The sequence below is a fragment of the Cryptomeria japonica genome, chromosome 4 (assembly GCF_030272615.1).
Source record: "Cryptomeria japonica chromosome 4, Sugi_1.0, whole genome shotgun sequence".
NCBI classification, from domain to species: Eukaryota; Viridiplantae; Streptophyta; class Pinopsida; order Cupressales; family Cupressaceae; genus Cryptomeria; species Cryptomeria japonica.
Window position 1 is genome coordinate 680,885,987 of NC_081408.1, and position 72,089 is coordinate 680,958,075.

Consider the following 72,089-nt stretch of genomic DNA (forward strand, 5'->3'; position numbering starts at 1 on the left):
AAATGTCCCAAGCACCAGTCCCTACGAAAACTCCCCGTGGCAAACTTTGTATCTCTACTAAGAACCGTAAGAATGTGAGCCGCTTCAAAGGTCCGACGTCCTACACCAACAAGTAGAAGGTTTTTGGTTTCTAACACAAAATGATGTCTAGTAAGGGCATCCATTCGGGTGGCTATAATCAGCAGCGTTTTATGCTCTGTTAAATGGAAGGCCTCCCAGCCTATAGAGGCTGCGCTCTATAGGGTTTATGGTGAGTCATAACATCATTATAGTAGCATGTAACACCCATTGCTTGCAACTTTCGTCATGTAAACACTTTTATTTATAGTGGCTTGAAGAGCTTGACTTTAGCCCATTACCACTTGAGTCATTCCCTCTTAGTTGGCCTTGAAGAAGGCCCTCTAAAAGGTAAAACACAAAGAGCCTATTTCTCAAGACACAAAAGACACTTGTTAATTTTAGAGCCCAAAATGAAGTGTTTGCTAAACTAAAGAAGACAAAAGAAGCAATTTCAAAATCAAAAAAAAAATTTCAAAGGTCCTACACCAGACTTGTTAGTAGTTTTTGAAGTTCAATACCCCTCCTGCAAGCACACAAGTCAGGTAAATATTAAGATCCAAAAAACTTTGTGAAATAGGGGCCTTCGACAAGACGTTTTTCTTCTTTTTAAACAGTTGCACCAATTCGTTAGTCGAATAAAAAGAGGTTAGCCCTAAAAACCAAATCTAAAAAACCCTAAATGAAAGCGAAAAAAATGCAAAACTAAAAGCACAGACGCAAATGCGGGAACAGATCACAGATGCAGAAAGATAGGATAGAGATGCAATTCCCAGATCTGAGACCTGCAAAACAAATAGCAAAATGCAGACTCGACAGAAACCTGCACAGACGCGACATCTAGACACAGACGCAACAATACTGCTCATAAACACGATTCCAGAAACCTGCAACTACAAAACTTGAATAAAAAAATCCTGCAAAACAAAAAGCAACGCAGATGTGAAAAGAAAGCAAAAATGTGGCTAGATGCTACACAGACGCAACTTTAGGATGACATATCTGCAAAAACAATAGAAAATCAAAAACGTAAAAATAAGAATCGCAGACACGGTCAAATCCGTCGCAGACACGAAAAAACGCAAAATAGTCACAATGTCGAACTTGCAACTTTTAAAAACACAAAATTTGCAAACAAGATGTCAAAATAAAAGGGACAAAAGTCCCATCGGGCGTGCCAAAATGTATATGGTGAAAATGGATAGTGAAAACAACAACATTGAAAGACTAAGAAGGATCAACCACAAAACCCTAGTCTAATAATGAAAATGATCCACCATACACAAATGAAAATACCTAAGATCATGCAAATAAACAAAATAAACCAAATATACCATTCACATGTCTAGTAGGGTTTCAATCTCCATTTTTTCCTATCGACATTGATCTTGTTTGATATATTTTCTCTCAGATTTTATATATGCACAAGAGCTCAACAAAGAACGGAAATGTGGTTGATAACTTGATCACAAGAAGGCTTGATTGTGTGATTAGGATTGATAATGAAGGAGAGTATCCTCTTATATAGAGAACACTCTAAGAAATGGGGGGATAAGATTGAGAGGTGTAAAGATAAATGGTCGGCTAGGATTAAAGGGTAGGTAGAAGAAATAATTAAATGCTAAAGGGGGTAGGTAAGAGAAGAATTAAGAGATGAATGACATGTTTCATGGGTAGAAAAGGCTAATGAATTAATTAAATAAATAAAGATTTATTTAATTAATAGAGCAAGTGGGATCAATTAAATAAATAAAATATTTATTTAATTTAGGAAAAAGGACAATTTAAATAAATAAAACTATTTATTTAAATTAGAAAAAGGATTAGAAGAGGATAAATTAATTAATTAAATAAATAAAGATTTATTTAATTAATAGAAGACTTAGGATAAAATAATTAAATAAATAAATAAATATTTATTTAACTAGACCAGACAATTTTAGGTGTCTTCAAATAGTACTTCATAAAGGTCATAGACATGAAAAACTATTATATAATTCATATGAAAGTTTAGTAGTCTTGTAGAATTTAAAAGACAAACATGGTAATTAAAAAGGAAAAAAAATGAGTTATCATTTAGTAAATTAACCTTGTTCAATTCTATGTTGTTTTCATTGTAAAATAAATTATGGATAGATAAAGTTTAAGAATGTTTTCTTCTCTCACAAAATGGTGAATAGAACTAATGGTTTCCAATGCTTATCTCTACATAAAGAACATAAATGATCTCTATTTTAAGATCTAAATAGCTCAATTAGTATGGTTTAGATACAAATATGTGTGTTTGTGTGCAAATATTTATATAAAAACATGTGTATGAATGCCTAATAATACTTGTAGACACTTAAATTTGTTCTTTAAGTAAATAAACATTTATTATATATTTAATTGTTTTATTTTAATGTATTCTCTTAATTAAATTAATGTTTTAATTTTGTAATTAATTTATCAACCTTTTCCACTATTAATTAATTAAATATTTTTAATTAATTAATTAATTAATTTCCTAAGCCTCTTCCTTCTAATTTAAATAAATATTAATTATTCATTTAATCTCATCCCTCTTTCTCCAATTAAATAAATATTTTATTTATTTAATTTGTGTGGCCTTTCTTCTATTAATTAAATAAATTCGTTTATCTTTTTCTTCTTATCCACATGACAACATGTCTCCCTAAATTACCTATTCCTCAATCTTAGCCCTTCATTTCAATTTAACCTCTTAATCTTATTCATTCTTATCTTTTACCTTTCCACTTCTTAATCTCTTCCCTTCATCTTTACGTACCCTCCAATCCTATTAAGTCTCTTTCATCTATGTGATCCTAGCAATTCATCATATAACCTCTTCTTTTAAACCCTTGATTATCTTGGAGATTTCTATAAAAGAGGTTTTCTCCTTCAATTTTGTCATCCATAATCAAGTAATCATACTTACATTTTGTCAAAATCATTATAGCATACATCATCAGAACCACATCCATTCCTCTTTGAGCTCTTGTGCAAGTGCAACAAAAATATGAGAGCAACAACATCAAATACAAGATCTCGAAGGATAGGAGAACAATTGAGACAAGCCTATTGGACATGTGAAGGTATATTGGTTTGTTTCATTAGTATTTGGTGTTTGATACATTCTTTATTGAAGTTGTGTTGAATTAGTTTATAGACTAGGGTTTAATGGTTGGCTTTATCAGGGTTTACAAATAGGATTCAATATTCAACATAAACAATAGCTTTTTGTGAAACCAAAGTAACCTTTTATTCTCATGATAAATATGATTTAGCTAAAAATTAGTTATCTTTTAAATTGTAAACAAGGTTTTACTTGCACTATTTAATGAGTATATTGATATGATGTTACTATGAACTATTTGTGCAAGTAAAATATTATCTTATATTGACAAGACTAAGAAAAAGGTGTGTGGACAATGATATGCATATCCATACTGGAATGTGATATTGTATCATAATACTTTGGCTAAGTTAATTAAATTTATTGGTTGCATTGGCAAGCTCACAATGTCTAATAAGTTTCATGTCAGCTGGGGTTGTCATACTTAGTTAGAAGGTATATAAAGTTGTATGGCAGATGGTATGTGACAAAGTTAGTACTAGTTCTTCTATGACATTATATATGTGTAGACTTCTTTGTCTACTACCCTTGTGAAGGGTAGAGCCACTTCCAGTTTGAAGGGGTGTTAGGGACCACTAGTTTGTGGTTAGAGGGAAAACACCTTGATGTTGATTTCCCTATTGCAATTAAACAATGCTAAAGTATTGATCATACAAGGGTACATTGTATTTTTTAGGTTATTCTTAAGAAGTGTTCGGATTAAGGTTCCATCTACCTTGCAAATCCTATGAAACAGTTCCAACATCCTTGGAAAGTGTCCTAAGGCACTTAGCATGTACTGGAAAAATATTTGGTAATATTTATTTCTCGGTATTGTTTGTAATACATTCTAAAGGGATGATAGAATCCACTAATAGCACTAAAAGTGAGTTGAACACAATTATTTAATATTATTTTCCCTACTTATGAGCATCTAGAATAAGATATTTAATGACTTGAGGAAGTGGGAAAAGAGTGACCTTTGAGCTTCTCCAACTAGGAGCATGGAAGAAGCAACAGGTTCTTTTGATATCTTGTCATTTAGACAAGAACACGATTAAGAAGAAAATTCAAACATCTAAACCATATTTGTTGGAAGAATTGCGTCTACTAATACTAAAACCCTTGCAATATCTATAGACCAAATAAATCTAATCAAAGACACGAAACTAGTGCCTAAAATTGAAAACAAAATCGAGATTAAGAAACCTTTGGTGGCATGTAACATTCTTTTTTGGGCATGGTAATAACAAACCAAATATGAGTAGAGATGTGATACTAGAGTACCTACATGTATATACCACCTCAAGATTTATATTACTAGACTCTAATGGGGAAGCAGAACCTAACCTATGGTCCCATTATCTGATTATATCTTAGTATTTAAAATCTATTGTAACATAGAAAAATTTTCTTCTAAAGAGATCTTCTATTATAAATAAGGATATAAATAAAACATATTTTTTTGTATTACCTACTAAGTGGCATGCTATTTGAAAATGATTCTAAGAAAATATTTAGTAATTTTTAAAAATATCTTTCATTAGTTGATTATTGAAGCAATGTGAGAGCTAACGTAACATCGTCCTAATGTACCAAGATCAAGATGCTGAGAACTAGGATCGGTCTTGGGATAAGTGCAAATAATTCTAGAGTGATTTTAGGAGATTCTATAGCTAAGATAGACTAGCTTCTTGTAGTCTTAAGTGACACTAGAGAAAGGATTAGAACTCTTGAGTGAGAAGTATGAGAACCCCAAATGGAAGAAGCTAAAGAGGAAACAACTAACCTTAAAGACAATAAAAAAATTGAAATCTGATGCATCCTCACTTGACCAAACCATCAATGAAGATTAGGAAAGGAGAGATGGTGCTAGTCCTCATTTTGCTTTTTAATTGAAAACAGAAATTAAGAAAACTAATCAACCAAAGTTTGATGTTCAATTGTTTTAGGTAGTGGATTTGAGTCTTGGTTGAGTGAGATGGAGAAGTAATTCAAGATCCAAAAACACTTTGAGCTCACTAAAGTGATGTGGAGAGTGTATCAATTGTTAGGTGAAACTTTGACAATGGTGGATAAACAAGAAGGCTAAGATGAATTTGGATTTCATTGTTGTTAGGTGGTACCAATTTACAATTGTGTTTATGAAAGTATGGTTACCCCAACTCTACTTTGACTAAAAGTGGGTGGATTTTCAAAACCTTAGGAAATGAGACTCGTCTATAGGTAAGTATTGAAAGAAGTTTACGCGACAATTGAAATATGTTCCCTAATACCAAAAGGATGGGTGGTTTTGAATCAAAACATTCATAATGAATTTAAATCTATAAATTGATGGAGAAGTAGATGTTTATAAATGGATCTTCCATGAAGGATCAAGTGTTTGAAAAAGCTATCAAGAAAGAACGTAAATGCAAGACCATTATAGCATATAAAGACAAGTGTAAGAAGAAGGGTTGGAGCCAACAATCCAAGCAAAGGTTGGAGGGAAGAATGGAGGGCCAAGAGAGAAAATACAAAATAAAAGATGGTCACTAGGAGGATGTTTCACTTGTGGAGGTGACCACTATGATAACAGTTATCTTATGAAACCTCAAGGTAATAATTTTAGAAACCTTTCATTACTTTCTTAGCAAACATCCTTTTAGCAAAGGGTCCATATCATAATAGACAATCATCGAATTGATTTCTAGATCTCTCCTATTGAAACTTTGGGTACACTTTTTGAACATCTTATTTCCATTTTAATAAATATAGGAGCCGCTAATTTTTTTGTTCGTTATGAGAGTCCTAAATGTTATTTCTAGAAATTATAATTACAGTCAACTCTTGGTCAATTTATTATGCTAACCAAGCACAAGTCAGAGTAAAGAAATTTCAATTTAAATATTAGGTGAACTTGCCCACTTTTTGTATTAAGGTGAACTTGTATGTAGCACCTCTAGGAACCTATGGCATAATTTTTTTAAAGAATTGATTATGGAGACAAATAAAAAATAGATTTCTTTACAAAAATAATAGTGTATAGATAATTTGGTAAATTGGTTCCAAGTTCAACATGTGAAGCAAGATGTCTAGTTAATTTAGGTCATTTCCATGTAAATTAAGAAGAAAAAGAGGAGAGGTTGTCAATTGTATATTATCAAAGTAGATGAAGTGAGAAATCATGATGAAACCACCTTCTAAAAATACCCTTTTATGTGTGAATTTTAAGATTTTACTGTTAGAAGAGCTTCCAAGATTACCTCTAAAAATAGAATGTGATTACTTTATAGAAATGGTTCTAGAATCGGAACCTTATTCTAAAGATCCATATAAAATGGTCACTACAAAATTAATGGAATTGAAATCCCATGTGCAAGGCCTCTCAAAAGGGTTAATCAACTTAAGTGTATCCCCTTAGGGAACACCTATATTTGTTAAGGATGGAACATTACATCTTTGCATAAATTATAGGATTTTAAATAAAGAAACTATTAAGAATAAATATACTATACCTCACATAGATGACCTTTTTGATCAAATGCATGAACCAATAGTCATTTCCAAGATTTACCCAAGTGTGGGATATCACCAATTAAGGATAAAAGAGGAGGATATCTCAAAAATGGGTTTCGAAAATAAGTATGGCCACTTTGAGTTATAATGCTACCTTTTTCCTTAACCAATGCCTCCATCTCTTTCATGAATACTATGAAAAGTGTATTCAATGATTTACTAGATAAGTGTGTTATCATATTTTTATATGACATTAATCTATTCAAGGAATGAAGAAGACCATAGGAACCATTACAGGTTGGTATTTATTAGAACCATTACAGGTTGGTACTATAATAAATAAGAGATCATAAAATCTTTAGTAAATTATCTTGTGTTGTCTTTCAAGGGAAATACAATATTTGGGTCTTCTTATCTTGACAGAAAGAATCTTAGTTGATCTTTCTAAGATGAAAGAAAGTCTTGAATGGTAGGCATTAAAGAATATCTACAAAATACAAAAAAATATGGAATTGGCAAAATGCTTTTCAAAAATTGCCAACCCTATCGCACCACTTCCAAGGAAGGGAAATTGATTTAAATTAACTGATAAATATGAAGAAACCTTGAAAAACTTAAAAGAGAAATCGACATTTTCTCCAATTTTAAGAGTGAAACCTAGAGTATCATTTTATTATTATGATATATGCATTAAGAGAAGGACTAAGGGGAGCACTTGTATAGAAGGGTCAAATTTCGGCATATGATTTTAGAAAATTTCATTCTTGTGAGGAAAATTATGTCCCACATTATTTAGAACTGACAACAATAGTTAATGAAATTCAAGTTTGGAGGCACTAATTACTTGAAAAACTGTTCAAGTTAAGAACCGATAACCAAGGACTCGGGTATATTTTCACCCAACCCAACCTAAAACCTAAATGCACATTAGAAACATTGGTTAGAACTCCTATTTGACTATGATTTTAATATCAATTACATAAAGGGCAAGGAGAATGGATTGGTTGATTCTCTAAGTCTTCAATGACATCTTAAAACTACGGTACTAATCACTTTCCAAGAGCAAAATTTTAAATGCTTAGATGGAGGATGAGTATTACGAATAGCTAAGGGGAAGCTCTTAGAGAAAACCCTCAAGACTCCAAGTATAATGGTTTTAAATTTGAACCTAGTGATTTATTAAGGTACAAGAGTAGAATATATGTTCCCAATCTAAGATATTTGTTAACTTTTGTGTTGGGAGAATCTCATTGTGCACCATATATAGGACACCCATCAAAAATGAAACCACTGTTTTTGGAAGGGAATGAAGCAATATATAGTTAATTTTTGGCTGGATGTTTATAATTCCATAGGGCTAAGGCTAAGTATGCGCACTCTATGAGGTAGTTGTATCCCCATGATATGCCAGATTGAAAATTGCAAGTAATTACTATGAAATTTGTCCAAGGTTTACCTATGTCTAGAAGTCATCGTGATATGATTCTTGTGGTGCTTGCTAAACTCGCAAAGGATGCCCATACTAGGGAACCTAACATATGGAGCTAATGTCTTAGCCAAAAAAGTTCATGGAAGAAATATTTAGACTTCATGGAGATTCTGGGAAAATTATCTCAGACAAGGATGTGTGGATGTCTTCAAGGTTCTGACAAACATTTCCAGCACTAGGAACTTGATTAAATATAAGTTTATTCTACCATCCATTAACAAATGGTTAGACTGAAAGATCAAATCAAGTGTTAGAGGATGTATTAAGAATGCATTAATGAATCAACAATACAAGTTAGAGAAGTAACTTCTACTAGTCAAGTTTTCCTATAATAATTCCTATCACTCCACTCTAAAAGCCACTCCATTTAAAGCATTATATGTTTAGAAGTTTCAGACTCGTATCAGTTAGGATAAACTAGAGGATAAGTTTACTCTTGGGCTAGAAATGCTTATAAAAATGGAAGAGAAAAACTAATTTCGAGGAGGTTAGTTAAAGCAAATGACAAGTAGAAAAGTTAATCAAATGTGAACTGAACTCCACAGTGACGTGAATGCTTCTAGTTGCATGGTAATCAACACTTAAGTGCATGCCAAGAATGATTATACGGATACTATGTTTTCCTTAAATTCAGGGGTAAGGATGCATTTGGTATTATGTGGGAGGAGAAGAAATGAGAGGGAAAAAATAATGAAAAAGCATCACCTATTATTATTTTTAAAGTTAAAAGACCCAAAACATGTAGCTTCTCAAAGTTATATGGCATTCGTGCCCTGCCTATCGACTGAACCTAATAATAGTTTTAGTGCAAATAAATACTAATAAGATAGAACAAGCAAAGCTTCATCAAATATTTTGTACCCTGTCATGAGAATATTTTACCTGTTCGGTATATCCGATTTTAAGTTTCACGTCATGTATGTCCTGGTTTGCTTTTGAGTCAAGACGTGTACACTTGAAACTATAAAGTTGCCTAGGCTGCTTGTTTTACAGCTGTAAACTGAAATGACTGCATACTCTCATAACTTTATTAAGCTAATTTATGAATCTCAAATATCTCTTCTTTCTAATTATTACAGTAAAAACAGCCATATCACTAATCTTCAATATTTATAATTCCATGTACTCTTTAACTTGCGAAGATTCAATACCAAATTCAAAAAAAAAAATTGAAATGTACTGCTATTAAATTTACAGATTTGTGCGCGTTACTATTCCTTTAGGATCAAACATGGCAAATTGATTTGGATAACGAGCCAGGTATGCTTTCAATGTATTCTCTGTCAAATACGGAAATCACAACACTCCCAATTTTAATTAATAGTTCTCTATTGCACATGCATTCCCTTTGCACAAACATTGAATTATGGAACCATATATAGGGTTAAAAAGAGGTAAATTTAAAAACCAGAAATTTTATTTGCCTAATAAGTCGGATGATATGGGTGCATTTTTGTTCTGCTTTTTGTTTTTGGTTAAGGATGAAGATGACAATCTTTGAAAATTAAACATGGAAATATGCAACTAGCCATTCGCGTTGACTTCAATTCTTCCCACCTAAATAGATGACATTGCAGATTAGCAAAATTTGGAGAAATTACAGTGACCTAACCCAAATTCAGAAGAAATTACAATGACCAGAAAATTCATTGTAGTGAAGCAAAAATTAAATGGTACATTTAAAAGTGGCCACTCTTAGCCAGTATTCCTAAATTGACAATTAAAATTTTGCTTAACCACCTAGGAAATTGCCAGGAGAAATGTACTAGTCATTGGAATCCCAGCACAGCCTTCTCGCCTGATCCTTTTTCATTTATGATATAAGAAAACCAGACCAAAAATAAAGAAACCTGTCATCTGTGAAAAGGATGAGAGTAGATAACATTTTGATTAGCAATGCTTGAATTACCCGTAATGTAAATATACTCATAACCAATATAAAATGTAAGGTGGAGGAGAGCATGCGACAAATACACTTTACCCAAATAAAAAGAGGAAGCAAACTAAATCTTATTTCACGAAGAGATGATGAAAATGCAAGATCTTTTACCATGGAAAATGCTCCCCCATAGTATGGGTATGCAGATATGATAAACCTTTCGTATTCATTGTGTCTGAAAGGCCTTACAGGAATCTGCAAATTTAGTAGAAAATCGAACAGGTTAATGCAAGCCATGTTGGTTTCCTAAATGAAAGCACGGAAAGGCACATAGCTCTTGACATTGTCAAGGCATCTCAGTTAAGCAAACGATATTTCAGACGGATATAATCAGTGTTTTCCTGATTTTAGGTACATGGAAACAGGGTTTAAGGGAAGACAGCAAAAAAAATCTGGATTTTAGGGATAGCAGGAAGATGACTGTTAAATTAATATTAAATATTTTGAAATACAAATAAATAAACAACCTTAAAATATCTTAAAATAAATTGAATGAAGCTAAATTTTAATCATCCTTGAAACTTCTTTTCCTAATCGTTCAAACAGTAGTGTACTATAATATTCTATAAAGAAAGTAGTTACAAAAGGCTAGAAGTTGCCAGGTGCTGCTATTTCTCATTGATACTACAGTTATATTCAACATGGAGGGAACTTATCTTTCAATATTATCTATACCACTTACTAAGAAAGACAAGCATGTCCAAGGGGTTGAACTTCCTTGAACTTAATTGGTTAAAGCATTGAGTTTCCACTATGGAAACCCAAGTTCAAATCCCATGGGACATCTCATATGGAATTCTAAGTTTTAAGTCTTGGCCTTCCATAGTTGGCTTCTAATGTGGAGGTGGTTTTTAAAATAAGTGAATTTATAAGTTCTCTGTCTTCCATAAGTGGTTTCTAGTGTGGTTGCTCAGAAGGAGCTAATATTAGTCTCGTGGTTGTGTTCGCAAGAGCTTGCATTGGTCTTATGTCAATGCTCGTATGAGCAGAACATTTGTAAACCATGTTCCACAGCAACATGTCCCCTGTGCTGGTACCCCCATTCCCCTGTGCAGAGTTTCAGAAACATTTCACCTTTGGGAGTGATCAGGGACGTAGAGTACGGCCAGAAGTACCCTAGCCGTCCCCTACATCCCAGGCCACTTTTGGACAGCCAGACCAAAGAAAACATATTTTTTAATTTGAAAAAGAGCTGATTGGGCTGAAAAGAACCCCCAAACCACATTAAACAATACCAAAACCTAATCTAAGCATAAAATAACCAGAAAGAAGAAAAAGACATCCATTTTCAAATTTGCAAAGAAGGAGAAGAGCAGCAAGTTCGTTCTGTTATTGATTTAGACTCTTAAACCTACCATGTGCTGATTATGGACAGCCATATATTTTGTTAGTTGTATCATTTCATTATTATGAGTAGCTGATTATAGACTTCTATGTTTATTGTTTACAGTTTATGTCAATTCATAGTTGATACTTGGAGCCTTATGGCATTTTTGTTGTAATTCTAGTATAATATGTATGCACATTGACAATGAAAGCATTTGAATTTTGTTAATTTGTTTGTCGATTCTCATGTGAAATCTCAATTCAAGTCTAATGCTATGTATTAATCTGCTACAATGTCTATGATGAATGCTTTATCAATGTTATGATATGCATATTTGAAACTTCTCTATATTAAATCCCCAATATTTTTAACAGCCGTCCCCTAAAAAATGGCCCAAAAGTACCCCGGTACAGGAAACATGTCCCTGCTGTCCCCTGCCGTCCCCATCCCTGAAACTCAGTGGAACATAGTTTGTAAACAATTAACAGTATAAAAAATAAAGACAAGCTTCAATGTACACTGAGGTTTCATTATCAGACAACTCATCTGTAACAATTGCCATTATCAATACAAAATCTACATGCCACTTTGGCATGAACAAAGGATTGATTTCGCATAGTTTGCATGATTACTTCCTAAGAGAAAATTTTGACAAAAGATTGTTTCTTTGCTATTTGCTTGCCATCACAGAGCTCCTGCAAATAGCTCCATAAGATTTTGAGTGCAGAGTCCCACCAAATCTTAAGTTCTTTCAGTGTTTCTCTGAGATTCAAGGATAGGATTTCTGTTATTCAATTTTGAATTTTAGTTGACTTTATTTGGGCCTTTTCTTTCACTTCAAAAAACAAATGCAGACATGGGGGCGCCACCTAAAATCCCTGGAACAGTTAAGGGATGCCAGGAGAGACAACCCATTCTCAAAATGGTGTTAAAAAGGGGGAATTAGGAGATGTCTCCAAGAACGTTCCCCAAACTTTCTAATATTTTGGGGGACGGGAGGGAGACATTTCATCCCCATCCCCAAGTCCTCCAAACATCCCCCTAAACGGGGGACGTGTCAATACCTCTAGGGGCAAATCCATGAAAAACACTGGATATGATATTATAAAACACAGCAAGCAACAACAAACATGTGTTTCAAGTTTCTTGTGTGCAACAATCAGACTAGCATATTAAAATATTGCTCTCAAATTAAGAGTTGAAATTTTCATTAAGTATGTTTATAGGTAATGGTAATTATGATCATGTTGATTTATAGTTATCAACTAGATACAATTTGCAAGAGACAATGCGAGACTAGACTAAGCAATCTGATATTATCTTTTTTGAATGTGATAGAGGGCAGGAATGCAAGAGGGGGCCAAGAGTGGGAGAAAGAGAAGAGAAAAGAGTATTCCTACAATTTACACAACACAAATTAATTTGATAATACCATACCTGCTTGCTAAGTGATAGACTTGTATAACCAAGCCTTTGGTACTCAATTTTAAATTGGAAAACACCATACACATCAGGAACTTGGAATGAAGTATAATATAAACCCTGCAACAATAAAAATCACACCAGATCAAAACGTTTCTCGAAAAAAATTTGTAAGAACTAGACTTAAAGTTGAGAATTTTCCTAGAGTGAAACAATATCTTTACTGGAAATTTCTGGCTATAGCAATAATTTTTCATCTACAATAATGTTACATGTTACCTATTTATTCCATACCTTCTTGTTGTGCGACAGAGTCTTCAGAACATAGGGACTCATCATGTAAAATTGAACTTGAACATCATCAGCAACATAAGGCCTCCAATCCTTCCCAGTCCACTCGTAGATTTCCACAGAATATTCCTGCCAACAAAAGTAGCAATAGACATTCCATATTTTTTAACTATACCAATAGTGGTGATAGATCAAGCATCAGTCTATAATAAAGAAATCCTTCAAATGATTTGCAATTTGGCCAGATAAACAAACGTATCTCCAAAGAAAATATTTTACAAACCATGTGATCAGTGATTCGATACATGGCAGGTTCAACATTCTCCCCAATTTTATGATGCTTGACATTCACAGCCTGCAGTTCAAATACCAATTTTAATTTTCATCAGAAGTAACAGTTTACATTTAAACGCAACAAAAAGGAATCTATTAATATATCACATTGCAACAAAAAGTGATCATTAATATATTGGTGTTCATCTTCTCAGATAGCATTACATCATTTCAAATGTGTCACTCTATAAGCCCACCTTAAGATGCCCCCTTTCATGGAAGACCCACTTGCACAATTCAGATACAAACTGCTCATTACCACTTTTGGCATACCTGCAAACATAAAATTTCAATGAACGACTTTTAATTAAATGGCTAAAGAGCAATTTTCCAGCTATTTGTTAAAAACATAAAACATAAAAAGGACCATGCCCCTCTTCATAAAAGATGGTGCTTAGGCGACTGTGAAATATGCAGACAGATATGGAACTAGTAGAATACCCTATTCAAATTAATCAGACAACATCATATTACATTTCACTTATGTGAAAACTTAAGTAACATTGGCATTAATTATATTAAAATTTAGTAAATCTTGTCACAATGAGATGTGTATTGCTTGAAGGTAAAAGAATGAAAGCACACATTCAAATAATGAACAGGCATGCTTCCATTTCTGGAATGCAGAAGCAGGGTACCAAGGTGCTTAAAAAACAGTCATACCCACATCCATGCTTGTCAGACTGGGCATCCTCAACTAGAGTTTCACGAACAATAGTCAACAGACTACCTAGTATGACTTTCAATACCCACAAACAGAAATGTAATGTCAATGAGATGGGACACAAGGATTGCAATGTTTGGCTAAGTAAATGTGTGTACCCACATGTATATAAAATATACATTTTTTAGACCGATCAATCACACACATTGCTAATGGTCAAAAATCATAAAACGTCAGACATGGCTATCATCATTCACCAAAATATGTCCAAGCATGAGACATGTTTACTGCATGCTGATAGCCAACACTCAAATCATAAAACAAAATCACTCATAATTTCAGCCATCTGAGGTAAATAAGAGACATTTTTATTGCATATTAAGCAGGTCAATGTACAGTCACTGCATGCTTCACATGTCTACTGATGGAACGTTTACAAGAGCATCTCTCAAAAATGACAAAAGATTATCTTACATGAAGACTTTCACAAAGAAATATAAAATACACATTCAACTTCTGGGTATACTAGGACTTGTCCACCAGCACTACGTTGTTATACTTCATAGTGTGTTAAAAGTCAAGAGTTCATTAAAAACCAATGAGTAGTTAATGGAACTAGAGGGAGATAAAAATGTTAATAAGATTGTGCTCAGTGCAACTCCAATATAAAATAAATTTAAGTATAAAAGATGCAAATCAAATCAGATTTGCTTGATTTCAACATTTTTGGCACAAGCCTTGACTTTTCTAGAATTGAATGTTTCCCAACTGACGCTATAGAAAATTTATACATCTTCTTTTCTTGACCTCTAAAAGAATAGTTGTACACTTACGAATATTATTTGCCTAAAAATTTAACTCCCGATAGGGAACAATAGTTGAGTGACTTTGAACAGTTGTCAGTGTATTGGGACATTAAAAGACCATTTCTTTTTTCACTATAACACTATTTGGTGTGACTTCAGAGCTATTAGTGTTGACTCTTGCTCCTAATAATTAAACAAAACTGACGTCTTTAGATCAAGTCAAATCACAAAAGCAACAAATCATGTGATGTCACATATGTACAACAAAAAGCCATGACTTAATGCATAGCTATTGGACCAACCTTTTTTCTTTGTATTTTAAGATATATCAACATAAACATACTGATTTGGCACTGTATTTGATGATGTAGACCTCAAACCTTAGGTCTAAGAAGTGAACTATCTTTAGAAAAAGTTGGAAAGAACCACGGCCAGGATACCAAGCCAAAGAAACACTTCAAGTGATCAAGTCATCCTCGGAGCAAATTCAATAATATTGTGAAACTAAATTAATCCTGGTTACCGGGTTCAGCCTCGTAGACCCCTGGTACTGGTCCGGGGTTCCCAGGTCGAACCCAGGGGTCTGACAGCCCAAAAATGGTTTGTTTTTTTTTGCAGAATTTATTTTCTTTTGAATTCCACCACATAAAAAATTAAAATATAACCCTAAAAGTGAGTTTTAAAACATTAACTTGGCTCATTTCACACAAGCAACATGACTACAATCAAGGGGAAACGAAGATGTGGGATATAGAGCCAGAGCATACTGATTTGGATGCTTTCACTTCTCAGCTTGTTGCATTTGATGACTCAGATAGCGAGCAAACTTAAAGTGCAAGTGCAAGTGCAAGTGTAAGTGGCATTGGCATTGGCATTGATTCATCTAATGTCAATGTCAATGATGAGGAGGAGGAGAATGAGGATGATGAATTAGAAAATCCATTTGATGATCAAACTTTAAATTGTTGAAAGTTGAAACAATGATACTTAAATATTTTATCATTTTGATATTAAACTTGATGTATATGATGTCGTTATGGTATGATCATGATGCTATGATTACAAGTTTATGTTGGTTTTGTTGTTTATATGATGCTATGTGACATGCTAATCTTAATTCATGCTTATAGGCTGCATATATATATATATATATATATATATATATGTTTTTGTACTAACGAACCCAAATCCCTTTTCAAAATTTTGCCGCACCGGCATACCGGTTCTTCAAACCCAAACCGGCGCCCGAACCCGAACCAGCAACCTAGAAATTAATCAATCAATGATTTTACAATATTAGTGCTACTATCTGTTACCAAGGGCAAGAAGTAAAAGTAATTGCATATAATACAACAGTTGCTCCTGCAAAGGAGACAAACCAAATGGCACAGTACAGAGTCATGGGACTATCTAGACACCAAATATATAAACCAAACACTTAATTAATATGGACATATAAACGTGTCCAACTGAGGTGACTTAAGATCAAATGGCTGAAGCAACTGGACACAGACACCAGATGGCAAGGTAGGCTAAATTTGATACCATGTGTCATTTCATAATAGGTTGACGCAAAATATATTGCATCAAATCTTTATGAACTGATACAATGTTACAATCAATGCCGTACAAAAATTGTCAAAACAGATTAACATATAATATGATGAAAACAAAGAACTGAAAACTCTAGGAATGAAATACATTTAATTAGCATGAGTCCTCACTGAAGACTCAATAAATAAAACACCATCAAAATCAAACTCTAAAAATCAGTAGACTAAATACTTACTCGGTTGAACTGCCAAATCTTTTAACTTTGGATTTCATGTACCTGCATGACGATTAACTATTAGTGTGTCATTCACCTAATTCCAAACCAGATATAGCAAAAATAAAATAAAAGGCATATTAGCTATAGGTCAAAAACCATGACACATACTTATTGCTAAACAAATCTAAGGAACCAGAAATGAGGATCCGAGCATTGTTTCTTGCCTGCAGGAAACAGTGAATATAAATTCTGCTATCAGAAAATAAAATAAAACAAGGACAAATGAAATAGTATTTACTTATAATTAGAACATCAAACAACTAATATATGCAAAACACTAAAGTGTTCTTGCCTCAGAGTGAATAAATCTTTTCAAACCTGCACAACTGAGACCAAAGAAATAGAAGATCCTATCAAGACTGGAGGACTAGACAATTCAGCTTTAGGATTTGCAGAATATGCAGAAGGTGAAGCAGATAAAATTTTCAGCACCTGACAAAAAGAAGCACAGATGACTCTGATGATGCCTCTGAATAGAAAAGATGTGCCCAAACATTGCAAATATACTCAAGTCTTTTTGTCTTTTACTAAAATGACATTGGACGGCTACTTAATAATTGGTGCTATTTGGCACATTAATTGAAAAAGCTTACCAAACTGTTCGAAGGATTCAATGAATGAGCAATGCCTCGAAAAAGAACAGGAGCCTGAAAGGAAAAAACAAATAGATTAACCATTTAATATTAAAATAAACCCTCATATAAACTTATTAATTGCAGACAGAATAAAACTTATTAAAGAGATTGGACAGCAGCACCTTAAATATTAATACCAAGATTACGTGATGGAAAGGGTTAAAACCTAGTAACTGTTCATGCTGGCAACAGGCTGCCATTAACCTATCAGTGACCTCTCAAAAGCAGCCAAATATTGTAGAACATTTGATTATGTTTATAGCATGCACACTAGTACAGTAGGCAGAAAATCTACTTACATGTATATCTCACTCTTTCTAATTTTCCCAAATGAAAGTTTGCAAACAAGTTCTGGTTTTCTATGTAATATGAATATGATTTCTTAAATCATTTTAATATATAATCAATAATAATAAGAGAACAACTTAATGTTGTTTTTTGCCATACATAATCGTGAATTGGTGCTTTAAATTTATTGTATCACAACCATACACCAGCATATGAACATGTATGTTTTGGATGAGCATGAAGGCAATTTGGGAAGAAGCTCAGAATTGAAAGGAGAAATTGCCCTTGCATTGAACAATTTTCCATGGTTCAATGCATTTCAGCCTCCACATGCAGCAGAAGTGCAGATTTGTGATCATTGTTGAAACCATGGAAGAAAAAAACATCAAAAAAACAAGAACAAACACTGATAAGCAGTTAGGGTGTGCTAGGTCAAACCAGCATGCCGTTTTTTATGTTTGACTGAATTTTTTGGTCAAAAACCCATGAGTTTTGAAAAAAACAACTGCTATTTCCCTGTAAGTATCGAACTCCCATGAGTTTTGAAAAACAGCTCTGCCATTTCCTTATTTTCACTTTTTGCATTATTTTTCAGTTTGTCTTGTTTTTCCCTTTTTAAAGCGGTGTAAATTCCATTTGCACTTTCAGTTTGCCATGTCAGTGCCATGTAAATGGAATGCTACTATGGTTGTAACTGAAAGAAGTCACTTTGGTGAAGCTCCAGCCATCACTAAGCAAAGACTTCAGTTTATGCATATCTTGGTTCCTCAAACAAGGAAAATAAGTGAACAGTTTGAAACATGTGAATCATCTTGTTAATAGATAGATCACTGCAAATGAGACCAACCAAATACCAGTTTATTTCATAAACTTCAAGAGAAACTTTGCATGGAAAATTGAGCAAAAATATATTATATTTTCAAACCATGGTAAACAAATTCTGCACTCAGAAAATTAAACATAAACACTAAAAAGTTAAACTTGATAATTCATATCAGAACTGATGATTCTGAATACAAGAATCTACAAGCACATGAAATTGAAAAGCCAACAGCAAAGACATGGTATTGAACTCTTAAACCTGCAAATATTTTCTTATTAGTGTAGATTTTTTATTTTCCTTTCTTCAATATTATGTATTTTCCTACACATTCAGTTTAATTTGCTTAATTGTAAAGAGATTTGCTTAATTGTAATGAGTGGGTCATAATATGGCCAGATATATTCTTTCATGATTATAACTCCTACCTACTTTTGGGTAGTTTGATTTACTTTTCTCATTGGTTGGGTTTGCCTCCCCTCCTTCCTATATAACTCTTGCCTATTTTTGGGTAGTTAGTGAAAAATAAATTGAACGAATGATTCAATAATAGGATCTGAAAAGTGTTAATGACCAAGAATACCAAAAGCCATCCAAGCTAATGTAACCTTCACACGCTAATTAGAGATCTGGCACACACGAATTACTGAAGCTTGAAACAATGATTTTGAGGAAACCCAGATAACTAAAATCTTACGCGAATATCGCAGATTATAGATGAGATAATTTTAAAGGGAAAATTATAAACCCTACGAACAATTTTTGAAGAAAAAATCGTGAAAACCCTCCCATGATTTTTTGTGGAAAAAATCAAAAAACTGACAACCAATTTTTCAGGAAAAAATCGTGAAAACTATGGGGACCTGTAAGATGAGGTCTAGCCTAAATCAATCTGATAAAGGTAATGATATTCAAATATCGTGAACATACACTGTTTCCAGGTGTTGTGGCAATTGTTGAACTTTTGTCTGTGTTCCAACATGATGTTGGTCAAAGATGTCATCACGAAAATGGAAGTTGAATGAGGTCAACCTAGTGAAAGAATGAGACAAAAGAATCTGATTCAAAAATCAGAACAGAAGCAGCTGCACAAAAAATTTGAAACCCTAGAGGAGAATTCTGGCACGAATTCTCTGATATTGACAATTTTTTTTCAAAAAAAAATAAGGCAGAAACCCTAGGTCAGATGTACAGCATAAACAACGCCCACAGAATTAGCAGAAATCGCTAACTGTTTTTAAATTCCACGACAAATTTGCTGGCACAAAAAACAAGGCACGAAAAACGAGGCACACAAAAAAGATCTCGGAAAACCCACCAAGAATTTGAAAACAGAATGCAAATCCGACGGCTCAAAAATTGAGGCACGAAAAACGATGCACCCAGAAAAATCTGATGACGACCCAGTTGAGCTCTTGAAAAACCCACCAAGAATCTGCAACCTAAATAAAATTTCGACTTGAACAGAAGGGTCAAAACCCTAGTCGAAAATTGCAGAAACCCAAGGAAAATTTTCAACCTGCAAAAAAAAAACTGCCCAGGAAGAGAAAAAATCTGTTTTTTTTTAATCTCTTCAATAAAAACTTCGAAAAATTTTAATAACAAAAATTTTCAAAATTTTTAATTTCCATGCTCTGATACCATGAAAAATAAATTGAATGAATGATTCAATAATCGGATGATTACATTGAACGATATACACACGTATATATAGAGGTTACAAGACGATGTTCTATAATTAGAACATAACGTTAAAGTAAAAGATTAAAGAGCTAAAAGCTAAATTAAGCTTAAAAGCTAATTAATTAAAAAGAAAAAGCTAAATGCTAAATAAAGCTTAAAAGCTAATTAACTAAAAAGCTAAATAACCATTAAACAAGGAACTAAATATAGGTGACTAAAATATAATTAAATATTCTAATAGTTAGATTTACTTTTCTCTTTTTTGGTTTTCTCTCTCTCTTTCCTATCTGTATCTATTATAATTAAGATAATGTTATAATGTTTCTATAAAGTCATCTTAGTCGTTTAGTTTGTATTTAGAAACTTCTATTTGTCATTCATGTTTCTATTATTGATCAATTCCCTTATGGAAAGATCGTCTTGTAGACTCCTTATAAGAAGCCTTTCGTCTCCTTTTATTATAATGAGTTTAATCAATAATATTTACATGGTATCAGAGCAGGTCTGGGTTTAACCCCCTCACAAGAGGCCCAGGGTTGTGAGGGTATTTTTTTAATCTGACTTTTAATCAGAAATTCGAAGGCGTTCTTTTTTGAAATTGAGGGTTTTGCTTGCGATAATCATTGCCTTATCTGTTCATCGCACTGAAGAGGAAGTTCGCAAGTTCGTGTATAATCGCGCTAGGGCTTCCATCTTGTTTTTTAACATTTTTTTAGACCACAATCATGAGTTTCTTTTGAAAAATGTGAAGTCCTGTTAAGAATCGCATGACACAATTTTTCCTGGTCACCGCGTTTCTGAAAATCACATTTTTGTGGGTTTTTTTAGTCTTTTTACTCGATTGCACGACTGATGTTCTGGTTCGAAGTTTGTGGATATTTTGTGCCTGTTGTCCACAAAGATTCGAAGGTTTTTAGTGAGAAAGATCGCGCATTTTCTCTGCAAATTCGGAGCGCCGTCCACACCTCTACTTTGTTATTCATTCATGCTTCCTGAGCTCTCGTAGTGCCATTTTGCTTCTTGAGTCTCATGTGGGAACTAACTCTTTTGCTATTTTGAATGTGCACGAGTAGTTTTATTTGATTAATTTCTCACACTAAATTTTGGGTAGCTTCAGTTTATTTCTGAATCTAACATGGTATTTGAGCTTGTTGTGCTAGGATTGATCTTTCAATTATCAGTTTATAAGATTCAAGGAGGCACATTACTTGTATACAGATTTCCTTAAAACCCAATATGCTCTTCTCTTGGACCTTCAAATGCCATGGACAATCAGTAAAGTTGGACAAGAATTTTTTCAGTAATCTGGGCAGCCAGGTGATAGGAAATATTAACGTCTCTAGAATTTTATTCTTGACTTTTTTGTACTTTGGGTGTTTGTAGCTTTTGGGTATCCAAGCAGCATTTTTAGCTGTCCCATTGTGTTCAAAAGGCTTGGGAAATTCAGTTTTGACTTCTGTTTCAGCAAATTAGATTCAGGGAGCCAATTTGCAATAAAGAGTTTGGATCTTAGGTGTACAGCTGTTTTCTAAGGCACTTTTTGGACTGAACAGGCAATGCCATTGTATCTGAATGGTGCCAAAACATTTAAATCAACTATAAAATTGCTGAAATCCAGCTTGAGTGAATCAGAAACAAAAAAATTGCCCATGTATATTGTACTGCAATAGTGCACAATGCAAAGGCCATTTTTTTGTACTTATTTGCACCCTTGAGGCCCCTGTGAAACAAGACCACGGCCCTTTGAGGATATTGCAGCTCAATACTAAATCCTCTACTATTACAAAAAGTTAATAAAACACAATAATTTAATTTTCTAATAATTAACACAATTGATTATTACTAAGAGTTTAATCTCCTTATATAAAGATTGGAGAAGAAATCACCCAAACAGATAAAAATTACATGACTCGCTAAAAAGCGAACTAAAAAAATAGAATGAAAACACTTGACTCTAAGGTAGCTTTATTACAACTATAAGCCTTATCTTTTAATTTAATATTATTCAAATTTTCTAATACCCTCCCCTATTACAGATGCAAAAGCATATGGATTTCAAAGAATCGATGTTGTTCAATTAATGAAGGAGACAAAGCTCATTTAAATAGAGTTACAAAGATGATGTTTCTAAAAGAAACAATCAGTAACTAGAGGCGAAATTAGAAACAACTTAAATGACCATTAATAACACAAAGAGAAAGATATTATTCTAATACCCTCCGTTAATGGTCATTGTTCTAACTACCAAGAGAAATAACAGAGAAGGTTGCCCCCTTCTTCTCAGAACACGCTGCAACAAAAGACAAGAGCCTGCCACTAACTCTGCCACTCGAGATGCGTCTGCCACCAACCCTCCCAGAAACTGCAAAACTTCTGGAGATACCCAAAACAACACCAACCGTCCAACCTGATGTTGGAGAACTGTTCCTCCCTGTAACTAGAGACACATCAAGAACAGTTGTCACGATTTTGAGGAAAAAATCGGCAAACCCTCCAAACTATTGCAGATGAGCAAGATGCCCGAAAATAGACTGCAAACAAGAGACTAGTGCAGATGTTTGCACAACAACTCCAGGTGTGACTAAAAATAGACTACAGCAAAGTACAATTTTTGAGGAAAAAATCATAAACCCAACCATGATTTTTTTTACAGGGACAAAAATATTTAAAAACCCAGAGACTTTTTTAAGGGAAAAAAATATTAAAACCCATCAGAATTTTTTTCAGGTAAAGAAATATTAAAAACCGAAACAAACATTGATGCCCATAAGCCATCTTCACGCTTTTCGAGGCACAAAAAATGAGGTACTGAGAAGATGCTAAGTGCACAAAACCTAAGGTACGAGGTTCAATGCATTGGGACAAGTCCAAGCACAAATTCCAAAGCAGAAAATAGAGGCAGATACAGGTACAAACTTCAAAAAAAGATGACGTATGTCTGGCACAGATTTCAAGAAAATTTTACGGCTGACCCAAAAAAATCCGAAGACAACCCAGAAATCCTTGTGAAAAACCCAGAAAGAATCTGAAATCATAATTGAAATCCACTGGCACGAAATTTGAGGCACGGAAAACAATGCACCCACAAAATTTTGAAAACAACCCAGTTGAGCTCTCGAAAAACCCACCAAGAATCTGCAATCGGAAAAAAAAAAAAATCAACTTGATCTAAAGGGTAAAAACCCTAATCGAAAATGCAGATTTTCGTCCAAAAATGGTAGAAAAAAAATTTGCAGGTGGAAAAAATCGCGTCAAGCGTAGAGGATTAATGGTGTCGCAAGACGAAGGTCTGGTTAAAAAGAAATCCGCCACAAAAAACACGAAGAACAGTAGAAAAAACGAAGAACAGTAGAAAAAACCACCTGAAAGAAAACCCTTTAGAAAAAAAAATTTGAATTTCGAATTTTGAAAAAATCATAGGACCTAGATTTGTTTTTTCAATGATGAAAAATTTCATTCGAAAATTTTTAGAAAAAAAAAAAAATTTCTTTCTGCTCTAATACCATAATACAGATGCAAAAGCATATGGATTTCAAAGAATCGACGTTGTTCAATTAATCAAGGAAACAAAGCTCCTTTAAATAGAGTTACAAAGATGATGTTTCTAAAAGAAACAATCATTAACTAGAGGCGAAATTAGAAACAACTTAAATGACCATTAATAACACAAAGAGAAAGATATTATTCTAATATCCCCCCCCCCCTCTCCAAGGCTGGCTTCACTGAAAACATAACTAAAAACACCCTAAACCATGAATATTACTTTTTCAGAAGCTTTTCTTTGAAACAAACCACACGCCAAGTGGAACTCCATCAAGTTGTCTCAAACCTTTATAAAGTTGTAGCTCCTGAGCTGAATTCTTGAGTTCTCAGATTACCACCTCCCAAAATTCTTGAATCACAGATCTCCTGAACTATGTTGAGCTACTTTACTAAGCTCCATCAAGTTGTCTCATAACCCCCATAAGGGTGTGATTCCCAAGATCACAGACTCCCAAGCTAACTAGGCAACCATCCTATCTGTGTTTTATCTATACTGGATTCGTTCTTGTCTTTGAAGTGCGGGTTTCTTAAAATACGTGTAATTCATCTTGACATAAAAAAAGATAGGAAGTGAATCAAGTTTGGGCGATGACTTGCCTTGAGGAACAATTCCATATTTTCTTTGCTGCAAGCTACCTGAGTAGAATCTGAAAGAATGAAATAAGGAGTGAAAAAGCATTATGCTACTGCTGCATGGAATTGACTAGCCTCAATGCCAAACACGGGTGTAAAGTTTCATGTGATTATTTTTGAAAAATATAATTTGATCTGCAGTTTGTTTTATTATTTTGAATCCATATTGAGAACATACATATACAAGAACTGCTATAGAACATTTGCTTGGAGTTTAGAACTATCGGAGTTTATAGGGACTTTGCAAGTGAACTAGAAATACACCCTTTGAAGAGCTTTGTCATATATTTTTGTTTTCTAAGATACCAGCAAGCTTGCACGTTATCTGGAAGAGAACTTGCTTCAGTTTTTTATGCGATGCCGTGTAAAATTGCAGCTTTCAAATAAAACTACATTTTAGTTCCTAAAGTCTTCTGCTTTTTAAAACCAATTCCATTAAGCAGTGAAATAAAGAGAAGACACCAAGAGGAAAAAGAGTCAATACGCTGAATTGCAGATTGAAAAGTCTGGGAACTGAAAGTGCACCACATTGATTTGATATCGAGCTGTCAAACCAAAAGGGTAGAGTAAGGAAACAAAATAGATCGATTGTACTGGCAGAGGCAAGAGAAACCGAAGCAGTGAAAGCAAATGGAAATCCATTAAAACACTTCATAAATTAAAAAAGAAAAGTCTTTTATCTATCGGCAAAACCATTCAGCTTCCACTATCAAAGCCTCATGCGAGTAGGTGAAATCAAAATGGCAGGGGCAGCTAAAATTGCAGTTTATTAATGCAATATAAGTTAATAAAAGGGGAGGGCATCGTTGGTGGAAGTGTGGCTCAAGAAGAAGGTGGTTCAAATATACACCCAATCAACTGCAGATTAAGCAGGAGATTTGGGAAAAACGCATCAATCAATTGGGCTGTGGTTGATGAAAACTGAGGGCAGTTTATTAAATATAAGTTAGCAAAGAGAAGGAGGCTTCAATTGGCGTTGGCCAAGAAAAGGAGAGTTGGGTATCAGATTAAGAGAAGAACAGAGTTGGAATTTGACCAGGAAACAGAGAGGATTTTGTGTGAAGACACAGCATGGGAATCATTAAGGCTTAAAGAGGAAACGGTTGCCGAGGAGAGTATGCCTTGAAAATGAACAGAGCTGAGGAGTAAAGAAAGAAATTGTGCAGCGTGAAAAGCCATTGTAAAGCCACAAATGCAAAAAAAATGTATTTGTAGATTTGAATGGAATAAAATTTTATGTCATTGTTGCAATATAAGTGTAAAATTGAACAGAGAGTCTCTGTTACTGTTTTAGGTATCTTGAATTTTGAAATCACATGCCAGAGAGAACACCTCTGCATCAATTACCTAATGCAATTCCCTGCTCTGATACCATATTGCAAAAATTAATAGAACACAACATTTTCATATTCTATTAATTAACAAGGTTAATTATTACAAAGAGTTTCATCTCCTTATATGGAGATTGGAGATGAAACCACCCAAATGGATAAACGTTAAATCACTCACTAAAAAGCGAACTAAAAAAATAGAAAGAAAACACTTGCCACTAAGGTGGCTTTATTAAAACTGTAAACTGTAAAGAGAAAGATAAGCTATTCTAGATGGGTACTCTCAAACCCTCTGTCACATGCCCCAGTTGCTAACCATAACACAAAAGAATAGAAAGAGTAAAGCAATAAGGACAAGAAACAAAACACATGGATAAGAATGAGAAAAAAGAGCAAAATTCCATTGCCTCCAAAGCAGCTTCAAAGAACTCGTATCTTGTAAAGGTCACAAGACTAAGAAAGAGGTCAAATGTGCCTATTGCAAAAGTCCTCGTCGTGATGAACATAAGTGTTTGAAGAAACAAGTTGATCGACACATTTTGGAAAATAGTATCAGTTTTCTAAGTCAATGAAATAATGCTTCACATGAGGGGTTTGGGCAAGTGAGATGAATTCGCTCCCAAATTAATGGTTATCAGTAAGGTGCACAATGGGCCTATAGTTGCAATGGAGATTAAAGATCATCAATCATAAAATTATCTCTTCTCTCACTTTGTTCATGATCCCCCTCTGACTATTCTACGCATTCCAATGAAATAAGTTATGGCATGAGTGGTTTTGCCATCTTAACTACCACCACTTGCAATAGCTCAGCCAGTAGGGCATGGTTATAGGGTTGCCTTTTGTTCACTTGTAATGTCCCCTACTAGGTTTAGGCTATAATTAATCTATCTCAACATACTTATGACTTAAACTAAATTAATTAGGAGACAAAACTATCTTAACATGAATCCAATCAATGATATGCCACAGTTCAATCGGTAAATTGTTCATCTGTCATATATCCATAATTCTTAATGTAAATGTCAACCTTTATTATTACTTCAGTTTTAAGGAAGAAGAGGATGTGTATGTTACCAAAGTGCTTAGAGACCAAAATACAATAGGTTCCCTCAAAGTTTACAGATTGGATCCATGCTCTCAAGATTTTCGGAACGCTGATCCCTACCCTGTCTTGGGAGTCGTCCTGTTGATTGGATTTAGTCTGCCCCTCTTTGGAAACATCTCAATTCCCATCTCCTTAAGTACTTACAGCACTAACATATTCTTCTTACTGTTTATTACCTTATGAATGCCTCCTGATTTACAGTCTAATATCGTTATTTGTCTGATTAAGATGTGTGTGTGTGTGTGTGTGCGTGTGCATGTGTGTGCGTGTGCATGTGTGTGTATTATCCTCATTCTGATCATACTATAAATCATTTATATATTTTTAATTACTAGTTATATAACTTATTATATATTACTGCAGAATATATATATATATATATATACTATCCTCATTCTGATCATACTATAAATCATTTATATATTTTTAATTACTAGTTATATAACTTATTATATATTACTGCAGAGCAGTTTACAGCAGATAGTATTATAAATATAACTATTATATTAATATCTATATTTATAACTATTATATTAATATTTCTATTTATATTATTATTAAATCCTGCATAAGATCATTATCAGCTTCATATATTATGCATACATATTGAGTACGTTCTCAACATACCACCAAGAACAACGGTATTACTGCCTGTTACCTAATACCGTTCTGATCCGATCTCCTTTGTCGTTGTATTCTCTCCTTCCATGATCCTCTGTATGCTCCTCTTTATATTATGGTTTTTGGTATTTGCCCGTCCCTGGTGAAGAGAACCGGACTTGTTGAATGGTTTGCTGAGTTGTCAGTTGACTGAAGATAATTTCCCTTTTTTTTTATTTTCTTTTTCTCTATCCCCCTCCGTGAGAAGTAATGGGTCCAAATTTAAAGGTAGACCCACAGCCTTTTGGGAGAGACGTGACTTATTGAGAGTCACGTCCTCTTCAATTACTCTTTATAATTTAATACTTAATCAATATTTACTTATTAATTGAATTCATATATACTTATTAATGGAATTCATATTTGCTTATTAATCATCATTAGGTTAAAATTCAAGTATTAGTAACATAGCAATCTTATAAAAATACTTGCTTAATTAATTTAATTAATATTATGTTGCTTAACTGATTCAATTCATATTATATTGCTGAGAGAAATAAATGGATGATTAATCGGTGATAAATAAATGTATTTTAATTATTTTTTAATTTTACTTTTCTTTTTTTTCTTTTGTATTCTAATTTTATTATTAAATTATATTCCAAAGTGGGGACATTACATCACTTTTCCAACGATGTTTGCTAGGGCCGCATGCTTGGTAAGCATCCCAAAGAGAATTTTGACAAATGCAAGGCATGAAGAGCTTCAAAGATTCTGTAGTTAATTCATGATTATCTAGCTGGTCTATTTCCACATCCTTCCTTCAACAAGGCTATATATGTTTTGTACAGAAACACAAGGCCATGGATCTATAGAGCAAGCCTTGCACATTTGTAGGTTTTGCAAATGGTGTCAGGGGTTTTTGACTACTCTACCCTACCGCACACGAGTTGTTCATTAAGAGGAGTGTTCACCTCAAGAAGGCTCTTAAAATTCCATTCTTGACAATTTTCAAGCCTCTATGTTCATATTGGATTCACTTGGGATTTATAACAATACTTATGAGGATCCAAATCTATCTAGGCAAATTATTGATGATGACTCTCTTCTACCTCCAGTTCAAATGCTAAGAGACACAATGAGAATTCATCTCTTTCTTCTCCTATTCATCATTCAGAGGTTAAGGACTGTCCTCCCAATTCCTCAACTTCAATATACTTTGGGCTCAATAGACACCATAGGTCGTAGTTGATTGCATTGGGAATCCGTCAAACACCAAGTGGACACATTCACAATTTTAGGAACGCCCACAATTTACATTGCTTCTACCTTTGATCCACAATCCTTTCAATAGGCTTCAAGCATTCTTGAGTGAGATGCATCCATCAAAGAGTATAGTTCCTTGGTTACGAACCACACTTGGGATTTTGTCCCTTCCTAAGGCAAGGAGACTTGTTTGATGTAAGTGGACCTATCACACAAAATCTAAAACAAATGGTTCAATGGGTAAGTTCAAGGCATGATTGCTAGCAGGGGGGTTTTCCCAAGTTCCTCGCATTGAATACGCTATGATATTTGCAACAATTGCAAAGATGAGCTCTATCCGACTCACACTTACTATGTTGTAGTGCACTTCAAGGAGTTTCACCGGATGGACATGAAGAAGTCATTTTTTCACAAAGACCTTGAGGAGAATATACATAGAGCAACCAAAGGATTTTTTATGGGGCTCTTCCTTTGTTTGTAGACTTAGGAACTCTAATTGTTGAGACATGGACCAGCTAGGACTCGAATCTAGGACCTTCCATACGTTGTTTGAGTGCTCTACCATTGAGCTACTGGCCACTCTTGGACCAGTCCATCGTCGGTCCGAATGTGGCTTATTTCCAACACCAACATGGTATTAGAGCCAGGTCCAGGCTAGGAGCCCCAAGCACACGAGAGGTGTGGCTTAAGGGGGGGTGTTGGTGTTGGAAATAAGCCACATCCAGACCGACGATGGACTGGTCCAAGAGGGGCCAGTAGCTCAGTGGTAGAGCACTCCAACAGCGTATGGAAGGTCCTAGGTTCGAGTCCTAGTTGGTCCATGTCTCAACATGGTATCAGAGCCAAGTCCAGGCTAGGAGCCCCAAGCACACGAGAGGTGTGGCTTAAGGGGGGGTGTTGGTGTTGGAAATAAGCCACATCCAGACTGACGATGGACTGGTCCAAGAGGGGCCAGTAGCTCAGTGGTAGAGCACTCCAGCAGCGTATGGAAGGTCCTAGGTTCGAGTCCTAGCTGGTCCATGTCTCAACATGGTATCAGATCCAGGTCCAGGCTAGGAGCCCCAAGCACACAAGAGGTGTGGCTTAAGGGGGGGTGTTGCTGTTGGAAATAAGCCACACCCGGACCAACGATGGACTGGTCCAAGAGGGGCCAGTAGCTCAGTGGTAGAGCACTCTAGTAGCGTATGGAAGGTACTAGGTTCGAGTTCTAGCTGGTCCATGTCTCAACACTAATGGCCTGAAACAAGCCCCTTAAACTCGGTATGCCAAGACAGATCTCTTCTTTCTCACAGTTGGGTTTTCTTGTTGCCATTTGGATTCAAACATATGCATTCTACAGCAAGATGAATCTCTCCTTGTACTGGTTATATATGTTGATAAGATATTGATTACAGGGAGTTCTTCATTCAATGTGTGGCAGTGAAAACTATCCTTCCTATCAGGTTATTAACGGTCATCTTTGGTTTGTTGCATAACTTTCTTGGGATTGAGATTTCTCAGTTTTCTTTTGGAATTACTATTGCACAAGCCAAGTATGCTCTTAATTTTCTCTTACAATTTCACATGACTAACTTCAATCCTACTCCAACTCTGTGTCTTTTTAGACTAAAATTTGAAGCTCAGTGCTCTTCACCTACGGTTGATGGTACCTTGTATCAAAGCTTGTTGGGAACCTCATTTATAAAACTCATACAAGACCCAATATTTCAAATGTTATGAGCGTGGTCTCTCAATTTATGCAGGAGCCTTACATTTGAAGGCAACCAAGTAGATTCTCCATTACATTCAAGGTACTCACAATACTGGAATTCACCACACAATTTTGGAATTCATCATTCAACCAGCTCAAGCAGACACCCAAGCAGCTCAACCAAACAACCAGGTAGCTCAACTAGCCAACCAAGTAGCCAAGTAGCTCAAGCAGCTCAAACGACAGCTAGCCAGCTCAACCTAACAACCAAGTAGCTCAATATTTCATTCCAATTCTCTGTTACTTTGAGTAATCCTCCAAAATTTATACAACCTTGATCATCAACCTTTGACATCAATGACAAAATATTCAACATAGTGTGGGACAATTGTATTATTTCTTGGATTTGAATTCAGTCACTTCTAGCAAACAAAAAATTCCAATTTTATTTCACAGAGTATGCACAGGAAAAATTTAGAATAACAAAGTGCAAGGCCTCATCAACCCCTGTAGAGACTGAGTTTAAGCTATCAGCCTGAGATGATTTCAACAAGTTAATACAATTTTGAACAGGAAATTTTGTCAGTGGACCAAATTGATTAGTAATTGACCGAGCTTTACTATGGGGTCATGATTGAGTCAAGTTCGAGAATGTACCAAAGTATACTTGCTGCAATACATGGAAGAAAAAAGTGTTTAAGTCAAAGGTAATGTGCATTTTGGATTTCAATAGAAGAGTACAGATGATTTCAACATGGCAGGATTCAAAGATTTGGAATAGAGTGCATCAGCAAATGACAGGATGCCTACTTATGTCTATGGCTTCAGTTAGGGTGTACGTATACGTGTGATTCATAGGATCAGCAAGATGCAGCTAACCATAACAATTTCATCCAAGGCTACCAGTTTAGGTCTGGGTTCAGGTTCTGATTTACCAATAATCTTTTCCTGGGTTCAGTAAGGCTGGGCTTATGTATACCATAATTTGCACAAAATGTACAAAACTTCAAGGTTCTTTTTTTTCGTTTTCTAGTAAGAAAAAGTGACTTTTTATTGTTTGGAGGCAGATTCTTCTTGGGAACTTCAAGGTTCTGCCCAGTCCCTTTTGTTTTGCCCCAGACACATTGATTAAGGTCTTCTTTCACTTTTTGCTCTGTTTAGTGAGAAAAAGTGATCTTTTTATGCTTGGGTGGCAGATTCTTCACGAGTTCAACCAGGCCCGTGGGCTTGCCCCAGGTATATCATTTGAACTGCTAAAGGTATGGACTGGGTTCTAAGCAAACCTGATAACACAGCTTTCTAAGGCAATTTGTATCCCATGTGTAATTTAATTTGAATAATAACAATTTTTGTAACCTTCCAGCAAGCCCAGTTGGCAATCTATTGCAACAAACAAGGTGTGGTAGAACTTCCAAAAAGTCCAGTTTACCATGTATACTGAAAGCACAAATAAATCTATCAGAATTATCAGCAAAGAGTTGAAAGTTAAAACTAAAGGAGTGGAGAGATTGAGTTAATATACTGTGTAACCCAGATGAACTAGCAACAAAGTCCATGAACCTGTGATAGAGAAGTTTGCACAGTTCTGAACAATGCTTCATGTTGAGGTTCAGTAAGAGAGACATTAAAATCAAGGATGAAAAAATCGTGAAAAAATCACCTAAATCGCAATAAATCGTGATTCAATTTCGGAGAAGATTTAATCGCTGTTTAAATCGCAGACGATTTTCTTTTAAAAATCGCGACTTTAGGGTGCAAAAAATCACAATAAAAATGCGATTTAGAACTGAAAAATCTCATTTAAAAATGCAGAAAAAAAAGTTGCAAGTTGCAACCCTAAAAGCAACTTTGGCGACGAAAATAAAACATGCGATTTCGGCGACGGCTTCCACGCGATTTCAACTTTGATTCCAATTTCAGCTTTGATTCTGATGCATTCATCATTTTTGGGTATACCGGTATAGTAAGTTAGGAGGTTTTTGGGTACCATTTAATTTAATTACATTTTTAGCCTGACCTAAATTACCATTTAATTTAATTTAACGAACATTTAATAGATTTTGCACATCCATCATTTTAATCTATTTATTATTTAAGAATCAAAATAAAAAATGATGGTGAATTTAATTATAATTTTTTAATATATTTATATTTTAAGAAAATTTATATTTTCAAATGTTCGATAATTTTGCGATTTATTGCCGATTTTCTCCCGATTTTTTGCCTATTCCCGATTTATTTAAAAATTTTCGGCCAAAAGATTTATTGCCGATTAAGATATTTACATCTTTGATTAAAATAATGTAATTTGGATGACAAAACGTAATACCTCTTCCTAATTAGTCATAAGGAGGTTGTATAATACAGAATATTTTTCTTATTAGGGAATTAACAAATTTGATCCAAAAGAAACACAAATGTATGCTTAGATGGGCATTTACATAAATCCAATTTGACACTGCTTTTACCTGACAGCGCTTGATAGTTCTTGGTTTTTTTTCAATAGTAACAATATCAGTTTTTCTTGACAACTTGAAAGGATCTACTGTGCGCTCATACATGCAACTGAGAGCTTATAGTTTATCTATATTTGATATATTATTTGAAACTGCAGGCCACTTTAGAATTTTAATTTCTAACCAGAAACAATTTGATTAGATAGAAGGAGTTCTGATACCAGGATCAAAATGAAAGATGCTAAGCTCTGTGCCTTGGTTTCCCTCTAAAATGCTCAATTTATTTTACAAGTATTGTTATTTAAGGTAGCTATCAATCAAAAACACTGATACCATTAACATGCAATCAGACTAATAAAGCTTGGTATCTGAAGGATGTTGACAGCTAAGGTTCAAGGTCTGTGAGGAAAGAAGGGTATCTGTGTTTCAGGAGAATGTGCTAGTGATGGTGCAGACAACATGACAGCTGAGGATGATGGGTCTCAACAACTTCAAAATCTTTTTAGCCCATGCCATGGTAGTGTCTATGCAGGTAAAAGAGGAAAGCGGGCAGAGGTTGATGTGAAGAAGACTGCAAGGTCAAGTCAGAGAACAGCTTCTGCATGCAATGATCCTGTCCTTTCTTCCATCATGCGGTGTGAGCCACCTCTTTTGAAAACCCTGACTGATGGAGAAGTCCTGCAGGGCAAGGGAACCCTTTTGGATAGATTGATCTACAATGGATGCAAAAACGTGCTTAAACCATATTATTGCTGCAATGCCTATTGCAAGTCGCAGCTCCCTGTGATCAAGGGTAGATTCTGAGGTCGTGGCTGCAAGGGTTAGGAATGGTTAGGACTTCTGAGGTTGTGGCTGAGAGGGTTAGGAATGGTTCTCCGAAGTTGAAGGCTCTGCTGTTAGCTTTCCATGGATAAGGGTAAGTACACTTTTGTCAATTCTTGTTCTTTGGATCCAGTGAGATCTCTCAAATCAGTGAGAGCTTGGCAATGTTGGGGTTGGTGATGCTGGTATAATAAAGGTATTTTCAGTAAAAAGTGATTCAGAACCCTTGGGTTTCTCCCCATATGAGGATATAAGGAATCCTGTTTCTTTTCCTTTAAGAGAAATACCTCTCGATCTTGCTGCTAATCCCTCTTAACTGATACTCTTCACTAAGTCTAGAAAGGAGATAGATCACTTGTTTGCAAATTTGAATACTCTTCCTCTAAAATGTCTGAGCAGAGTTCGTTCCAGTTGCAGAGTTAAATACTGAATAAGGGGTAACCTGATGAAGACCTTGTGTGGTAGACCGTAGAACCATGGATGTTTGATGGCTTTCCAAAAGACTGTTCTTGTTGGAGACCATCAGGTTCCCCCTTGGACCATGCTGAGAATATCCATTCTTCAGTGTAGGGCTTGTTGCAGAGTTCAGAAGCTTTGATGGATCAGGATCAGGTCATTGATTCCGATGGTGATGGAGATCAGCAGAGAGTGTATAGTTTGCTTCTTCAGGAACTCCATTCAGAACAGGATGTTCTGCTTGGGAGGACTTTCCTCTATGAAGGGGAATCTAGTGATGAATAAACACAAGAAACAGCAAAGTAAGAAATTGGAATTGGAGAGACTTCAGATAGAAGCTTGGGAAGCAACAGATGGGGGATCCCAATGTATCATGAAGAAGCTCCTCTCCTGCAGAGCACGAAGGCCAAGAGTTTGTATCCATGGGGTTTGGGAGTTTGATAGCTTTCAGCTTGTCTCTGGTTTGTTCTGAATGATTGGATTCATTAGGTTTTTGTTCAGATTGACTAGTAGGTTGTTTCATATTTTTGAAGTCTTTTTAGTGTGCAGGGATTTCAAGGTTTCTTCTGGAGTGTGCAGGGATTTCAAGGTTTCTTCTGGAGTGTTTTAAAACAACTCAATTTTCTTGACGATTGCTTTCTTAATTTCATGCTAAATCTAAGAATTTGAACTAACACTTAAATACCTATTACTCATAAGCTATTCTGGCCCTTTACGATGCCTTTTTTCCATGAATTAATCTTAAAAAATAATGAAAAAAATCAATGCAAACTCACCTCAAGCTTTTTGTCTCCCAATATAACGTTGGAATCAATTACATCATCACTCACAATCAACGTATGATCAGTATCAGTTTTAGAAATAGCATAGCTGGTGTGATCAACAACTAAAGCTGCTGGGTCCTGAAATTGATCAAAGCCAACACATTCTTTATCAGCTATTTTCCCCAGTTGTTGTTTTGTTAAGAAACTTCAATAAAATATTTATTCAAGAGATTTTCTAATATTTTAAAATAAAAATTAATACAAAAATAACTGTTAAAAAACTGAACAGTGACAAAGAATTTGATATTTCATGCTTTAGAAATTGGATGGCTGCGCGCATGGGGGGAGCTTGCAGGGTTCGAGCTAGGGCATCCGCGCCCTAGCTCGTGGGCGGTTTGTGCTTGCTGGTGCACAGTGGGGAGAGCGTTGTGGGTTTCATGCAGGGAGAGGCCGTTCTGTTTGTTGGGCGACTGGTGTTGATGGCGGTGTGGTGGATCGTGGGTGGAGAGTTTGTACAAGGCACGGCAGGGGTTTGGTGTTAGTGGCTGTTTCATGGGAAGCCTGTGGGGGTGGGGGGCTTTGGCCAGTTTTCCTTTGGTGGTGGTCGAGAGGGGTGGGTGTACGGTGCATGCCGGGGTGTGAGGCTTCCTCGCCCACTTTTGTTTTGGGTGTGGGTTTTGTCGTTGGGTGTCATGTCGATTGCAGGAGGAGAAGCCTCGGGGGACTCACCCGGTATGGATTTTCAAGGTGCACTGGGCGCGAAATCCCCGTCCCAAGGTATCAAGACCTTCGCTAATAATCTTTTTGTTCCAGATTTGGGGTTTGCTAGTGCAGGGTTGTCCAATGGCTCTCGGATTCCGAAGATTAATGGCTGTCTTGAGAGATGCAAAGAGAGGCCGAAATTGGTAATTCCGCCTGAGATGATTGCCGAAGATGTTGAATATTTCTCAAAGCACTCGATATACTACAAATTTTGGGGGATGAGGGTTTCTCTGCAGTTTTTGGAGAATTGGGCTCAGAGGAATTGGGCGCCAGAAGGGGAAATGGATATTATGTTGTTGGCAAACAATTACTTCATGGTTAAATTCAATTGCATGAAGGATTGCAATAGGGTCTTTGAGGGAGGCCCGTATTTTCATAACCAGGTGGGGTTGTTCATCAAACCTTGGCATGCAGGATTTAACCCTTAAGAGGAGCTTCCGAACCGTGTCTCGGTGTGGGTTCAATTACCTCGATTTCCGGTGGAATGTTGTCGGGAGGATGTATTGCGAATGCTAGCTTCGTTGCTTGGGAAGCCTGTTGGATCTTCAACGCAAACCTTGGGGAGAAAGGTAATGACTTTTGCTCGCATCTATGTTAAATTGATCTTAGTAAGCCTTTGCCATATGCTATAGATATGTGTACGGGCTCTTATTCTTGGGTCCAACAGCTTGATTACGAGACTTTACCCTTCGGGTGTCGCCTATGTCATGAGTATGGTCATTTGCAGTGTAAGTGCCCCAGGTCTAAATCGATTGAGCATCAAACTCAACAACCCTCCTGTAACCTCGATGGGGCTGATAAAGGAAAAGCCTCCATGTCTGGTGAGGTTGTGGATGCAGATGGTTTCGTCCCAGCTAAGACAAGGAACAGGAATCGGGGTCAAAAGAGGACTTTGCAGGAGAGACAGGAGGAGGATACTTTTAACAGATTTGAAGCTTTGGATAATCTTAGCCAACAAGAGGTGAATCCAGGAATGCTTCTTTTGGATCAAAGTGTGGTGGGATTGGTTCCTGATAGTGCGAACTTGGATACTACCCAGGCCCAACAGAAGGTTGGAAGTTAACAAATGGATACAGATCAGCAGCTAGCGGCTCAGGAGGGACCCATCTCTAGTAATGAAGTGAAGATGGCTGTTGGGGAAGTTTCTCATGTAGCACAAATTTTGGGCTCTGCTAAGGTTAAAAGTAATAAGATTTTTTGCATCTGGGCCTTCTTTAGAAGGACATAAAAAAAGGACCGCCAGAGTAGATATCAAAGGTTGGTAGAAAGAAGGACTTAGATAAGATCAAATTGATGGGGGAGAAATTGGTTGAGTCAGGGTTAGTAAAGACTCTAGATTCTCATTTTCCTAATCCCCTGAAATGATTCTTCTATCATGGAATGTTAGGGGCTTGAACAATGGCCCTAGACAAAAAGTTGTTCGGGAGTTGATAAGGAGTCATCCACCTGACATCATTTTCTTGCAAGAAACTAAATTATCTGTGGAGAGTATGTTTGGTCTGGTGCCAAAGCTGTGGGGGAGAGGCAAATGCCAGTGTATTGGGGCACATGGCTTCTCTGGAGGTGTGGCTTGCCTTTGGAACCCCCTGAGGATTCGGCCTATATGGTGGGTTTCTTCCAAATCATCCTTATCCGGGATTGCTTCTAGACTTGAGACAGGGGAATACATCTTGCTTACTAATATTTATGCCCCCACTGATCTTCATAGTAAGCAGGAGTTGTGGTCTCATGTTACTTTTATGCGTAGGTTATTTCCTTTCCATCTGTGGATTATAGCAGGTGATTTCAATGCTATCTTAGAGTTGTGTGAGAAGAAGGGTGGTGTTATGCGGTCGGAGCCCTCTTCCATCTTTCTTCGGAATAGTATATCAACCTTGAATCTTTTTAACATCAAGCCCAGTAATGGTTTATTCACTTGGAACAACCAGGGGATAGGGGAGGATTGGATTGCGGAGAGACGGAATTGCTTCCTGGTTTCTGGTTTTTGGGTTGGTGGGGGTGGTCCACATGCTCTAAGATCCTAGATTGGAGAAGATTGGACCACCGGCCCATTAAATTAGTGTCTTCTTCTGCTCGAGTGGCTCGTGCTCCTTCATTCAAATTTCAGCTTATGTGGTTGTGTGACTCTTCTTTGCAAGAACTTGTTGGGGAGTGGTGGAAAAAAGGCAAGCCAGCCTATGGCAATGCTATGTACACTTTTGCTAAACAGTTGCAATTTGTTAAGTTTCAACTTAAACGGTGGAATCTTCAGTGCTTTGGTAATATTTTTCATGCTAAGGCTGCTGCTCAACTAGAGTTGAATGGCATTACGAGAGAGATAAAAAAGCATAGATTGCCAGAAGCCTTGCTTAGGGAGGAAGACAAGGCAGTTAAGGATCTAGAGGAGTGGGAGCTTAGGGAGGAGATCTACTGAAAACAAAGAGCTCATATTGATTGGCTTCAAGAAGGGGATAAGAATACTACATTTTTCTTCAATTTGGTGAAAGCAAGAAGACATGGTAATGCCATCCCTATTCTTGTTAATGATAGAGGTGAGCAATGTTTATCTTTGCAGGAGATTTCTAGGGAGTCTATGAAGTACTTTCAATCCTTATTTGGTGAAGATTCTCAGGGGGACTCTGAAGAGGAAGCTCAAGTTCTTGTGTGTATTCCTTCTCTAGTTACTAGGGAGATGAATGAGCATCTTATGGGACCTATTTTGTTGGACAGACTTGAGAGGATTGTTTTCCATATGAAGAAGGGGAAAGCTTCTGGACCGGATGGGTTTCCGATTGAATTCTATCAAGAATTTTGGGATATTATCAAATTGGATTTATTGGAGGTGGTCCAAGAGTCCCAAAGGAATAAATAGATGCTTCGGGCTTTGAACACGACTTTCATTGTTCTCATCCCCAAGTGTGATGGGGCTGATCGATTAAGTCAATTCCGCCCTATATCTCTCTATAATGTGATTTACAAGATAATCTCTAAGTTGATATCGGAAAGGCTGAAGAAATGGCTTGGAGGTCTCATTTATGAGGAGCAGAGTGGTTTTGTAGGAGGTCGTCAAATCTTGGATGATGTGGTCATTGCTACTGAGACCATTCACTCTATGGCTACTTCTAAAGAAAAAACTATGTTTATCAAGCTGGACATGGCAAAGGCTTATGATAGAGTTTGATGGTCCTTCCTTCAGAAGATTCTTAGGGCCTTTAGTTTTGTTGCTGAATGGATCCAATGGGTGATGAGTTGTGTTTCGTCTACCTCAATCTCTGTGCTAATCAATGGAGATCATACTGAGTTGTTTGATGCTTCTAGGGGTCTTCGACAGGGGAACCCTCTTTCCCCGTACTTATTTATCCTTTTGGCTGGGGGTCTGGAGAGATTGATTAAGTATAATGTGGGGATGGGTATTATTCAGGGTTGGAGTTGGGGTAATGATATACCTTCTCGATCTCATTTGCAGTTTGTGGATGATATGGCCCTGATGGGATTGACTAGGATCAGAGAAGCCATAAATTTGCATAAAGTCTTGGATGTCTATCTTGTTGCTTCTGGCCAGTTGATCAATGAAGACAAATCTTCCATCTTCTTCTTCAACACACCAAGGCCTGTTCAATTGAGGATTGCTCACATCTTGAGATTCCAGGTTGGCTCTCTTCCTTTGACTTACTTGGGTATTCCTATCTCTGCTGGTAATCCTCTTAGGGAATCTTGGCAATGTATTCTAGAAAAATTTCAAAGGGAGGTTGAACATTAGATGCACAGATGGTTATCCTTCGTTGGGCGGGTTCAACTAATCAAGTCGGTGGTTCAAGCTCTCCCGATTTATAGGTGTATGCTCCATGTGGCACCAATGTGGTTTGTGAAGAAATTGGATTCCTTGGAAGGCAATTTTTATGGGCAGGCAACTTGTCCTCCTCTAAATGGTGTCTTGTCAAGTGAGACTTGGTGTGTAGCCCAAAACAGTTGGGTGGGCTTGGCTTAAGGCAATCTACATTATTTGGGGTGGCTTCGGCGGCAAAATTGTACTGGAGGTGGCGTGTGGAACAGGACCGAAGCTGGGCTAGGATTTTGTCTTACAAGTATATGCAAAGGATTCCGAAGGAAGAAATCCCAAGATATCCGCTTGTGGAAAAGGTTCCACGATTTGGAGCACACTTAAGAAAGGGGCTGCACTGATAAAGGAAGGTCTTTTTTGGATCTATAAGAGGGGAAAGAGGTGCTTTTTTGGTTGGATTCTTGGGATGGCTACCCTTCCATTATTAATCAGTTCCCTAATTTAATGAATCTCTGCCAAAGGTTCTTTGAGGCAGGGTGGTCTAGAGTGAGCAACTTTAAAACGGTTTATAGGTGTGGGCAATTGGAGATGGTGTGGTGGAAGGTGCCTGATGAATGGCCGGTTGTTGGTATGGAGGAAGACTGCGCTGAGCTTCATGGCATTTTGGCTGGTAGACACTGTAGCTCCCTCAAGGATAGGGATAGAATTGCGTGGTCCCCGAATCCTAAGGGTGTTTTTGTTGTTGCCAGTGGATACCAGGAGCTGTTGACCTATATATTGGAGGGGAGGGAAGTACACTGGTGGAAATATGTCTAGAATAAATTCTCTTGGCCGAAGTGTAATTGCTTTGCTTGGACTTTGGCTTTGAATAGATATATGACCTGGGACAACATTCGCAAGCGTGGGTTTCATGGTCCCTCCATCTGTGTTTTGTGTGGTAATGGGGAGGAGGATTCTTCACACTTGTTCTTCAGATGCCCCTTCTCGATGCAGATATGGCATTTCTGGTGGGGGGTGTGGAAACATCCCTATATTCATGCAGATTCTTTGGTGGATTTTTGGAGCAGTATGGGTAAGCCTCCTACTTTGTCCTCTTTTCTCCAGATTGTGTGGCACATAGGTCCCATTTTCATACTTTGGCAGATCTGGCTAGAGAGGAACCGGAGGATTTTTTGGGAAGTCAAGCTAATAGTTCAGCAAGTATGGTATAGAATAATAGGAATGATCCAGGAGACGATGGAAGCTAAATGTGAGGTGAATTTTCCTCTGGATAGAGGAGAGGCTGAAATTGTGAGTAGGATGGGTTTGCAGGAGTTGTCTCATGTTTCTGCTTGTGTCAGGAGAGGCAGACGTGCTATGAAGAAGGTTCAAAGGGTGGGAAGATGGTTGCCACCCCAGGATGATTTCATAAAGATCAACACAGATGGCTCCTCTTGTTGTAATCCGGGTCCTGCTGGGATTGGAGGTGTTGGTAGGGACCATTTGGGGGATGTGGTTTTCTTCTTTTCAATGTATAAAGGACAGCAGGCTAATAATTATAGGGAGGGATTAGCAATTCTCTATGCCCTGGAGTGAGCTTATGTGTTGAGGTGGCGTAAGGCTATATGCGAATTGGACTCGCAAATTATTCTAATTGAGCAAAAGGTGGTTGGGATTAATTGGCAGCTGGAAGGGATTATTCACCAGATTTTGCAGATTAGTGCCATGATGGAGAAGGTGTCTTTCATCCACATTCCTCGTGAATGGAATAGAGAGGCTGATTGATTGGCTAAGTGGGCTTTGGAACATGGTGATGATTGGAAAGTTGAGGGTTGGGGGCATCTTTCCCAGGATTACTGTTAGGATTTGCATAGGATCCTTGCTGAGGATATGGATACTAATGAAGTTGGATGATGATTTTATTTGCTTGTAGTTCTTTCCTGGATCCTGGTGACTGTGGACTTCTTATGTAATGCTTGTTTCTGATTATTAATAAAGATTTTACCCCTTTATTCAAAAAAAAATGAACAGTGAAAATTAAAATTAAAAGCAGAAAATTTTGATGTCAGAATCCAGTTTAATAGCTAAAAATATATTTTGCAGTGGAAATAAAAAATGTCCAGAGTGTGAAAATAAATTATTTTGGTAAGTCAAATAGGATAAGCTGAAATGGTACATCACTGCGACTTTTAAGCGAAGACCCTTCTACACGTTCCCAATAAACATGTTATATCCTACAATATAAAAATGATAGACTGTTTAATAGGATAAATTTTCGCATCCAATTCTGAGTGTGATAGAATGTTTAATCAGGGAAACTACAAAAGATCGAATTCTGAGTGTGCCCCATCCCTACATGAGACCAGAATCAGCTCATGACCAATCAAAAACATATATGCTTAATTTATTAAAAAAGAAAACTGTTAAAAACGGATTAGAGAAAATATAAACTGACACCACGATAAAAATTAAGTCAACAACGGAATCCAGAAAGCAGAAACAAAAAAAATCAGCTGTGGAATTTTTTAAAACGGAAATAAGAGATCGGGTTCCAAAAAAATTTCAAATTTCACTCACTTCATCAAAATCGACTCCACATTCGGCAGCAATGTCGCGAATAAGATCCGAAGCAGTTGTGTCCGCTGCGAGGATCAGATCATGACCCGAATCCACAAAATCCAAAACCGCAGGCAAATCGAGGGCACCTCCCAGCCCTAAATTCACAGATAATTTTAACCCAAAGAAATTAGAAACCCTAGAAGATATAGACCCTCGAGATACATTGACTAAGAGTACTTACTGTCAGCGGAGGGAGCGAAGAGAATTAGACCATCGTATAAATATTCTCCGTATCTCTGTAATGCGAGCTTGGGGTCGTGCGCGAGCTTGAAGTCGAGTTGATAGCCTCGATCTGTCAGAGATTTGAAGAATAAGGAATGTGAAGATTTGATCGCGAGGTCGTCCAGAAGAACGAGAAGCCGCTGATCTGTTGGAGTCTCTGGGGAAAATGCCAGAGAAATCATGGGTGAGAACAGTAAAAGTGCTGTAATCAGCAGCAAGCCAGCCATTTTTTGGTTCTGCAGCAAGGTTTTGGCAAGGGTTTGGAATTCGCGATCTTAGTTATTCTTATTACCTGTGAAATTTCGCATTTTTGACTTGCGGAAAGAGTCAATAGATTTCTATTTTTAATTTAATTTACCTTTTTTTAGATCATATATATGCAAGTTTTAAAATATTCTTAGTCCCTGCCTATATAGATGGAGGCTAATGTTTTGGGTATGCAAAATGCAATTAATCCCTCTCTCCAAAACCAGGCCAACAAGGAAATGAAAGGTTTACTCTATGATTTGCAATACTCTAATTTTTCAAATCTCATTTTCATAATTTTCAAATTTTTTTTTGGGCGGGTTGTAATTTTGGTGGAAGTTTTATTTTTCTTCTTAATTTTTTTTTTTTCTTAATAAATTATGCGAAAAAATTTTCTAATCGCAAGTAATGAATAGGAGAAAAAATTAAAATTCACAAAATTGATATTAACTTGCATTGAAACTTTTGTTACAATATACAAGCCAATGTTTTTATGTGAGCAAATTGCTAGTAATTATACTTTGTGAATCATGCAAAATAAATTAAAGACAATTCTAATGTTTCAAATATTTTTAGATTTCATGTTGTTTTATAGTACAAAAATTAACCCTAGATTTTTTTGATTTTTTCATCTTAAAAATAGGAAAAAATAATTGGATTGTAGTTACAACTATCAAAAGCATGCACTTTAATGTGGCATTTTGCAAAACATTCACATGTCATGTCTATACTTCCACACTTTGAATACATGCGTAGAGGCTACACGAGCAGAGAACACTTAAAATGGAGGGTGTTGAATCGATTCTCCACGGCCTTACACTTTCTCCAATGCCACATCATGTTGTTGGAATCTAAGAACACTGAGAGGGGGGGGTGAATCAGTGTTCTACCGGAATGTTCAATTTTAATTTTATTATAACATGCATTCACCAACCGGTAAACCGATACATATAAAATTGAAATAAGTGAAGCAATCAATAAGCCAATCACATAAATGAATACCATAACACAGAGAATTATACGTGGAAATCCTCAAAGAGGAAAAACCGCGGTGGGATTTGTGACCCACAATATTAATCCACTGGCCATATGAAGAGATATTACATAATATGGGGGCCTGCACATGCAGGAAGGCTTACAGCCTAGAGCACATTGCTCATCACAGAGGAGTCTCATTGACTACAGTTACTTTGAATAAAAAAACATAAAACTGAACTCAATTAATGCATCTGCTATGCCTGATAGAGTTCTGGTTCATGCTCTGACTGTTTCAATTTTGAAAACCCTAAACCCTTACCGGAATAACCTCTTACATAAATGTCCTCATGATCTTCACATTACATTCATTACAATCATGTCCTATCATATATTATCCATATACAGAATGATCTAATCAACTGACTTATATACCCTTACAATCCTTCATGCCTTATGTCGGCTTACATAGATAATTACAAAATGAATATACATATCGGCTCAATTACATATATACATAAATAACAAAATCAATTTATGATTGTCGAATCTCCCAATCGATGTCGACCTCCAATGCCAGTACCTAAAGAATCCTTCCTACCGGTGAAGATACCTATCGGTGTCAGTGTCGATGTTGATGAAGTGTCTGTCGGTGAACAACCAAACCAAGAAATGAAAGTTGAAACATGCTTCCATCAATGAAAAAATATGAAATCAATCAAATGAGTGTCAATTGCCAGCAATCTCCCCCTTTGACATTGATGGCAACACTCGTGTGAAAAATGATAATGGTTTCCATCTGTCGATTTCACCTTGAGACTGCTCCCCCAGAGTTGAATATCCTTATGTGATCATGATCTGTACAAAATACTCCATATCCCCTGATGTCAAGAATATATTTTTCGCCTATACCTCCCCCTTTGACATCAATGCCAAAAAAAATAACAAAAATTGGGACGAAGAATGAAATTTTGTACAAAGAATGTGTCCTAAAATACCTTACCGGAGCTGAATATACTTGAAAATTTATGGATAGGCTTTCTCCAAAAGCTCTAGATAAGTATCCCAACCAAATTTAAATGTGTCGAAAATAGATACAAGTCCATTAAGCATGTGAGCATATGACTCTTTATCCTTAAGCTTTATCGGTGTGGGCCTACCAACCAAATCAATGCATTCCTTCTTATGTACACTCAAAGAGTCCAGCCGGGGACTCACCGATCCTCTAAGCCCTTTATCTCTCCTTATGATTTTGTTGTTTTCCCTTACAAGAGCTGAAACTTGAGCTTCCAATACCAAAATCTGACCATCAATAGATGTAGTCAAAGAATTTGAACCATCAAAAGAATTGACTATACCTACAATTTTCTCTTGTAAATCCTTAATCCCTTTATCTATATTTGCATTAAGTAAACCTGTGTTGCAGCATACTTTGTAAATATTAGTACATTGACTTAAAGCATTATCAATTAACTTCAGTTTATCAGTAATCTCTTTCTTCTCTGATTCAATCATTTGATCAAAAGTAGCTCTCTTAGCTTGTGTGAATCTCTCCAATGCCTGTCGGTTAGATATCTGTTGTAAAGATTGAAAGTCCTTAGAAATGTGCTCTGTGATTATTTTGAGCTTGCCGGATGGGCTTGCTCCTTTGTCAAAATGGCAGTCTGGGACAAGTCTATGCAAAATTAGGATTGATTGATCAATAATTCCTTTGTCCACATATCCTTTCTTCATCATCTTCTGAGCAGCCATCATCATGAGCTCGGTAGAACTCATCTCAGTTAAGCTTTTATGTTCTACCTGTGAGGTGTCTATTTATGGTGAAAATGGATAAAACAATATTGAAAGGCTAAATGAATTCAACCACAAAACCCTAGCCTAACAACAACAAAGATCCACCATAACATGTGAAGATTACCTAAGACAATGCAAATCAAATGAAATCACAAAGATTATACTAGCACATGTCCAATAGGGTTTGAATATCCATTCTTCCTATCTCCATTGATCTTGCTTGATATATTTGCTCTTAGATTTTATGTGTGCACAAGAGCTCAACAAAGAACGAAAATGTGGTTGCAAGTAGGCTTGATCGCATATGAAAGTTCGAAAGCGTAGAGTAGTCGGGTAGGGTTTGATAATGAAGGAAGCATCTCCTTATATAGAAGACACCATAAGAAATGGAGGGAAAAGATTAAGAGGTGTAAAACATAAATGGTCGGCTAAGATTAGAGGGTAGGTAAAAGAAATAATAAAATAATAAGAGGGTAGGTAGTGTAGGAATTAAGAGATGAATGAATGTGTCATGGGTGGAAAAGGTTAATGAAATAATTAAATAAATAAAGATTCATTTAATTAATAGAAGAAGTGGGATCAATTAAATAAATAAAAGTATTTAATTTAATTTAGGGAAAGGGTTATTTAAATAAATAAAAATATTTATTTAAATAAGAAATAAGGCTAGAAGAGGATAAATGAATTAATTAAATAAATAAATAATTATTTAGTTAATGGAAGAATTAGGCTAAAAATATTTATTTAATTAGACAAGACAATTTTAGGTGTCTACATTTTGCCCCTCTTTGAGACAATGCAGTTTGTCGCGTTGTTTCAAAGAAGATAAGATGAACTGATACAAAGTTGTCCCAAGATGGGAATGATATGCCCCCTCGAGAGATTGGATGAAAATGTCTGAAAAAGTTCACAAACAATCTCTTGATAAGAAAGAAAGGCTAGAATGGACAGACCAGATAGGATAAAGTGACAGAGTCACGGGATAAAGAAGACTGACTCGGGAAATCAGGGCTAGGGTAGTCTATAAGATAGACTACGAGGGAAAACATCCTCATTGTCATCCACACACCTAAGAGATTAGAGTGCAAGGAGAGCAAAGAGCAGTCAACAACGATGGCATTGGTGCACAGATTCGATCACGTTCGCCGATTTCAAAGGCCAGCAGATGCAGGAGAGCCAGTGAGTACCGCAAAACCTCCTTGTACTTTGTCGCATGAAATGTTGTCATAAATGCATGCTAGGTAGTGCAATAAATGTGTATTAGGTGTGTCTTAGAAAAATGTTAAGCATGGTAAAAATGCTAAGGCATGTCTACGTCTTCAAGGTCGGATCGACTGTTTTGTGATGAACATACGTTGTCGATTGGATAAGTTGCTAAGAGGATACACTCAAACAGGTCCTCTAGGGAAGACTAGGATAGCAGATAGGGCTAGGATTGACAATTTTGTGATAGAACATACGTTGCCAATTAGGAAACTACTCAAGAGGATACACTCAAGCAGAGGCCCTAGGATAAGATAGATCGAGGCACTTTGTGATGAACAGGGAATGCCAAAACATAGTACTTTGTGATGAACAGGGAGTACTAAAAAGAGCAACAATTTGTGATGAACAGGGAGTGCAAAAAAAAAATGCAGTACTTTGTGATGAATAGGGAGTACTACTATGATAAACAGCAACACTTTGTGATGAACAAGGAGTGCCACTAGGATAAACAACAACACTTTGTGATGAACAAGGAGTGTCACTAGGATAGAGTACCATAAGCACTAGGATAAAAAGAAATAGTTTGTGATGAACAGGGAATGTCACTATGATTGACACAGTTGATTTGCTTGACTGCAAGAGGACCTACCTATGTTGGAGTCACGAGAGAGATTCTCGTCAACTCAGAGTTTGCGAGCAGAGCTGACAGTTGAGGAGAGAGCAGCGGGAGAGGGATCAAACTATTCAGCGTTATACAAAGGCTGAGATAGCACTGAGGGTAGGGAGGCAGGCAGCATAGGACACAGGGACCAGATACGCCTATGTTTTGCATGCAAGGGAGGAGATAACCTACTGGAGAGAACTGTACTATGGATCAGTGCCACTAGATCAGCGGGCTAGGAGCTTTCATAGACCATCGCGGACATCGACGACCACTGGAGGGAGGGACAAGAGACAGGCATTGAGCGATGGGGTCATGGGTCCTCCACTAGATAGGGGGGCAGGAGAGATGATCCTAGGGTGGGTCCTTCTAGGGCTCAGACTCCGTCGAGGCCAGCCGACTCGAGGGAGGGAGTTCATCATAGCCTTAGAGGGCTCCCTATGTATCAGTTTTGTACCATTTTTATATGATGATATAGACACCTTTGGGTGATTTTGTAGCCATATGTATTTTGACATCATTGCATCATGACACTTATGATTATGTGTGTGTGTGTGTGTGTGTGTGTGAAATTATTCATCCTTGTTGTAGCTATATGCATGTGTACCTATGTGATGTATGTTTCTATGTGATGCTTATGATATGGATGCAAATATGTACATGATGGAATGCAATATATTTTGTTCTTTTATATTTTATATGTTATGCAAATGCAAATGTGAATGTATGAAATACAGATGAATATGATGAGAATGTAGAATGTGCTAACATGTGTTGTGTGTAGGATATGATGCAATTGTGATATCTATATGTATGTATGGAATGCTTAATATGTGATAATGCGGGTGCAACTAAATGAAATGCAAAGATTTTTGGTCTGTCATTATACTCAGTCATGTGATAACAGGCTACACGGACTCGAGAAGGATGATGGAGGTCAATCAAGAAAGGGGGATGGAAGATAGAAGTTATGAAAGTGAAAGAGCTTCTTGTGCGTTATCATCATTGAGCTTTATTATGGCAAATAGGTTATGAAAATCCAGGCATATGTTTGACCTAGAAAGTCATTGTACCTGTTTGCATGGAGATAGGATAGTTGTAAACAAGGAATGCCCCAGTTCATACTAGACCCACAGTGTCCTCATATCCTTGGACAAGTCATAGCATTACTAAGAGACAATCCACAGATAGCAAAAGAAAAATAGGTGAGATACCCCATCCTCGCCTTTCTAGTCAAAGACATCCTGGAGATAAAATCCCTAGTCAGAGACATCCTGGAAAAGCTAAAAGACATGTCACCAAGAGATAAAATCAAAAGAAAACCAAGACTTGACACCAACATCCATTGTAGTCCTCAAGTTTAGTGTCTCTTGTCACTTGTATAAGTCTTATTTGATTGTGGCCACAATGTTTACTTTCACAAAAGGATAGGTAGCACTAAACCATAATGTTGTCTGAGTCTGTTGAAAGATTTGATTTGTTGAAGCCTGTTATTGTTGTTGTGTCTCATCTGAAACCGACTAAATCCATGAAACTGATACTTTATTGCAGAGAACACAATACTTTATTGTGGATTATGATGCAAATGTTGCTTTGTTATGGATTGTGTGCAGATAGACTGAAGAAAATTGAAAGAAATTTTACTCCTCAAAACGTGTGATGTTCTCAGTTCCACACCCATCACTAGACGTAGGATTTGCCTTAGCCATAGATAGGAGCTGATTTATTATGGATGGAAAGGGGTGAAAAGGGAGGTTATTATGAATGGCTAACCAATCTTGGGTAGACCAATAACAAGCCATGATGGAAATGGGTGAGTTTATTGTGAATGGATAGACCGTGAGTGTGTGCAAAGTGAAAGATGAAATGGAATCCTTAAGAAGGGAGGAGCAATGTCTCTACGCACGACACTGGTGACCCATTTTTCACCATGGTACTTGCCTGGGGCACCACCGAAATGGTTTTCACCATTGGACGAAATATTTTTCTTTATTTTTTAATTATTTTTGTGTCACAAAGTGCCTATTTACCAAGTTTTCACCAAGTAACGATTTTTTATGTTTATGATTTTTATTTTTATTTTTTGAATTTTTTGATTTTTTTTGTATTTTTGAATTAGGATACTCTGAAGAGCTATGTGTAAAACCTGTGAAGGTGCATGTTGTTGATAGGATCTTCCAAAGGTTCTTGAAAGGAAATACAAGAGCAAGGAAAGAAAAACAAAATCCAAGTAAGTTTATTGATGAAGTAAATGTTACCAAGAGAAATGCAAAAACCTTAGAGCAATCACCCAAATGTGAAGAAGGAGGCACAAGAACTTTTGGAAGGGGAAAAGCAAAGAAAAAACCCTTGTGATATTATGAATGAGGCAATGCCTAAAATGTGTGTGTGTGTGTGTGTGTGTGTGTGAGAGAGAGAGAGAGAGAGAGAGAGGCTCTTTACAATAATTTCATTAAGAAGAAATGAGAGAGGAGACATCTCTTAAATAGAGATAAGGAGAGGAGTTACGAAGTAACTCTCAAATCTATGAATGCCACCATTCATAAAATGTGTGTGTCATGTGTCCACATCCTCTTATGGAGGAAATCTAATATTCCTCGATAAAGGAAAATAAAAGAAATTACTTGTCCTCACACATGTACTAGAGGACAAATTACATGTAGGAATTCCAAAAGAATATCCTAAACTAAATACAAATAAACCTAAGCCAAGTAAAGATTAAATATTCTAACACCCCCCCTTAAGCTTTACTTGGGGAGTTTACATCAAACCCTTCAATGGTTTGCAATCCAAGATTTTTACAATGAAATTGGAACTTTTCTTTACAAAGTGACTTGGTCAAAATATCTGTAACTTGGTCTCCCCCCTTGCAATAGAGGAGTGAAACTTGTTTGTCTTCAATTTGTTCTCTAATAAAGTGGTGTTGGAGAGAAATGTGTTTTGTCCTTGTATGGAAAACTGGATTTTTAGCCAAGGCAATGGCACTTTGGTTGTAACGATACAATTGAGTTGGTTCATGTTGAGGTAGACCCAAATCTTCAAGTAGTCTTCTAAGCCACAAGACTTCTTTGGAAGCATCAGTGCATCCTTTATACTCAGCTTCAGTGGATCCAAGAGAGGTAGATTGTTGCTTTTTACTATTCCAAGAAATTGCTCTTGAACCAACCAAAAAATAATAACCACAAGTAGATTTCCCATGATTGGGATCTCCACCTAGATCGGAATCAGTAAAACCTTTTAAAGTAAAATCAGAATTTGCATCATTAAACAAACCTACATCAATAGTTCCTTTAATATATCTTAAAATTCTTTTAGCAACTTTAAAGTGTGTTTGTTGAGGTTTAGACATGAATCTTGAAACCAAACCAACACTATAAGCAATATCGGGCCTAGTAAGAGTTAAATAATTCAAACTTCCAACTAATTGTCTATACAAAGTAGGATCAACAAGAGGAGTTTGCATATCAAGCATTAACTTAGTGCCTAATTCAATAGGAATTGAAACATGGTGAGCATCATTCATGTTAAACTTATCTATGAGATCTTGAGCATATTTACTTTGACATAAGAAAATTCCTTTAGAGGTTTGCCAAATTTGCATTCCTAAGAAATAATGTAAAAGACCTAAATCACTCATTTGAATTTTTTTATTAAGTTGAAACTTAATATCAGAAATCAAAGTATTGGAACTTGAAGTAAGAATCAAATCATCTACATACAAGATAATAATGACAATATCATCTTCACTGTGTTTAATATACAAGTTAGGATCATTTTTACTTCTAATAAAGCCTTGAGAAAGAAAGAATGCATTAATCTTTGAATACCACTCCCTAGGAGATTGCTTTAATCCATAAATTGATTTCTTTAATTTACAAACTAAGTGTGCATTACCTCCTTTAATAAAACCAGGAGGTTGAGACATATAAATTTCCTCATGTAAATCACCATTAAGAAAAGCACTTTTAACATCCATTTGGTGAATAGGCCAATTCATTTTAGAAGCTAAAGAGAGCACAAGTTTAATTGTAGGCATTTTAGCAACAGGAGCAAAAGTCTCAATATAATCTAAGCCTTCAATTTGAGAAAAACCTCTAGCAACTAATCTAGCTTTAAATTTACTAACTTGATTATTAGCATTCAATTTAGTTTTATAAAGCCACTTGCAAGAAACAAGATTTTTACCATGAGGCAAGGGAACTAAATCCCAAGTTTGGTTAGAAATTAAAGTATCATATTCTTCCTCCATTTCTTTTTGCCAATGTGGTTGATTTTTAGCTTGATCAAATGTTTTAGGATCATTAGAATTCATAATAGTAGTCATTAAAGCATAATTACAATAATTAACTCTTCTAGCTTGAAGTCTATCCATTCTAGCTAAATATTCATCACTATCTTGAATTAAAGATTTGAACCATTTAGGTCTTCTTTTAGAAGTAATGGATTCATCACTAGAAGAAGAGTCATGAGGAGTAGAGTTATTATTATCATCATCACTATCACTAGAAGGAATAGAAAGCGATGCATTAGGAGTAGGGTTAAGAGAAGGAGGTTGGTCCTCCACAAGCACAACTTTGCTTTGAGTAAGTTCATCGTCCTCCACTTTAGAACAATCATGAATGCCTTTTTCTACAATACAAACATCTCTTGCAACTTTTACCTTGTTAGTAATAGTATTGTAAACTCTATAACCTTTAGTATTTTCATCATAACCAACAAAAATAAAAGGAGAAGATTGAGCATCTAATTTTTTTCTTTTCTCCTTAGGTTTGTGAACATAAGCTATGGAACCAAAAATTCTTAAATTCTGCAAATTGGGCTTTCTACCAGACCAAGCTTCTTCAGGAGTTTTATCCTTTAAGGCTTTGGTAGGTGTTCTATTAATTAAATAAGTTGCACAAGCCATAGCTTCAGCCCAAAACTTGTAATCCATATTTTTTGCATACAATAAAAATCTAGCCATTTCAACAATTGTCCTATGCTTCCGTTCTGCCACACCATTTTGTTGTGGTGTATAAAGAATGGTAAGCTCGTGTTTAATTCCAAAAGATTTCAAATAAGCATTAAATGCATTATTGACATATTCTCTTCCATTGTCAGTGCGAAAAATCTTAATTTTAGAACCAGATTGCCTTTCTACAAACATATGAAATTCAGTAAACACATCAAGCACTTGATCCTTACTATGAAGGAAATATATCCATGTTCTCCTTGAAAAATCATCAACAAAGGTAAGAGCATACCTTGAACCTTGGATTGAGGGATTCTCCATGGGACCCAAGATATCACTATGAACTAGATGTAATTTAGTATATGCCCTCCAAGATTGACCATGAGGAAAGGGTTCCCTATGCATCTTACCACTCATGCAACCATTGCAAACAATTTGAGAAGGAACAATACCAGGCAATCCATCAACCATGTTTTCTTTTTGCATCAATGAAATATAATCAAAATTGAGATGGCCAAGTCTTTCATTCCATATAGTAAAATCAACAATAGTAAGCAAAGAATACTTTGGAGGAGAAAATTCATAGAACTTGAATAAGTTATCACTATCCATTTTAGCAGTAGCAATAACATGATTAGTTTTTGGATCAATGATATAACATATGCCCCTATAAAAGTTAATCTTGTAATCTTGACAAAGTTTAGGAACTGAAATCAAATTTGATTTTAATCCAGGAACATAAAGAACATCATGTAATTTCCCATTAGGAACATTCACATCACCAATAGTTTCAACTTTGCAACTATGATTATTAGCTAATTGAATAGGAATACTAGAAGTATCAGGATGCAAAGATTCAAAACATTCTTTATGAGAAGTAACATGTTGAGATGCACTAGAATCAATAATCCACTCAAGTGGTTGAGAAACATTATAAGTACATGTAAATGCATGACGAGATGAATTACCATTATTATTACCTTTCTTATAATGAGGTTTATGTTGTTGATTATTTTGGTTCATGGGCTTTTTACCATTTTGCTTCTTAAAACAGTTATTAGTAATATGTCCATCTTTCCCACAATATGTGCAATGGGGTCTTGTTTGAGAATTATTCCTTTGATTATTGTACGAAATATTATGATTATTATTATGAGAATTGTTATGATAGGATTTAGAATGAGATTGATAATTAGAAGACTTGTGATTATTATTATGATTATGATTATTATTATTATTGGATCTAAAATTATTATTATTATTACTATTATGATTTTTAGACATAAAAGCATGTTCACTACTTTTAAGAGTACCAAATTGAATTAATTTAGCTTCCTCTTGACGTAATAAATTACGGAAAATATCATAAGTTAATTGAGTAGCTAAACTAGGAATAGCAAGTTGAGTGTGAATATTCGTAATAAATTGTTGAATTTGACGAGGAAGATATTTTTTAAGAATAAGATGAATTAAACGTAAATCAGCTAGAGTAACTCCTAAACCAGTTAATTGACTATTAACAGAATCAAACTTTAATAAGAATTCATCCATAGTTTTAAAATCCGTATACCTGAGATCTTCGAGTTGATTTTGAAGATGAATTTTTTGGGATTCATTTGAGCTATCATAAGTTGTTTTTAAAATTTCCCAAGCTTCATACGCTTTTGTACAATTTCCAATTAAAACATACAAATCAGGAACCATTGAAATACCAATTAAACCAAGTGCTTCCTCATTTTGAGCTTTCCATCTATCTTGGTCGGCTTGAGGAGCAGTTGTAGCGGGCTCAAAGGTTTTATTAGTTGCAACATCCAAAAGGTGTTTGAAACGAAAAATAAACAAGATATGTGTTTTCCATGAATGATAATTACTACTATTTAACTTAATTTCAGGAGTTAAAGTAGACATGATAGTAAACTAATGATTCGAAATAAAAATGTCCCTTTTATTAAAAAAATAATCACTTGAGTAAAAAATGAAAATTAACCTCCTTAATTAAAATAACCAAATTTGATTTAAAAATATTATAGATCAAAAAATATATTTTTTAAATCCTTAATAATAAATTTTAATTATTTTTAAAAATAACTTTAATTTTGATTAAACAAACTTATATTAAAAAATATATTATTAAAATTTTTAAATATTTAATAAAAACTATTTATAAAAAAATTAATTAAAAACCTTTATTAGAAACTTTTTTTTTAAAAATAAACTAAACTTTAACTTAAAAATAAAGTTTACCTTATGTGAAAGAGACTTTACTTTATGCTAAAGAAAGTAAGAAATTATACGTGAAAGATAACTTTATAAAGTTTATATGTAAAAGAAAAGTTTAAACAGAGATGCATGAGATGAAATAAGATCCAAACAAAAAAATAAGAAACCATAAAGTTAAAATGGAATTCAATGCATGCAGGGAAGAGTTAATTTACCATCATTAAAGTGACCGGTCAGCGAAAAAATTACAAGACTTTAACAAAGGAGATTGGTAGAACAAAAAAAAAAAAAGAGGCATAATTTTGATTACTATGCTGAAATATTAAAATCTATTACTGCAAATGGAATTATTAGCTCAGAAACGTAAGCAAGAATAAACCAGAAACTATTGATTGCAAAATAAAAAAAACTGTCAAATATTGAAAGCCTTTGAAAGCACTTTTATTTCTTAAACAAAGAATCATGCAACAGATAAAGATACAAAAATCGAGAATGCAGGAACACGAACAACATATAAAGAAAATAAATTTATAGGTCAAGGGAGATAGCTCTGGCGAACAACTGAAATAATATATATCTTCCTTAACAAAAAGAATAAACAACAATAGATACTAAAGAAACAATCAAAATAACACAAAATATAGCCTCTCGACTTGTTTTGAACTATTAGCAGATTTAAGAAATAAGTGAAGAAAGTATTGGTAATAAACAAATACAGAACCTGCAGAAAATGTTAGAAAAAAAAAACTAAAATATATCTCTAAATCAAACAGAAATAGTTAGAAAAGAAAAATAAACTACTAATAATCTGCAAGTGAAATAAAATGTTAGAATCTCCAAATAAATAGAGAAAGCAATTTTAATAAATCAGTTTTGGCAGCAAGCCGACCAAACAGATTAAGGAGGCTGAATTTGATGGTAAAGCTTCCAAACTATTCACAATAAAAAAATAGAAACTTTGGCGGCAAGCCTTCCAAAGCCACAACTTTAAACCATAAAGAAGAAACTTTGGCGGCAAGCCTTCCAAAGCCACAACTTTAAACCATAAAGAAGAAACTTTGGCAGCAAGCCTTCCAAAGCTTTTTTTTTAATAAAAAAATAGAATAGAAGATTAAACCTGCAGGCAAACTTGTTAACAAGTTTGAAAAAAAAATTTAAAATCTGAAATAAAAAACCTGCACAGTAGAAAATATTAGAGAAAAAACTTCTTCTCCTCTCGAGAATGTCTCCAAGAAGGTGAACTCCACAGAATGGTAACCTTCATCAATGTCAACTTAAAACAAGGATTAGAAACCTGCTCTGATACCATGAAAGGAAATACAAGAGCAAGGAAAGAAAAACAAAATTCAAGTAAGTTTATTGATGAAGTAAATGTTACCAAGAGAAATGCAAAAACCTTGGAGCAATCACCCAAATGTGAAGAAGGAGACACAAGAACTTTTGAAAGAGGAAAAGCAAAGAAAAACCCCTTGTGATATTATGAATGAGGCAATGCCTAAAATGAGTGAGAGAGAGAGAGAGAGAGAGAGTCTCTTTACAATAATTTCATTAAGAAGAAATGAGAGAGGAGACATCTCTTAGATAGAGATGAGGAGAGGAGTTACAAAGTAACTCCCAAATCTATGAATGCCACCATTCATAAAATGTGTGTGCCATGTGTCCACATCCTCTTATGGAGGAAATCTAATATTCCTTAATAAAGGAAAATAAAAGAAATCACTTGTCCTCACACATGTACTAGAGGACAAATTACATGTAGGAATTCTAAAAGAATATCCTAAACTAAATACAAATAAACCTAAGCCAAGTAAAGATTAAATATTTTAACAGTTCTCCTTCTTGTGTTGAAAGCTGATATGCACCAGATCCATAGGTTGTTGTGATGATGTAAGGACCAAGCCAATTTGGTTCGAAATTGCCCTTCTCTCTGTCTTGCTGATTTTTAGGATTTTGTCTAAGAACTAAGTCACCCACCTCAAATGTGCAAGGCTTTACCTTATGATTGTAACTGCATTGTTCCTTGATTGAATGATGTGTAGCTCAAGTGACTATATTTCTTGATAAAGGAACTGAGATAGAATTACTAGTGTGTGGACTACGTAGGCCCATATGCGTGTCAGCTGAAGAAGTTTGGGCACCTCTGATAACAAAGTCCTTCGAGGAAGCTCCATTAAAGGTCCATGATGTATCGCCAAAAGGGAAAGGATGTGTAGAACAAGTGGATGAGTGATGAAGGCTTATGATTACAAAAAGAAGTGAAATTATCATGATATGATGGAGACTTAGGATCAACAAGTATGATTTTTGGTTTGAAATTTTAGAACTTTTGCCCCTAGTTATTTTGATATTAGGGGAGATCATCTCTTGCTCTTTTTTCTTCATAGGATTTTTATCCTTGACCTTGACTTTTGCAAAGTCCAATAGCTTTTGATTTTGATTTGGACTAAAGGAATTTTCTTTATTATTGACTTTAAAATTTTTCTTTTCAAAGCTTGATTTGTGATCCCCGATTACTAAGGGCTTTTGTAATTCTTGTTGATCCAAGTCTGGAAGTGGAGTGGAAATGGAATGAGTGGGTGAAATGGTAAGGCTATAAGAGTTCTCAAGAGGGTTGGTGATATGCTAAATAGATTCTTTGTTGGAACCACTCTTAGGATTATTGATGTCAAGAGTTGCTTGCACCACTAGAGGAGATTTGCATTCAGACTTAGTAGCCACAACACTAGGTGGTTCATACCCAATTCCTTGGCATCAAATTGTTTATAGATTGTTCTTGTCGACTAAATGTGTTAGGAGAAAGTGGGAGTTGATCAACATGAAACATATACTCACCACATCCCATGTCTTTAAACTTGAACTTTTCTTTGAGCTCTGCTTGCTTTGATGTAGAAGGTTTCAAGGATTCTGGATCCACATATGTTGATGAAGGAATAGCTTCTTGATTGACTGAGATTGTTATTTCTAATTGAGGTCATAGATTGTTGCAATATATGAATGGATTTGGATCCGCTTTGACGGTCACTTCAAATCCATTGTGTGGAAACTTGATACATCGATGATATGTAGATGGGATTGCGCTCATCTCATGAATCCATGGACGTCCCAAAAGTATGTTGTATGTGAGATCTAGATCAAGGACTTGGCATACCACATCCTTCATAACTGGCCCAACTCTAAGAGGTAAGGTGACTGTACCTTTGGATGAACGCTCTTTGTCATCATATGCCTTTATGGTGATTGCATGTGTAGAATTCACAACCTTTTCAGAATATCCCAATTGCTTAAGAGTATTCAATGTACATATATTGAGACCAACTCCTCCATCTATCAGGACTCATTTTATTTGATGTTTGTATAGGAAGGATTCAATGTGTAAAGGTGTATTATGTGGTTGGCTCACGGAGGTGTCGTCAGCTTCTGTGAATGTAAGGGAGTGTGGAATGGAAAGGTACCCAACCATGGCTTGAAACTAGTCCACGTTCAGATCAGTAGGGATAGAAGTGTCTCTCAAAGTTTTGTCAAGAATGGATTTATGTGCAAGGGATATGCATAAGAGCTCGAGGATGGAGATAAGCGTGGGTGTCTTCCCTAACTGTTCTACAAGGTCATACTCAGGTTTGGTTGACGAGGAAGTGATGTTTTTAGCTGGAGCACCTTGCAAGGTGAATTTACTTCGTCGAGTTGTGACATTACATTCAAAGGTAGGTTCAGAAGAAGATCCAATGCCTTTTAGGACAATCTTAGGTCTTTGGGTACAATTCTTAGGTGTTTTGTCCTTGATGATAATGGTAGAGACATAATTATCCATTGAAATGTGATTGACAATTGAATCATAGTTATAGGATGCTCTTGTATAGTTGGTCTACTCATTTGTGGCTTTAGCTTTTCCCTTGTCATGTTTAGGGAACGGTTCCTTAAACATCTCATGTTCTTGGTTGGATGAGTGTCCTTCAATCTCAATATCACCTCTATCAATGAGATCTTGTATGATGTTCTTCAGTCGATGATAATTTCTTGTTTTATGTCCCTTGCTTTTATGAAATTCACAATATTCATCATCGCTCCACCAATTTGGTTTGACCTTTGGCTCATATGGAGGCAAATATGGAATTGTTATTATTTTGTTTGCCACTAGCTTCTTGAAAGCTGACTCGAGTGGTTCTCCCAATGGGTTGTACTTCCTTCATGATTTGGAAGTTGTTTGAGTATTCACTTGATTATTTATAGAGCTTGATCCTGAAAAAACGATTTTGGGTCATACTATATTGGCATCAACAACACCATCATTTATTGTGTTCTTGTTTTTATTCCAAAATCTTGGCTTGTCTTTTCCTTTAAAGTCCTCTTTGTTTTCTTTGAATATCTTAATTACTCCTTGTTCAATTAGGACCTTCTCTGTTGCTAAGCCTTTTTCAATGATGTCCTTGAAAGTGGACAAGCAAGCTTTTCTCAGGTCATAACCAATTTCTCTATGGACATTCTGGGTGAACATCTCTACCATTTTTTTTTGTGGAATTTCACAAGAGCATCTGCTGGTTATATTTCTCCATCTTTGTAAAAATGATGAAAAAGATTCTCCATCCTTTTGCTTGGTGTTGCACAAAGTGGTGACTGATATGTCTGTCTCTATGTTGTATGAGAAATGTTGGATAAATGCCTCTTCTAAGTCACCCCATGACTTTATTCCAGGTGGGAGTTGGGAGAACCATTCCATAGCTTGATCACCTAAGCTTTGTGGGAATAATCTCATCAAATATGTCTCTTCTGCTGCTACCTCAATGCAAGCTATGAAAAATTGTCTTATATGTGCCTTAGGATCCCCTTTTCCTTTGTACTTATCAAACTTAGGTGTCACAAAGTGTGTAGGAAATGGAGGCATTGGAATGCTTTTCTCAAATGGATAGGGACATATGTCTCTCATTGTGTAAGTTGACTTTCGTATATTTATGTCCTCCATTTTATTTTGTAAGTCCTTAACTTGTTGTTCCAAATTGTTCTTAGGTGGAGACCAACTTCTTGGACCATACCCCATGCCTGAACCACCGGGTGGAGGAGGAGCATGTTACATATATGGATGGTATTGATCATACACATGTTCATATGGAGGAGGTCTATAGTGATGCTGCATATAAGGACCACTCGGTATAGAGTCATGACGGGGAATGGAATATTTGTTTTGTCCATGTATACCATACCCTACAGGCATGTCATGAGTTTGTTCTAATGTGTTGCCCCCAAATTTGACACGTGGTTTCCTTGTGTCCAAATTTTGATCATGCCTTTGGATATCGAATTGCTTTGGTGGTTGGTCCTTAGCATTGGTATGTGATTGAGTATATTTTTCTGCATAAGACTTCCATAATGGTCTGCGAAGGTGAGTATCATATGCTTGACCATGTGTATGTGGGACCTTAGGTTTTTGAAACAAAGATGATGGTGATTCAGGCATAAGATGTGGTCCTCTATTACCTCCACTATTAGGCCTCCTTTGATCCATGTTGAGGTGAGGTTGTTGCAAAGGTCGATTTTCCATTATTCGAAACATGTCAAAATCACGGGGGATCTTGGTTCCACTTTGTGCCATCACTTGTAAGAAGTATTGTCTATCTCTCCTCGTTATTTCTTCAACCAATCAATTGAAATGAGGATCCATAATAGAGTCTTCTACTTCTACTAAATGTACTGAAATGTTGTCCATATTGTCATTATGTGTATCATTGTTGTTTGTAGTGTCCATGTTCTCAACATTTGGAATGTTTATGTAGGCATCCATGTCAGATAATGTGGTATGATCAGAATTGAAAAAGACATCATTATCATACTCATAGGAACTCATGTTTGTAGACTCTTGAGCCTCTTTAGCTTCTCTCCTAGATTTTTGGGAATGGGTTTCAACCATGAACTAGGTCTTGACCAAGATGTGAGAGACTAGATGAAAATGGAAAGTATGGAAGACCAAGAGTTGGATGGAATGTAAATGAATCTGAGGTGTACTTGCAATGTCCAAAGTGTAAGACCAAGTATGTATGTAGTAGAGTGGGTGTGACTTCCAAAAAGATGATAGTTTCTCTTGATGAGGTAAGTTGATCTTGACTCTAAGTAAGACCAAATGAGACCCAAAGGTGATAGACCTTGATGAGGAACAACTTAGCAAAATTTTGTTGTATGTAATGTGTTGACAAAGTATGATGAGGACAAGCAAGTGACCTTTTGACTCAAGTTTAGACAAATGTGAATGTAATGTAAGGTGCTAAGCAATGATGGACTTTGTGAGACCTAAAGACAGGTTGAATTCTAGATGAAAACCTGAAGAGATAGCTTAGGAAGCTCAAGAATTCTGAAACTAATTGCTCTTGTTTGTTGGACTGTAAATTTTTCCTATTTGTGAAGTTGTTTGTTGTGACCAAATCTAAATTTTTGACTATTTTTTCGTGACAAGAGGACTCAATGTTTGCAAGTGTTTAGAATTAAAATGAATCAAAGAAAAGTGTGTTGTTTGATATAAAAATGTTCTGCATACACTCGAAGACACAAAAGACAGAATGTTTTGATGTTTGATCTTGAATGTTTGAATGTTCAAAAATAGACAAGCACAATTCCTATGGTTGGCTAGGACAATAGTTGTTGATCCCACATGGGGTTTCCCCAGAGGCTACGCTATTCAGAGTGGATACTTAGATGCTTGACCCCACTAGCTCCACCCTCGGCACTCACTTCTCTGGGGAAACCAAGCATCAGTCCCCACAAAAACTCCTCGTGGCGAACTTTGTATCTCTACTAAGAACCGTGTGTGTGGGTTGTTCCAGAGGTCCGACCTCCTGACCCAACAACTAGAAGGATTTTGGCTTTCTAAAACAAAAAGGTGCTAGTAAGGGCATCCACTTGTGTGGCCATACATGTGGCACTTTCAGCTCTATAAATACAGAAGGCTCCCAGCCGGTAGGGGTTACGCCCTACAAATGATCAAATAAATTTTATCAAATGGGTTTATGGGGAGACATAGTGTCGGTATGAACTAATCAGCACACGTTACCCATGGTTTTCACCATGGATATAGTTGTTTATAGTGGTTCGGAAGAGGATAGATTTTCCTCGCTACCACTCAGGTCATTCTCTCCTCACTAGTAGTCCTAATGACCACATGAGGAGACAAGCCCTCTAAAGATGAAACAAAAAGAGCCTATTGCCCAAGACACAAAAGACACTGGTTCAATTTTAGTGCACCAATTGAAGTGTTTGATAATATATGAAAACAAGGCGCACAATGAAGATCAAAAACCCTTGCCAAAATTTTGCAATAAAGATTTGTTAGTAGTTTTGCAATAATACCCCTCCTGCAAGCACACAAGTTAGGTAAATTTTAGATCCAAAAGACTTTGTGAAATAGGGGCCTTCAACAATGCATTTTTCTTTACCAATTCAAAGATCTGATTCATCATAAAAAAAAACACCACCTGTAAAATTTCAAGAAATGTAAGAAAATCCAAAAAAATTGCTAATTTGCTCAAAAAATTAATTTTTTATGAAAAATCATAAAAAATTCATATAAAATACAAAATTGATCCAAAAAATCTGAAATTTTTACTGGACACTCATGATGGTCTTCCAAACTTGCCTAAAAACATTTCTACAAAAAATCCAAGCAGTTTGTGAGATATGAGCAAAATAATGCAAAACCCTAATTTTCAAAGATCTGATTATTTAGGAATGATTTTGCATCCAAATTAAAATCACAAAGAACAGATCCTGTGTATAATTCTGAGGGATTTCCAAAAAATGTAAGAAAATCCGAAAAATTTGATAATTTGCTCTCAAAATTTTTTTTTATGAAAATACATAAAAAATTCATAGAAACTTCAAATATCCTCCAAAAAATCTGATTTTTTTACTGAGCACTTCTGATAATGTTCTTGACTTGTAAAAAAATTGGATGCCAAAATGCAAAGTTGTTTGTGAGATCTGATCAGAATAATGAGAAACCCTAATTTTTAAAGATCCAATTTTTGAGGAAATATTTTGCATCAAAATTAAAATCACAAAGAACATAGCCTATGTATAATTCAGAGAGATTTCCCACAATATAAGAAAATTTGAAAAATTCACTAAGTTGCTCACAAAATTAATTTTTTATGAAAAATCATAAAAAATTCATAGAAAATGAAAATGTGCTCCAAAAATTCTAAATTTTGGATTGCGAGCTCTTGATACTGTCTTCAACTTGCAAACAAAATTTGTTGCAAAAATTCTTAGCCATTTGTGAGATCAGATCAAATCTCTCCAAGATCTTGATTTTGTGTCCAAAACCCTAGCTGCACAAGGTTATTCTCCAAATTGTTTTACAAAACAACAATATATGGTTAGGAAAACCTGCAAAAAAACACATATCTAACAAAAATCAATGTCCCACCGGGCATGCCAAAATATTTATGATGAAAATGGATAAAACAATATTGAAAGGCTAAATGAATTCAACCACAAAACCCTAACCTAACAACAACAATGATCCACCATAACATATGAAGATTACCTAAGACAATGCAAATCAAATGAAATCACAAAGATTATACCATCACATGTCCAATAGGGTTTTAATCTCCATTGATCTTGCTTGATATATTTGCTCTTAGATTTTATGTGTGCACAAGAGCTCAAGAAAGAACGGAAATGTGGTTGCAAGTAGGCTTGATCGCATATGAAAGTTCGAAAGCGTAGAGTAGTCGGGTAGGGTTTGATAATGAAGGAAGCATCTCCTTATATAGAAGACACCATGCGAAATGGAGTGATAAGATTAAGAGGTGTAAAAGATACATGGTTGGCTAAGATTAGAGGGTAGGTAAAATAAATAATAAAATAATAAGAGGGTAGGTAGTGCAGGAATTAAGAGATGAATGACATGTGTCATGGGTGGAAAAGGTTAATGAATTAATTAAATAAATAAAGATTCATTTAATTAATAGAAGAAGTGGGGTCAATTAAATAAATAAAAGTATTTATTTAATTTAGGAAAAGGGTAATTTAAATAAATAAAAATATTTATTTAAATAAGAAATAAGGCTAGAAGAGGATAAATGAATTAATTTAATAAATAAAGATTTATTTAATTAATGGAAGAATCGGGCTAAAATAATTAAATAAATAAAAAATATTTATTTAATTAGACAAGACAATTTTAGGTGTCTACAGTGTCAATTGACAACAATGATGTGCTCACTATCGATTCCCTATCAGATTCCTCTTTCTTCTCCTCAGATGGTAATAGCTTCCTCTTTTGCACCAATAGCTTTGCCACTTGGTGAAGTATCTGTTACTGTCGATTCCTCCTTATGAACTATGTCCTCAACATGTACATTCTGATCCGGAGGACTATTGTCCTCAACATTTGTAACCTGTACACTCTGTGAATTTGTCAGTGTCTCCATATTTGTCGGTATCACCTCTATGTCTTGTACATTAGATTCTACTGGGGGCTCTACATCCAACGCCTTATTATCTTTAAAAACTGTAGATGAGGTACCCACTATGCCTTTGCCTTTCCCTTCAACCGGGATGTTTGTAGTGTTTGTTTTAACTTTCGGTGAAGTAAAGAAACCAGGGTTTTCAACAAAGAATTGAACCCATGCCTTGTGTGTTTCAGTGATTATCTCATTAACCCTTCCTAACATGAGACTAACTATCATGTGCTTGCTGTGAAAAAAATTCTTGTCTGCAACCTCAAGTGTCATATCCAACTCATTTGGAGTAATGGATCCACAAGCAAACAATAAATCTTGAATTTTTATGTGCTTATCCTCCTCCACAGTTGATAATCTCCTAGCATCTAGATTGTCATATAGTTGTGCCAGTATTTGATTCTCAATTTCCAACAAAGCTTTCTTATATATATCCAAATATAATAAAATTGCTTCCTCAACTTCTCTCTAGTCATCATCATCTAAGTGCTCATAATAGAATTGTACATTTTTCAACATACCATCCTTAGTTATTTCATCTAGCAATTCTGTACAAGTCTTGGGTGGAATAATAGTTACATTACCAGATACAATTGTAAGGTCTGTGTCATCCATCTTCGTACTTCTTCTAGTACCAGATGGAGAAAAAGGTGTTTCCTTTGGAGCTCTTTTCTTTGTCGATACCTTGATTGTGACCTTCCTTAGCGGTCGCTTCCTTGCTTCCTCCTTAGTTTCCTCACCTTTCTTCCTCAATACCCTCTCGAATGCTAAAGGTGTGTCATCTTCAGTTCCAGAGTTTGATGGAACAGGCTCAATAAAAACTTTAGGCTCTTTCCTCTTCCTTTTTCCGGAACAACATCCATTAATGCCTTGATGTCCTAGGATACTTGTTCAACAAATTTGTTGGCCTTGCCTTGATGTTTCTCCATCTTCTTCCGGTTAAATTCAGTTTGAACCTCTTGCTTCTTTTGTTTTGCACTACCAAAGGATTTCTCAGCTTGATCAATAGGTGCATCAATTAACATCTTTGCATAAGCATCCAAAATTTCAGCATCAACCTCATATCCCATCTCTTTTATCCATATCTTCCGAGGTTTGACTGCTTCCATCAAGGTTTCATCCTTTTTAACCATAAAGCAAATCTCGATTGAGTATTTCTCAACAATGTGTTTTGAAACCCTCTCTCTAGATTTCATTGCCTTCTGGAATGTCTTGAAGTAACCCCAAACCTTATCATCTCGCTGACTACCTAGAGTAGCAATAGATTGTTTCAGTTGTCTTCCTACTGAGATATCAAATGCCCATTGTCTCTTCCCAAAACCCGAAGTTTAATTAATGAAAAATAGCATCAAACAGACAATAAGATTCTCATACCAGAATGTCCCCTTCTTCTCTCCTTTGATCTTCCCAAGGTTAATTAACAACTCATCTAACATCCATCCACAGAGATCTAACTTCTCATTTTCCCTCATGATCTTATATGCGACATATATGCAGGAACTAGAAACAGAGTTGAGATGATTGGATTGAGTTACCTTGTATCTAATGATCATGCTACCAAATATGATGTCTCTATCAATGATGGTGTTGACCCTCATCGATCGTCGGTCTGAAGTTACGCCAGTGAGTTTGTTAACCTGATCATTTGAAATCTTTTTCTCTGGATGCTAACCAATCTGCAGCAAAATGATGATGGCCCTAATGGCCTCCTTCATGATCTTATAAGGTCTGTCCAACCAAATGAATTCTCCATGCACTATACTCAATACATATTTGATGATCTCATCTTAAAATCCAGGGATATCCAAAATGCCAGTAAACCCTAGATCCTCAATGTGCTTATACTCAGGCTTGATCTTTTTGGAGTCTCCCATTAACTCGCTCATATACATGCTCTTGCTATCACTAGTACCCAGATCCTCAATGTGGTAGTGAATGTATGCTTTGATGTCTTTCACATAAACAACTCCTTTCAGAACACAAGAAAATGCACCAACCAAATCATCCAAGGTGGCAATATACGAACATTGCTTTAAAATCAGCCTAGGACGGTCCTTAACCTCGACAACAATAGGATTTGCAATAAAAGTAGGTGCATAGGATGATCTCGCTTCCATGATGAAAGATAAATAGTTGAGAAATAGTTGTCGGTGAAACTCTAAAGAACTCTTTCGATCATTGGTGGAATCGCTGAAGAAGATATCTTATCACATTGAATCGCCTTAGGCTCACTCTAAATTGCTCCTAATCGCTCTGAATGCAAGGTGATAATAAATGAAGTGGATTCAATCTTTTAACCTTCAAGAAACCCTAATCTGTCATTGATATGAATGACTTCCGGTGAAACATACCGGATAAACATTTTCAATGTCTGGAACATCTTCCAGAACCTCTTCCCAGGGCTTAAGCAATATTAACATAAATTTTGCTTACCCCTAAGGCATTTGCCTTAGTTACCGGATGAGCTTCCTGCCGATGCAGGAGCACCTAGTTTTACCTAGTTTTATTGATGCATTTTTCAAAATTTTGGAGTAAGTGATCATGTTTGGGATCAATAAATGAATAATGGATTTTTGATGGGTCCACAAGTGTTTTTTGGAGTTATTTGAGATGTGTTTTCAACAAGGTTTGTTTGTTTTCTCAGTTTTGGCCAACGTGCCCTTGTAAGCGAAAAATGGCATTATTTTGCAAAATAGTGTAAAACTCTTTGTAAGGCCTCATTAGGAATTTGGTCATGTTAGTTTGATTTTAGGGAACCATCCTAGGGGGTTTAGAGTGAGTAAAAATGCATAAGTTGCAAAAATGCAAAATGGAGCAAAAGTTGTCGATGTTGCTTGACAACTTTTTGCAACTTTTTCAACATCTTTTCAAAATTGATCAAATTGGTGGTTAGGAAACTGATGGGGGGTTGGTTACGAGAAAGGAGGCATATAAAATGATTGTAAATGGGTTGGAAGTTTCATGATCAAAATTTGAATAATATTTGAAGGCAATTTTTCAGGTTTTTGCATAAGATTTGTAAATTTGGCGGTAACAGTCTGTACCAGATGATTTGATCTTGGTATTGTCCATTCATGGTGGTTTAGTATATGTTGTTGTGTTTCTTAGGAAATGATTTTATTCTTTCTTAGTGCAGGTTTAGTGTTTGATTACAAATTGTCTTCTGCTGCACTACTCTCAGTCTGAGCAAGGGTTTAAGACCCTAAACATGGTTCCAACTTGAAATCCCATAGTGTTTGTTCTATGGCCCTTGGGATTCAAGTCATGGAGCCTATGTATAGTGTAAATATTCTTTGTAATATCCTAGGGGTTTCTTGGAAGCCTTTTGCCATCATATCCTAGGCGAGCTCTATTATAGCCCGACTAGGGATATGACTATCATTTTTGTCATTGCTTGCAAGGAAGATAAAATGTGGATGTGCCAAGTGTTTGGAATGAAATAAAGAATCCTATTGGAGTATCAGTAGAAGAAGGGAGGTGTGACAGGGTGTAGAAACCAATAAACCCTATTAGAGAAGACTATTAACTCTCAAACCTTCAAAAAGAGCCATTTTTGGGGTTTGTACCTGTACGGATGTACCAGACAACCTACCCTATTAAATATAAAAGTTTGTCCAAAAGGGTATCCAGATCACTAAAGCTTTAGGGAGCTCTTTTGGAAGTTTTCCGAGCAATTGAACAAAAATCATGAAGGTAGGGCTAATGGGGGCTCTAGGGCTACTAGGCCTAGAAAATAGGAATAAGAGAAAACGATGGGAAAATGGAGAGAAACCAATCAAAGAACCACGTGAATGGAATTGAAACACCTTCTCTACACCCGCTGAGACCCATGCAAGTGTATGTTGGAGGTTTTGACAATTTGATGGTTGGATTTACTCTAGTGAATCCTAGCCATGCTTATGAGTAATAGGAGCAAACAAGTTGATAGGGAGCACTCCAAAGGAGTTTAGTTGTTTGACTTGATATTGGACAAGAGCAGGGCGTGAACAAGGATGGAAGCCCACTAAAACATCTTTTACCTACCTATTAAACAAGGTGCAACTCTTTTGTGAGATACTTCCCATCAAAGTGGTATCAGAGCAAGTTAAGATTTGGGAAGAAACTAGTTGATGTCAGAGACTGAGTTAGTAGGTGAAAATAGCCTCAGGATGGTGACCAATGCAAAGTTAGCTAAAAAGTTAGAAGACCAAGAGGAAGAGAATAGACTCCTCAGGGTAAGATTGTAAGAATTGGAGAACAAACCAGGTGAAGTAGAAGACAAGGCTGAGAAGATAACTATCAAAATCAATGAAGGAAAGGGTAAGGAAGTGGTAGAAGAGGATGGCACACCTAAACTAGGTCCTATTCTACCTGAGGAACCTTTCCTTAGAGATATCAAATCCTTAGGGGGGAAGTCCCTAGAAGGAGTGCCACTTTTTTGTGGAAAAATGGAGCCAGAAGTGGTCATGGAGTGGATTGAAGGGTTGGAGAATCACTTTGAATGTGATGGAATTAGTGAAGCACAATAGGTGAAGGTAGCCAAATCTATATTGAGAGGAGCAACCTTGACTTGGTGGAAGATGAAAGCATCAAGGTACCCAGGTACTTGAATGGTTTGCGATGGAATATCCAAGAAGAGCTAAGTTTGTTGTGTCCTAGTACTATCCATAAGTGCTATCAATTGGCACTCATAGTGGAAGAGAAGAGTAAAAAGAAACAAGAGAAAATCAATAGAGGTAGAGGTAGGGGAAGAGATGGTAGAGGTCATAGAGGTAGCTATGATGGAAGAAGTGTAGACCAAATATCCCAAGGGGAATCCAAGTTGGTAGAGCAGAGTGGGGATTCCAATAGCAAGAGCAACTATAGAGGAAGGGGATCTAGCAACTCTAGTAGAGGAAGGTCTAGTGGATCAGGAAGAGGGTCCTATTTCGCGACAATGAAGTGCTACAATTACCATCAACTTGGACACCCGACCTATAGATGTCCTAAGAAGTCTTCTTCATCCCAAGTAGGTGAAAGGAGAGTAAATTATATTCAGGAAGATGCAGCAAATGTGAAGACATCAGAAGTGAGTTTAGATTATGAGGTTGGAGAGAATCTCATGGTGAGAAGAGTTTTGATCAAAGAACCGGTTAAGGAGGAACCTAGCCAAAGAAGATCCTTGTTTAGGATAAAGTGCAATATCATGGGTAAAGTGTGTAGAGTGGTGGTGGATTCAGGTTCCACTGATAACATAGTGTCAGAAGAAGTAGTAAGCAAACTCAACCTGCAAAGAATTCCACATAGTGATCCTTATAGGGTTACTTGGCTCAACAAGGGGCAACATGTTTTGGTGAATGAACAAACTTGTGTGGAGTTCACTATAGGAGGCTACAAGGACAAATTATTGTGTGACATCTTGCCAATGGATGCATGCCACCTACTCCTAGGTAGGCCTTGGCAATTTGATAGGAAAGCAATACACCATGGGGAAAAGAATTCCTACACTTTTCAAAAAGATGGACTTACCTATAAAATTCAGTCCATAGGAGATCAAGAAGAGAGCAGATCTAAGGGTTCCAATGTGCTATTAGTTGGGGAGAAGGAATTCATAAACACTCTCAAGGAAGGAGAAGGAGTGGGGTTTGCCCTTGTTGTGAAACCAAAAGAGGAAAACAAGGACAAGAAAGTATGTATTCCTAATGAAGTGCATCAAATACTAAATTAGTTCAAGGAAATCATAAGTGATGGAACACCTGCAACCTCACCTCCTCAACATGCCATAAGTCACCAAATTGACTTCATACTCGGAGCCTCATTGCCTAAGAAGGCAACTTACAAAATGACACCGGAGCAGAATAAAGAGGTAGCTAAACAAATCCAAGAACTCTTGGACAATGGTCTGATAAGGAAGAGCATCAACCCATGTGCATTTCCCACCATCTTGGCACCAAAGAAGGGAGGTACTTGGAGACTTTGCATTGATTCAAGAGCCATCAACTGGATTACAATCATGTATGGGTTACCCATTCCAAGAATTGAAGATTTGATGGATTGTTTAGGGGGTGCTAAGTGTTCACCCCGACAATAAGAATAATAACTCTAATTGAAGTCTCAATCTGAAGTTTGGACATTCGTTTGGTAAATTCACTATTTCCATAGCTAGTGTTTATTTGATTGTCAACCTAGGGACGTAGTACTTGAAATGGGTTTGCACTATATATGCACTAAGTTCCTGCAACAACTATTCTGGATTACTGCAACAACTAACATTATGCAGAAAAAGGGTAAATAAGAATGGAAACTATGGAAAGGATACAGGAAAAATTCCGAATAAATTCATAAAAGCAATGTTGGATAAATTCAATATGGATAAACAAAAATTAATCTGTTTTGGCTTGGCTGTAGGAACAGTTAATGGATTTGTTTCTAGTGGCTACAGGAACAGTCAACATAAGAACTTCTACTGCAGCTAAGGAAAGAAAACTGATTTTAATGAAAACACAGGATCACTCACCAAGTGGGCCCCCTTGGATGAGTGATACCAGGTTTCCCGAAAACAACTCTTAACATATCAAAATAACATAACTTTATTCATTGCTTTCTAAAAGTAATTACATAGTTTTTAATATGAAAAGAAACTCAAGAATGATTATAAAAAATACTCTTATCTATTCTTCTCCCTTCTGTCTAAATAACTTTGAGAAGAAGAAGAGTTTCTTATTAAAAATAAATTAACTACAATAGACAACGCAAATCACACCTAGAAGAAGAGGCAAATGATTGACTGATAGAAGAGATAACTGGAGTTATGTTGCAGGAAACATGGATCTAAACCGAACCACAGTCATTGCATGTCGTGGCGGTATTTGCAAATTCAATGCCCACTGAAGTTAGACATTGGTAGTGTCGCTTGCCTACTCCGCTTATGTCAGCCCTTACACTTGCTCAACTCTTCTATAGTTTGATCTTCAGTTATCTCTTACGTATCCTTCCCTTCATTAGGTACGATAAGCAAATATCCATCGCGACATCATTTATTACGTGCACTACAACATAAATAACATACAAGGACATACATACACATTTTATTTAATTAACACATCTATTAATTCACATATGATATTGCCCTAAATAATTTGCATGGCAACAAGAGCAAATCACATGGCTACAGGAATAAATGGCATGGCTGCAGGAATAGACTGGCAAAGATTAAACATGATTTAATAAGTTTAGGCTTAACATATGGAATACATATAGTCAATTTCCAACACATCACTACTACTATGCAACCCAAAAGATGTAAAAAACTCAAGAGTTCTAAGGATAAAAATATGACAAAGACTCAACTTATCATGCCCCCCAACTTTAAGAGCTTGCTGATCCTACAACAAAAGGAAAATTTCTCACTCTTGCACTAACTCTCAGATCACCAATGGTTCCTTGATCTGTTCCTCCTGAAGCTAAATTCCAGTAGAATCCTTTCATCTTTTCTAGCTTGGACCATCTGGCTGATTCTTCTGTAATTACATTATAAGGCTGATCCATATGCTGACATCCCAATAGTGGCCACATGAGAATAGGAGGCTAAAAGATCAGTGGTAACTAGTTGTTGGTCTTCTCTCTGCCTAACCGTATATATCTGGGGGCTCTTTGTATAGCTGCCTGCAAATTTTGCAGTGAATAAGGTTCCCCCCTGCTTCAATTTTTCTGGTAAGTTATTTCAACGCTGAGTTAACCCATCTATTGCAGCTGCATTGTCAGTCTGAACTAAATGCTCATATGCCTAGTATCTCTTCTCTCATTGGAAGCACTAGTTTCCTAACATCATCTCTTACTAGTAATTTTGCCATTCAGAATAAATAACTCTTGGTTCTTTTGATTCTTTCCTTAATGGCAATGGACAATCAAAATCAAAATCTTTATATGCTCTAGCTTGTGCCCCCATACTGATCGCATTTTGCATCCATGACATTAAAGCTTTGATATGGATATCCCCAATATATAATAAAGGGTTCCACTCACTGTCTGAGGGTACAACATAGTTATGTAAATAAAATTCACATAGCAAATTCTTCACAGCTAGTGGAGAGATCTGGTAAGCATAAAATAATTCTTCAGGTGTTTCTAAAGAGGGGCTAAGGTCCCTAATAATGCGGTTCAATTTGAAATTCAAATATCGCTCCTTCAAATGCACAACATAAACCCTTGGAGGTGCCCTACATTGCATCAACTCGGGGACCATACCAACAATTGTTTCCACCTTAGCCTCTAATTCCTCAATAATTATCCCTCTTTTCAAATTTTTTTTGAATAATCTCTTACAATCTAGCCCTCTCTATTTCCCATTGTCTATAAAATGTTAAAGCAATAGATAAACTGCTTAGGGATGAAGGAGATCTAATAGGTGTTACCTTAGG

The 72,089-nt window shown here is 36.0% G+C and overlaps 1 protein-coding gene across 2 annotated transcripts; it reads right to left on the reverse strand.

Annotated features, from left to right (window-relative positions):
- Positions 1–9,554: 9,554 nt before the first annotated feature.
- LOC131028646 (dolichyl-diphosphooligosaccharide--protein glycosyltransferase 48 kDa subunit) lies at positions 9,555–42,585 on the reverse strand. 2 transcript variants are annotated; one of them, XR_009102634.2, is made up of 14 exons: positions 42,169–42,549; positions 41,946–42,082; positions 34,880–35,005; positions 17,366–17,419; positions 17,091–17,204; positions 16,881–16,936; positions 16,731–16,772; positions 13,669–13,744; positions 13,422–13,493; positions 13,142–13,267; positions 12,863–12,967; positions 10,210–10,293; positions 9,900–10,016; positions 9,555–9,716 (listed from the first exon to the last, which is right to left on the reverse strand). XR_009102634.2 is itself a non-coding variant. In XM_057958980.2 (13 exons), the coding sequence occupies exons 1-13, from the start codon at positions 42,434–42,436 to the stop codon at positions 9,969–9,971; spliced, it is 1,308 nt and encodes a 435-aa protein (XP_057814963.2). In that variant the 5' UTR covers positions 42,437–42,585; the 3' UTR covers positions 9,555–9,968. The 2 variants fall into 2 exon arrangements, 1 of the variants encoding a protein (XP_057814963.2); XM_057958980.2 differs by having other exon boundaries at positions 9,555–10,016; positions 42,169–42,585.
- Positions 42,586–72,089: the final 29,504 nt, after the last annotated feature.

Coding starts and splice junctions, on each gene's coding strand:
- LOC131028646 (XM_057958980.2), bottom strand. CDS start 42,436: ATGGCTGGCTTGCTGCTGATTACAGCACTTTTACTGTTCTCACCCATG. Junction 13,745..16,730: donor AGATTTGGCAGTTCAACCGA/GTAAGTATTTAG, acceptor TTATGTTTGCAG/GTATGCCAAAAGTGGTAATG. Junction 10,017..10,209: donor ATGGGGGAGCATTTTCCATG/GTAAAAGATCTT, acceptor TCCTTTTCACAG/ATGACAGGTTTCTTTATTTT.